Source organism: Rattus norvegicus, chromosome 12 (genome assembly GCF_036323735.1).
Source record: "Rattus norvegicus strain BN/NHsdMcwi chromosome 12, GRCr8, whole genome shotgun sequence".
Classification (NCBI taxonomy): Eukaryota; Metazoa; Chordata; class Mammalia; order Rodentia; family Muridae; genus Rattus; species Rattus norvegicus.
Window position 1 is genome coordinate 46,171,235 of NC_086030.1, and position 60,948 is coordinate 46,232,182.

General features: G+C 47.3%; 1 protein-coding gene and 1 long non-coding RNA gene across 2 annotated transcripts; one reads left to right on the forward strand and one right to left on the reverse strand.

The window, feature by feature from the left end:
* Nucleotides 1-15,126: 15,126 nt before the first annotated feature.
* Nucleotides 15,127-19,301, reverse strand: LOC102547467 (uncharacterized). The gene is made up of 5 exons (XR_005492046.2): nt 19,025-19,301; nt 18,000-18,186; nt 17,532-17,626; nt 15,970-16,083; nt 15,127-15,403 (listed from the first exon to the last, which is right to left on the reverse strand). It is a non-coding gene; the product is annotated as an uncharacterized LOC102547467 (long non-coding RNA).
* Tmem233 (transmembrane protein 233) lies at nt 18,013-59,200 on the forward strand. The gene is given in 3 exon segments (NM_001398920.1): nt 18,013-18,336; nt 47,570-47,706; nt 58,767-59,200. Coding segments are annotated over 3 exon segments (408 nt in total). The 5' UTR covers nt 18,013-18,072; the 3' UTR covers nt 58,774-59,200.
* The last annotated feature ends 1,748 nt before the right edge of the window (nt 59,201-60,948 follow it).

Genomic DNA, 60,948 nt, shown 5'->3' on the forward strand with positions numbered 1-60,948 from the left:
CATTCTCCATCCCAGGTCACACTGTGACCATTCTCCATCCCGGGTCACACTGTGACCATTCTCCATCCCAGGTTACACTGTGACCATTCTCCATCCCGGGTCACACTGTGACCATTCTCCATCCCGGGTCACACTGTGACCATTCTCCATCCCAGCTCACACTGTGACCATTCTCCATCCCAGTTTACACTGTGACCATTCTCCATCCCAGGTCACACTGTTACCATTCTCCATCCCAGCTCACACTGTTACCATTCTCCATCCCGGGTCACACTGTGACCATTCTCCATCCCAGCTCACACTGTGACCATTCTCCATCCCGGGTCACACTGTGACCATTCTCCATCCCGGGTCACACTGTGACCATTCTCCATCCCAGGTTACACTGTGACCATTCTCCATCCCAGCTCACACTGTGACCATTCTCCATCCCAGTTTACACTGTGACCATTCTCCATCCCAGGTCACACTGTTACCATTCTCCATCCCAGCTCACACTGTGACCATTCTCCATCCCAGCTCACACTGTGACCATTCTCCATCCCAGGTTACACTGTGACCATTCTCCATCCCAGCTCACACTGTGACCATTCTCCATCCCAGGTTACACTGTGACCATTCTCCATCCCGGGTCACACTGTGACCATTCTCCATCCCAGTTTGCACTGTGACCATTCTCCATCCCGGGTTACACTGTGACCATTCTCCATCCCAGCTCACACTGTGACCATTCTCCATCCCAGTTTACACTGTGACCATTCTCCATCCCGGGTTACACTGTGACCATTCTCCATCCCGGGTCACACTGTGACCATTCTCCATCCCGGGTCACACTGTGACCATTCTCCATCCCGGGTCACACTGTGACCATTCTCCATCCCGGGTCACACTGTTACCATTCTCCATCCCAGGTTACACTGTGACCATTCTCCATCCCAGCTCACACTGTGACCATTCTCCATCCCAGCTCACACTGTGACCATTCTCCATCCCAGCTCACACTGTGACCATTCTCCATCCCAGGTTACACTGTGACCATTCTCCATCCCAGCTCACACTGTGACCATTCTCCATCCCAGTTTACACTGTGACCATTCTCCATCCCAGGTCACACTGTGACCATTCTCCATCCCAGCTCACATTGTGACCATTCTCCATCCCAGCTCACACTGTGACCATTCTCCATCCCAGGTTACACTGTGACCATTCTCCATCCCAGCTCACACTGTGACCATTCTCCATCCCAGGTTACACTGTGACCATTCTCCATCCCAGCTCACACTGTGACCATTCTCCATCCCAGCTCACACTGTGACCATTCTCCATCCCAGCTCACACTGTGACCATTCTCCATCCCAGGTCACACTGTGACCATTCTCCATCCCGGGTCACACTGTGACCATTCTCCATCCCGGGTCACACTGTGACCATTCTCCATCCCAGTTTACACTGTGACCATTCTCCATCCCGGGTCACACTGTGACCATTCTCCATCCCAGGTTACACTGTGACCATTCTCCATCCCGGGTCACACTGTGACCATTCTCCATCCCAGCTTACACTGTGACCATTCTCCATCCCGGGTCACACTGTGACCATTCTCCATCCCAGGTTACACTGTGACCATTCTCCATCCCAGCTCACACTGTGACCATTCTCCATCCCGGGTCACACTGTGACCATTCTCCATCCCGGGTCACACTGTGACCATTCTCCATCCTGGGTCACACTGTTACCATTCTCCATCCCAGCTCACACTGTGACCATTCTCCATCCCGGGTCACACTGTTACCATTCTCCATCCCACCTCACACTGTGACCATTCTCCATCCCAGCTCACACTGTGACCATTCTCCATCCCGGGTCACACTGTGACCATTCTCCATCCCAGGTCACACTGTGACCATTCTCCATCCCGGGTCACACTGTGACCATTCTCCATCCCAGTTTACACTGTGACCATTCTCCATCCCAGGTCACACTGTGACCATTCTCCATCCCGGGTCACACTGTGACCATTCTCCATCCCAGGTTACACTGTGACCATTCTCCATCCCGGGTCACACTGTGACCATTCTCCATCCCAGGTTACACTGTGACCATTCTCCATCCCAGCTCACACTGTGACCATTCTCCATCCCAGCTCACACTGTGACCATTCTCCATCCCAGTTTACACTGTGACCATTCTCCATCCCAGGTCACACTGTTACCATTCTCCATCCCAGCTCACACTGTTACCATTCTCCATCCCGGGTCACACTGTGACCATTCTCCATCCCAGCTCACACTGTGACCATTCTCCATCCCGGGTCACACTGTGACCATTCTCCATCCCGGGTCACACTGTGACCATTCTCCATCCCGGGTCACACTGTGACCATTCTCCATCCCAGGTTACACTGTGACCATTCTCCATCCCGGGTCACACTGTGACCATTCTCCATCCCAGCTCACACTGTGACCATTCTCCATCCCGGGTTACACTGTGACCATTCTCCATCCCAGCTCACACTGTGACCATTCTCCATCCCGGGTCACACTGTTACCATTCTCCATCCCGGGTCACACTGTGACCATTCTCCATCCCAGCTCACACTGTGACCATTCTCCATCCCGGGTCACACTGTTACCATTCTCCATCCCAGCTCACACTGTGACCATTCTCCATCCCGGGTCACACTGTTACCATTCTCCATCCCAGCTCACACTGTGACCATTCTCCATCCCGGGTCACACTGTTACCATTCTCCATCCCAGCTCACACTGTGACCATTCTCCATCCCGGGTCACACTGTTACCATTCTCCATCCCAGCTCACACTGTGACCATTCTCCATCCCAGCTCACACTGTGACCATTCTCCATCCCAGCTCACACTGTGACCATTCTCCATCCCAGGTCACACTGTGACCATTCTCCATCCCGGGTCACACTGTGACCATTCTCCATCCCAGTTTACACTGTGACCATTCTCCATCCCAGGTCACACTGTGACCATTCTCCATCCCGGGTCACACTGTGACCATTCTCCATCCCAGGTTACACTGTGACCATTCTCCATCCCGGGTCACACTGTGACCATTCTCCATCCCAGGTTACACTGTGACCATTCTCCATCCCAGCTCACACTGTGACCATTCTCCATCCCAGCTCACACTGTGACCATTCTCCATCCCAGTTTACACTGTGACCATTCTCCATCCCAGGTCACACTGTTACCATTCTCCATCCCAGCTCACACTGTTACCATTCTCCATCCCGGGTCACACTGTGACCATTCTCCATCCCAGCTCACACTGTGACCATTCTCCATCCCGGGTCACACTGTGACCATTCTCCATCCCAGTTTACACTGTGACCATTCTCCATCCCAGGTCACACTGTGACCATTCTCCATCCCGGGTCACACTGTGACCATTCTCCATCCCAGGTTACACTGTGACCATTCTCCATCCCGGGTCACACTGTGACCATTCTCCATCCCAGGTTACACTGTGACCATTCTCCATCCCAGCTCACACTGTGACCATTCTCCATCCCAGCTCACACTGTGACCATTCTCCATCCCAGTTTACACTGTGACCATTCTCCATCCCAGGTCTCACTGTTACCATTCTCCATCCCAGCTCACACTGTTACCATTCTCCATCCCGGGTCACACTGTGACCATTCTCCATCCCAGCTCACACTGTGACCATTCTCCATCCCGGGTCACACTGTGACCATTCTCCATCCCGGGTCACACTGTGACCATTCTCCATCCCGGGTCACACTGTGACCATTCTCCATCCCAGGTTACACTGTGACCATTCTCCATCCCGGGTCACACTGTGACCATTCTCCATCCCAGGTTACACTGTGACCATTCTCCATCCCAGCTCACACTGTGACCATTCTCCATCCCAGTTTACACTGTGACCATTCTCCATCCCAGGTCACACTGTGACCATTCTCCATCCCAGGTCACACTGTTACCATTCTCCATCCCAGCTCACACTGTGACCATTCTCCATCCCAGGTCACACTGTGACCATTCTCCATCCCGGGTCACACTGTGACCATTCTCCATCCCGGGTCACACTGTGACCATTCTCCATCCCAGGTCACACTGTTACCATTCTCCATTCCGGGAATGGTACCAGCCACAGTGGGCTGGCCCCTCTAAGTCAATTAGAGTCTTATTCACTGTTCTATGGCCGTGAAGAGACACTGTGGTCATGGAAACTCTTATTTTTTAGAAAAGCATTTAATTGAGGCTGGCTCACAGTTTCAGAGGTTTAATCTATTATCATCATGGCAAGGAGCAGGGGGTGCATGTGTTGCTAGAACTGTAACTGAGAGCTACATCCTGATCCACAGGCACAGAGATGGGGGGGGGAGGGACGGGGGAAGGAGAGAGTCTCCCTGGGCTTGGCATAGGTTGTTAAAATCTTAAATCTACCCCCAAGGATGTATCTCCTCCAACTAGGCCATGCCACCTAATCCTTCTAATCCTTTCAAATGCTGCCACTGCCATTTAAATATATGAGCCTATGGGGGCCATTCTTATTCAAACTAAGTCAAGAGAAATGTCCCACAGATGTGCTCGCAGACCAAACTCACTGAGGTGATTCCTTAACTGAGGCTCCCTCTTCCTGAGTGTGCCAAGTTGATGACTGAAGCTATGACAAGTTGTCAGTCCACTAAACCTCCCCAAATATCTGCTGTATGCCAGGCGTGGTTTAGGCTCTTAGTGTACAGCAATGACCAAGCAGATAAAAGCTCAGACTTTGGGAAGCGTTTTAAAGTGTGTTCGGGGCTGGGGATTTAGCTCAGTGGTAGAGCGCTTACCTAGGAAGCGCAAGGCCCTGGGTTCGGTCCCCAGCTCCGAAAAAAAGAACCAAAAAAAAAAAATAATAATAAAATAAAAAATAAAAATAAAGTGATGTGTTCATTTTGAAATAATTTCGTTCACTTTTTTTTTTTTTTTTTTTAGAAAGGGACTCGCTTACCTCCAAAATATATCTTATTTTATTATGATATGCATCCCTAGCTCCTGACATGGCTCAAGGTATTTGCAGTGTTTTTAAACAACTCAAAGAAGAGGTGACTTCTTACTTCCTTGGGTTGGCTCCCTGCTCAGTAGCAGACTCCAGACAATGGCCAAGTTAAGGCAAACTTTCCCAAGGGGTTGGAGTTTGATCTATAGTCTCAGGCTAATCACTGGGAACCAGTGACAAGAGACGAAGTCATCTGGTGAGGTCCCTAGCACTGTCTGCTTAACCACCGGTTAAACAATCTGTCTGCTGTCCTGGGATCTGCTTGTCTCTCTCTCTTAGAGCTCGCGAAATAAATTTTCCTTTCAATAAGTTTCCCAATGTCAGGTTTAATCACACTCCAGATCTGACAGCTGATTAATGCAACTAATTAGCACAAAAGAACATTAATTAACTCATCTCCAAATATAGTTTTAAAACACTTCAATGATATTCTGATGTTCTTGGAATAAAACCCAGACCACACCAGGACTGGAAAAACATGACTTAAAGCAGCCACACTCATCTGTCCTGCCTTATCTTTCGATGGTCTTCCTGGCTGTCACTGACTACCTACCAGAGCTTGATGGTAAGACCCTGTTGCTGAAGGAAGCACACATTCTAGTTGTAAGTTAGAGAGAGATCAAGTTGGTGCTAGCCAAGAACATCCTTCGTGAGAGCCAGCTTTCAGATTACCAGAAAGTACCAGGGTGGGGGGAAATATCAACAGTCAGCTATGCAATAGTGTTATGAATGTTACAGAGATAGCAAACCACTCCCTAATTGGATTTCAGGCTCACTCCATAAGAAGGCATATGTCGGATACTATAAATCTGGCCAGCAGCCTGTGGTTGAGGAGTTCACAGGTCCCAAGGATAACCCACAATTATTATTCCCCTAAATTAACCGTATCAAATTGTCCTCTAAATTGTGACCCCTCTACCCACAGATTAATGTAGATCTCGGATCTCATCAAAGAGGTTGCTTTGCACAATAGGTAGTGGTTAACACAGAAACTCACAATTCAAAGTGCAAGGAATCAAGTATCTGTGGAGTGCTGGACCACAGGTGGGAGATCCATATGACCCTTCCAAGGCTCACAGACCATCAGAGCAGAGGGGGAAGAAACATTGTAAGAGCCAGAGATCAGGAAAGACTAGACTGCAGCAGTGCCTTCTGGATGTGACTGAACCTCTGCAGTCATGTGGTTGCCTGCACAAGATCAAGCTAGTCACCAAACTTCATGGAGGAAAAGGGGACTCATGAGCCCCTGTCCTTAGACGTTATTAACAACGGGCAGCAGTAGTTAGTAAAAGCATATTTTAAAAACCCCAGTACAGGGTTTCTTCCCACCTTTGACCATTTATGTTCCCAGAGGAAAGATACACACAGCCTTATATTTTTAAATATGCCTTAGGCAGTGCAATACCCGGCAGCTGCCTACCCTCCATGCTGTTAGAATCTACTTTCCTACCAATAACTCCAAGTTACTACTTATTAACTTTTTTTTCTTTTTTTTCTTTTTTTTCAGAACTGGGGACCGAACCCAGGGCCTTGTGCTTGCTAGGCAAGCGCTCTACCGCTGAGCTAAATCCCCAACTCCTTACTTATTAACTTCTATATTCCATCTGGGCTGCTCTTAACTCCACTTGGCCAGCCCGCATGGCTGAGTTTTAATGGCCCAGCTATCACCTTGTGCCTCTCTCCTCCTCTCTCCTGCACATTCTTCCTCTTCCATGGTGGTTCCCCCCTCTCCTTTCTCTTCCTTAGGTCTCTAGCCCAGAAACCTAAACCTTGCCTATGGCTCTTCTCCCCAACTATTGCCTATTGGCATATTTGTTTATCAATCAGAACTAACCAGGAGCAGGGTTCCTCAGTGTCTTGTGTTTGGACTCTCATCTTTGGGGTAAACATTTTGAGGGGGACCCACATTATCATTAGAATGTAAGCAGCATTGGGCCAACCCACTATAGGCAGCTTCTGGGAGAGAAAGTCAGATCTCTTCAAGAGTGTGGTCCCCAGTAGGTCAACTACATGCTGGCAGATAGCACCATCCCCATGACTACAAGGGCAACACAGATTGAAGTCAGTGGGTTCTTTAAAGAAGACACAAAGGGAGATGGAGGAGGAGCTTGCAAGAGTTGTCAGGATAAGTAGACTGAATATGGTCAAAATACATTGAATGAAATTCTCAAAGATTAATAAAATGGGGGCTCAAGAGACGGCTCAGGGGTTAAGAGCACTGACTGCTCTTCCAGAGGTCCTGAGTTCAATTTCCAGCAACCACACGGTGGCTCACCACCATCTGTAATGAGATCTGGCGCCCTCTTCTGGTGTGCCTGAAGACAGCAACAGTGTACTCATATATAATAAATAAATTAATCTTTTAAAAAAGATTAACAAAATATGTACAAGGAGGCAGAAAGATTATAAGAGCCAGAGGTGGTAGATGGCTTTAAGGAGATCGTGTTCCCTGGATAAAACAGAGCAGATACACATATGAACTCAAAGATTCTGACACCATGCACAAAACCTACAAAGCTGAAGGCAGACAAAATCTTAGCCTAGAGTAGGGCACTAGGTATGAAGTCCCACCCCTTGCCTATGAGATGTTGGCATTTGATTGATGGAGGACTTTTCATTTCCTTCAATGAAGTGACAGCTCATACATTGACCACACTCCAGGGCAGGCCTCATGCCTATGAATAGTAACACAATCTGGAATCCATCATCTGTTATTAAATAGGAAGGAAAAGAAGGAGGAGGAGGAGGAGGAGGAGGAGGAGGAGGAGGAGGAGGAGGAAAAAAAAGAAAAGGAGGAGGAGGAAGAGGAAGAAGAGGAGGAAGAAGAGGAGGAGGAGGAAGAAAGGAAGAAAAGGAGGAGGAGGAAGAAGAGGAGGAGGAAAAGGAGGAGGAGGAGAAAGAATATAGAGTTGGGTGGAAAAGGATGTGGAAGAAGTTAGGAAAATTTGGAAGTCTCAAAAAATGGATAAGAACATTATAAAAACATCTTTTATGAGACAAACCTTTATTTACAAAATAGGCCATAGTTTGCAGGCCTTTATTGTAGGGCATTAATGGTGATTATTCTGGAGCAGAGAGAAGAGTGGAAACAGGCAGAGAATAGCTAAGTCGATTGGTGTGTTTCTCTAACTGCTGTATATAAAGCACTTGCTCTAGTTTGTACAGTAAGTGTCTCCCAAAGACCCATGCAGGATGTGTGGGCAATCTGGCTATGACAGCTGTCCCTCCACTGATTGCCAGGGTTGATGTGGCTCATCTGGCTGGCCAGGCAGGTGTCCCCTCCCTCTCCCACCACTCTATGTGCATCCCCTCCCAAAGCTGACTGCTTGGTTGAAGAGGACGACTTACCCCAGTATCCAAGCCAGCTTAGTCAGTCAACAGGGTCTCGAGGGATGGAGTGGGGATTAAAGAAAGAAAAGACAATTAGATAGTATTATAGTATGACCCCAGCAAGTGCTAAGGTGGGTTTCCTTTTTCTTCAGTCTGCTTTTACACCACTCCAGGTACATGCAGAGAGTAGGGTCAGTTCTAGGTCAAAGACAAAGTAGTCAAGGAACAAACAAGGCATAAACAAACATCCCATGGTATTCAGGGACTCATCGAGATGATCGAGCTTTTGAACCTACTTTCTTGTCCTAGCCCAATATCAAATTCTTGCCAATATCCTTGAAATGACACCAAGCTCTCTCCACACCCGGAATAGAGAAGGACTGTTCTTGGGTCAAGGGTAAATGAGTGCTGTGCTCCCCTGCTAGAATATCCAAGCAAGCTCTCAAGGTCCAAAGGCCCATGCATTGTGGTTTGGTCCTCAGTGTGGCATTATGGAGAGATGGCAAAACCCGTAAGAGGTGAAGCCTCATGGGAGATGTTCAGGAAGATGAAGATATGCAGTCAAAGAGGATTGTGTTGTCCAGTCTCCTCCCCGTCCCCCTCCTTCCCCTCCCCCTCCTTCTCTTCCTCCCTCCCCCTCCCCTCCCCCTCCTCCCCCTCCCCCTCCTCCTCCCTTTCACATCCATTCCCATGAGATGAGTGGGTTTGCTCCACCACACATTCCCATGACTCAATAGATCCATTCCCTCGGCAAGGTGCCCTTGGCTATATAATAAAACTAGTTTATAGACCGATTATCTTGGGTATTTGTTACTGATACAGAAATCTCTCAGCTTTCTCTCTGTTGCTGTGATAAGCCACTCCAACCAAGAGCAACTTAGGAAAAGGTTTGTTTCATCTTACGCATCCACGTCACACTCCACAACTGAGAAAAGTCCTCACAGGAACCCAACAGCAGGCTGCTTGCTATTCTGTACAACATTACCAGGGAAATCACAACCAGAACAACAAGAGCCATGGAAGGTCCTGCTTGCTGGCTTGCTCTCAGACATACGCTCAGCTAGCCAAGGGAATGGTGCCGCCCACAGTGGGCTGTATCCTCCCACATAAATTAATAATTAAAACAATCCCCCATAGATATGCATATAGGCAAATCTGATCTTGGTAATTACACAATTAAGACTTCTTTCTTAGGCAACTCTAGGCTGTGTCAAGATGACAGTAGGATACCAGGATATAGTACTCCTTTCTATCCATACTGCACTATCTTATCTTATACCCTATATCATACATTATAAGTATCTTGTCTGTCTAAAAGCACAGGAATCATGAGTCTCTTCCTCTTTACTATGACTGTCGCCCAAAACAATACCTGGTCAAGGTAATCAAATAAATACCTTTAGATGAGTAAGTAATTAATATAATAACATAGAGTGACAAAGATCCAGAAGAGCTGGTCACCTTGGGTTATATGCATCAAGTAATGTGCCCCAAATGCAGAAACCAAATGTCCCCTCCCTGAGTCACCCTTAAGTACAATTCTCGTTGATTCCATTTCTCTCCTCCAAATGCCTCCTCTGCATCAAGCTCACCCATCCCTTACCCTCAAGCGTCCACTATCCATTACTGCAGGTTGTAATTCCCCACACGACTCACAGCCTAAAAGGCTGTAAGTGGTTTGAAGTGCAAATGTTCCTTTTTTTTTTAAAAAAATAACTGTTTCCTGGGACCTCTCCCCTATCTTCCCAGTGTGGTCAGCCTGAGAACCCTGCTCTGATGTTTCACCCAGAGAAGCCAAGGCAGGGTCCTGGGTAGGGTAGTTAGGAAAGAAGGGTAAGGAAAGGGAGGAGGTGAGTCTCTGAAATTCCCCCTACCCTCACTTCTAACACAGATGGGAGCACTCTCCGACTCCTAACACAGATGGGAGCACTCTCCGACTCCTAACACAGATGGGAGCACTCTCCGACTCCTAACACAGATGGGAGCACTCTCCGACTCCTAACACAGATGGGCGCACTCTCCGACTCCTAACACAGATGGGAGCACTCTCCGACTCCTAACACAGATGGGAGCACTCTCTGACTCCTAACACAGATGGGAGCACTCTCCGACTCCTAACACAGATGGGAGCACTCTCTGACTCCTAACACAGATGGGAGCACTCTCTGACTCCTAACACAGATGGGAGCACTCTCCGACTCCTAACACAGATGGGAGCACTCTCTAACTTCTAACACAGACGGGAGCACTCTCCGACTCCTAACACAGATGGGAGCACTCTCCCACTCCTAACACAGATGGGAGCACTCTCCGACTCCTAACACAGATGGGAGCACTCTCCGACTCCTAACACAGACGGGAGCACTCTCCGACTCCTAACACAGATGGGAGCACTCTCCCACTCCTAACACAGATGGGAGCACTCTCTGACTTCTAACACAGATGGGAGCACTCTCCGACTCCTAACACAGATGGGCGCACTCTCCGACTCCTAACACAGATGGGAGCACTCTCCGACTCCTAACACAGATGGGAGCACTCTCCGACTCCTAACACAGATGGGAGCACTCTCTAACTTCTAACACAGACGGGAGCACTCTCCGACTCCTAACACAGATGGGAGCACTCTCCGACTCCTAACACAGATGGGAGCACTTTCTAACTTCTAACACAGACGGGAGCACTCTCCGACTTCTAACACAGATGGGCGCACTCTCCGACTCCTAACACAGATGGGAGCACTCTCCGACTCCTAACACAGATGGGAGCACTCTCCGACTCCTAACACAGATGGGAGCACTCTCCGACCCCTAACACAGATGGGAGCACTCTCCGACTCCTAACACAGATGGGAGCACTCTCCAACTTCTAACACAGATGGGAGCGTTCTCCAACCTTGTTCCCCATGAAAGAAACAGTCAAATCACAATAAAATAGCAAGGTCATTAAAAATGACTAAGCAGAGAATTGTGAGAGATTGGCACTGGGTTATAAAGATTCAAGACAAAGACTAGTGTGTATGCTTCTATTGCAAGGGAGCAAGAAAACGTGCCTAGAAGGGTGATGGGGAGTGTAGGGGGCAGCTATGGCCGGTGTCTTATAGCATGAGTGATTTCTGCCTGTCCAGTTCTCCCACTAGAACAAGCATCTTAGCCCTAGCCCCAACCCTGCAACTTCCCCTTACCTCTGGGACCTTACCTAAGTCTTCCTCCCTGGGACTCTGATGCTCCATATTTAAGAGGGACACTCACCATCTACCTCACAGAAGCTGCAGTGGGAACCCAAATGAATGCACCCACAGACCACACCGTGCACACAGTTGGTACTCAGTAAACGTCAGGTCATTCACAAGTATTGAGCCAGCACCGAGAGTTTGAGCAACCCCTCAGTGCTGTTCCATTGGACTTCTTGTGATAATGGGCTCATCCTGAGTGTCAGAGTGTGGTCCATGGCGTAGGGGTTTTATACCATCCGATCAGCGAGAAGAGCAACGAGATGGACAGGCACTTTGTTGTTTAACACAGCGGAGGGCCAACGAAGGAAGAAGTATGGTCTGAGCGTTCGCAGGTTTGGTTTTTATACTCCACTGTCGTCCTGAACCGATTCCACTAAAATGCTCGGTTGAAGAAATCACATCGGGAAGCCTCTTCGCCTTCAGAGTCCTTTTCTCTCAATGCTGCTTTGTTTCCCCCTCATGAAAAGTTGTTGGAAACTGGAAAGGTATTCTAATAATATTAGCCAAAAAGGCACTGTTCTCTTGCAGAAAGCCCCTGAGACCATGGCAGTTACTTTACCACGACTAAAGCCTGGTGCTTGAGCTAATGTGAAATTTGGCAACAAAAACGTTTGACCTCTTAGACTATTTCCTAAAGATCTGGACTCTCGCATTTCGTAGCTCAGCAGATTCCTGGGGCTCGGACTATTGCTCGCGTGCTCTCTCTCTCTCTCTCTCTCTCTCTCTCTCTCTCTCTTTCCCTCCTTCCCTCCCTCCCTCCCTCCCTCCTTTTCTTCTTCCTCCCTCTCTCTCCCTCTGTCCCTCCATCCACCTCTCCCTCCATCCTTCCTCTTCCCCTTTCCTCCTCGCCCCCACTCAACAGCGCGCACAGAGTCTCCACGTTCTTGGTCTCTGGCGTCCTAGTCACGTCTTCTGCCTGAAACTCCGACTCCCGCTACACACCCACAATTTCAGTACCAACCAGTTGCATATCGGGGTCCTCCTAGTGTGGAACCATGACGTCCGGCCTCTGAATTCTTCTCTTTTCATCTCATCCCAAGCACCTCCCTCCTTTCCTCTGCTGAACCAACGGTCGTTTTGTTTATCCTAGAGGTTTTCTGCGCACATCTTACTATGGCTTCCCAGCCGACCAGTCTGTGCTTTCCTCGCCCTTATAAAAGCATCCAGGTTCCAGCCAGCAATCCCTGCCCAAGCTCATGCAAGCCATCCTGACAAAACAAGGGTGGGAAGGAAATAGACACGGGAGAGGAGGAGGACCGTAGGGAGGAAGGTGATTCAGAGAGGACAGCGTGTGAGAGGTGATTAGGGGTAAATAGATGGAAATGCATTGTATATATGTGAGAAACTGTCAATAAATAAATGTAAGTTAAGGGCTCTTGCAGATCTTTCAAGTTCAGTTGCCAGCACCCGTCTCAGATGGCTCACAACAGCCGGCGACTTCAGCTCCAGGAGATCCAACCCATGGGCCCCTGCACGCATGCGCAGTGCACGCATGCGCACAGATACACAAAGGCACATAATAAAGAATAAAAAAAATTTTTTTAATGTTTTAAAAGATTGACATCTGTCCTGTAGGATCACGAGCCACAAAGCAATTACTACAAACGCAGATGCGCGGGTACTAATGACGCTCACTGCATGGACTGGCTGGTTTTGTGTGTCAACTTGACACAAGCTGGAGTTATCACAGAGAAAGGAGTCTCCATTGAGGAAATGCCTCCATGAGATGCAGCTATAGGCATTTTCTCAATCAGTGATCCATGGGGGGAGGACCCAGCCCATTGTGGGTGGGGCCATCCCTGGGCTAGAAGTCTTGGGTTCTATAAGAAAGCAGGTTAAGCGAGCGAGGAGAAGCAATCCAGTAAGCAGCATCCTTCTACTGCTTCTGTGTTAGCTCCTGCCTCCAGGTTCCTGCGCTGTGTGAGTTCCTGCCCTCACTTCCTTTAGTGATGAACAGCCATGTGGAAGTGTAAGCTGAAGAAACCCTTTCCTCCCCAGCTTGCTTCTTGACCATGAAGTTCAGTGCAGGAATAGGAACCCTGACTGAGACCCTGCAGTTTTTCAAAATGGCAACAATGACAACAATATTAAATACTAAAACAACCCAGCCCTGGTGACCTGGTGGCAACAATAATAACCCAGGTGGCCGGTGGGAAATCACGGGACAAGGACAACACCCCCAAAGGGTGTGAGTAGTCAGGTTATACTGAGTGAGGAAAGGGAGAAGGGGAGTGCAAATCCCATTCTAGTGAAGAAGAAAAAATGCAAGCTAGCAGGGGACAGACTGTGGTGTCCCCAGGGGTCTGTGGCAGTCACTGTCTATGGCAGTCACTGCTGGGCCATACTCTTCTTTCTTCTGCAGCTCTTTCTGTCCCTGGTTGTCTAGAATGAATCCATTTCACATCTAAATGGGGTGGCCTCTGACTCTGTTCCCTGACCTTGAATCTTCTGCCTCCTACCTAGACTCCCTGGTTGGGTCTTAGTGGAAGAGGGTGGGCCTAGTCCTGCTGGGACTAAATGTCCCAGGGCAGGGTGGTACATAAGCAGGGGTGGGGGGTAACTCTCCTTTCTCTGAGAAGGGGAGGGGGCAATGGGAGGAGGGATCTGTAAGGGTGGGAGTGGGCTATGATGGGGATATAAACTGAATAAAAATAAATTATTGAGAAGAAAAAAAATCTCAAGACAAAGATCGGGAAGATGTTTTGTTCCACTGGGATCCAGGCTTTTCTCTCCTCCATCTGCTGGGAAGCTGCTTTCTCCCCATGAATGGCTCCTTAAGAGGGGAGGTGGTAGGACATCTCTAAGCTATCAGCCAGTAGGGTTCATCCAAGAGCACCAAGCTGAGCTCTCAGAAGAAAATTAGCAGCGAGGAAATTAGACCTGGAAAGCCCAGCTGAGTGGTCTAATGTGTATCCCTCAAGAATCCGCGCTGTATACATTATATTTTCTGGTGTGAGTCACTTGCTTCTCAATTTCGTTTTAAATGTTTCAAGTCATTACAGTTTCACTGCTACACTTTCCACCAGCCAACGAGCTCTTAATCCACCCTCCCTAAGAAGACGAGAGCAGTACCACCAAGCTTCAAACATGCCCATCAAATGCTGGAGAAAATACCTTAACCCTTCTTACAACCCCTACACCCTACATGAGACTTCTTACCTAAGTTATCCTAGATTTTCACATTTGTGAAATGGACATCTAACCGTCTACCTAATGGAAGGCTCAGGGACAGGAGCTGGGGAGAGGTTCCAGCAGTTAGGAGCACTTGCTGCTCTGGTAGAGGACACCAGTTCTGTTCCCAGCACTCACATGGGACAGCTCACATCCACCTGTAGCTCCAGTTCCACCCCCAACCCCTGCAAGGGATCCAACACCTCCTCTGTGTCGTACACACACAGGTATCCATACATGCACATAGGCAGACAAACACACACACACACACACACACACACACATACACACACACATAAATCTTTTTTCAAGCTGTAGGGATTCAATGAGTTGGTGGTATAAAGAATTCGTTGTGTGCATACAGGAATCACTCATTCGATGTTTGATAAAGCTGGTAAACTAGACAGTTGCCTGGGAGAGGCAACAACCTCTTTGTTTCTTTGTATTTCCCTAGCTGGTGCTAGTGGGTTAGATCTGATGGCGGAGTTGGTGAGCTTGAAAAGTAAAATTCCACTTGTCATCTAAACCTTGAGTTTGGTCGCACCAGGAAATTAACCACCCTCAGATCACAGAATGGGTACCATGGAGTCTTCCCACTGTTCTTCAAAGCCAGGACCAGGACACCAACTGTAGCAAAGAAAGACAGAGGACAGGCTGAAGAGTCCTGTTTGAGGCAGAATCGATAGGGTTTGATGAATAGCCCTCGGAGAGGCTGAAAGAGAAGAATGGAGTCTCCAAGCACCTGACTTGGATGATTAAATACACTCGGATTCACTCAATGAATTATCTACTGTGTGCTTGCTATGGTCTGGGTGCTGTCCTGGGTGCAAGAGAATCAAGGTCCACCAAAGAGGAAGAAAGAACAAGGTCTGCTCTGTGGAACTTCCTTTCTAGCTGGAGAGACCAACATAACAGTCAAGGAAAGGAGGAAAGAAAGTATCCAATTGCGACAACTTAGATGAAGGAAGTAAACAAAGTTAATGAAGTGGAGAGTAACAAGAGAGAGTGTGTGTAGGATAAGATAGTCCCCTCTGAAGAGGGAGTCCATGAGGGTCTGAAGGAGACGGAGCCATGGAGCCCAGGGTGGGGTGGGGCACCAGGCCGGGAGAGACTATAGGGTAGGAAAGGAGCTGTGTTTGATGAGGAGGAAAAGTCAATGCAGCTGAAATATGGGAAAAGAGGAATGGACTAACCTGGGAGAGGCTGGGGAAATAAACAGAAACAGTTGAGGTTGAGCCTTGAGAAGCAGGTTCTGAGGCAGATCTCGAGGGAGGGAAATCTCCAGACTGAAGATCCAAGGCTAAGACCTAAAAATCCAGAGGTGGTGTTAGGATTGGAGAGAGTGCCTCATTTATAGCAGAGAGTTTTCAGAAATACTAATTTCTCAGGCACCCAAAATATAGATTTCTAGATACGGAACTGCCTCAGACTGGAGATCCGTTTTTCGATGCTCTTTGGTTCACTCCATCAGGGCTGTTTCTTCTCTCTCTCTCTCTCTCTCTCTCTCTCTCTCTCTCTCTCTCTCTCTTTCTCTCTCTCACTCACACACACACACACACACACACACACGCAAGCATAAAACTAAATGCTGGACATGCACATAAAACAGCACACCATAAGTGAGCATTGTGACCCTCACACATAAAATAGCTATGTTAATAAAACGTCACCAAACAGTGACTGGACCTACTGCTGGTAAGACCTGACTAAACTGACAGATAAAGCAAGGCTGTCTGAGAAGAATATTCTAGGCAAAGGGAACAGCCATGATAAAAGCCACATGGAAGGCTGGGTGTGCTAGTACACATATAATCCCAGCACATGGGATGTTGAGGCAGAAGGATTGCTGCACATAGGGGGCCATTCTAGGGTGGGTGGGTGTGTGTGTGTGTGTGTGTGTGTGTGTGTGTGTGTGTGTCTTTATATACATATATATCTATAGATAGATAGATAGATTGATTGATTGATTGATTGATTGATTAATAGAACATAGGAAGACTGAATTCAATCTTTTGGTTTACCCAAATTCAGTTAACCAAGCAAAATAGAGAAGAGAAGATGAAGAAGAAAGGACCATTTTATCTAAGTGTTCATCCAGCAAGCTTGCACTGGGTGCTGTCCCTCATACTAATACAAGGAGTCAAAAAATATGATTTCTCTGTCTCTCTCTCTCTCTCTCTCTCTCTCTCTCTCTCTCTCTCTCTCTCTCAATAAACAGGTAATCACACCCAAATAGGTATGACCCCATGCCACCATGCTGTAAGCAAGAGCATCCTAGACAAAGACGTTCACATTCTGAGAAAGCTACCACAATGAATGATTAATACCTTTGAGGATGGTGATGTAATTGCTTTGGAAACAAGGTGTGTTGGGGTTATTATTATTTTTATGGTCCTACCAAGCTCTGAATATCTGGATTTCAGAGGAAATATCTGTAGCAGTGAATCCTGGGTCTGAGAGGCGGTCTAATCACTTCTATTCTAAGAAAGCAGAATCCTGAAAATTGGTAACATTTATTGAGCACATATTGAGCCTGGTTCAATGTTCAATCAAATGACTTCCTTGCTATTTCCAGGGGAGGCAGGGAGCATGACCCCGCCTTTTTCAAATGCAGAAATTGGGTTAGGTGATGGGGACTTTCTTTCCTACAACCAAGCTCCATCTGGGCAGAGTGATTTTCTTAGGGATAGTTTTCATCCTAACATTCGCTGCTTTCTTTGCCCTAGGGCCAAAGTGAATCCTTCTCTCTTTTTACCCCATCTGTCTGTCCAGGATGTTTGTACCAGCCAAAACCACCTGGGAGTCTTCCTCTGGGCCACGAAGTAGAGAGATTTCAGTCTCCTGTGTCTCCTGGGAGGTGAAAGAAGTGGAATATAAAATGTTTTATCAGCTGGATGGGAGAATCTCATTCCTTCTAATGATTTACATTCGGTGATATTTTAAAAGGTGAGATGGTCCTTTGCAGACTTAAAACTTAAAAGGTCTTGCTCCCTCCTTCCCTGAACTCTTACTTGCAAACTTCTCAGTGTGAGTGGGTTCATGCATCCACAGAAGGGTCTCTACCTGCGAGGGAACTCAGCGTGTCAGCCGCTCCTCGGCCTCCCAGGGTGACCGGCTCCCTCCCCCTCCCCCACTTGCTTTCTCCCTCCCTCCCTCTTATGGGGAGGCTCCTGGCTCTTGGCCTAAGTCCCTGAGCCCAGCCGCGTGCAGGCAGAGGACTGACCTACGCAGTAAGAGTGAAGTCTCATCTCCCTTGAGCCCGGAGCTGCAAGCTTTTCAGAGCCTCTCTGCTCGCCATGAACCGACAGCCAGAGCCCCAAGCTGCGCGAACGGTGCGCTCCTCGTCCCTCCCGGTGTCACCGACTTCGCCCATGTCTCAGTATGCTTCCCGCTCAGACTCTAAGGGAGCTCTGGACAGTAGCAGCCCAGAAGTCAATACAGAAGATGACAAGACCGAGGAGGACATGCCTGCGCCCAGTAACTATCTGTGGCTCTCCATTGTTTCATGTTTCTGCCCAGCGTACCCGATCAACATCGTGGCCTTAGTCTTCTCTATCATGGTGAGTTGGGTTGTGACCAAAGGCAACTGCAAAGGGCGGTGCTGCCTTTCCATGCTTTTCCCAGGACCGTCAGCGCTAACCAAGCCTTCCCCAGACCCAACTTTGCGCTTCTCTGCTCCAACGCTCCCACCTCCAAGTTCATTGGACGCTCGGCTTCTCCTACTCCCACTGCTTTCCTAGAACTTCAACACTCTCGCCCTGACAAGCCACAGTGCACCCCCATGCTCTGAGCCTGCAGGTTCTGTGTCCTGCTGCATCCCACGAGTGGCCACACTGGGTGCCCCTGCCCTCCAGTGCCCAAAGCTGCCTCTATGTTTGCAAGTTCTTTCTGTACAGTGAACTGGGCACTTCCTCTCCGAGCCCCTCAGGAGATTCCCACAGCTCCTCCCTGAGCTTGCCCAACCCTCCACCCCCGACCCAGCATGTTTTCCCTAGGGTCAAAGTTCCTTCCTGTTTCTTGCTACACCCAGCAACCCCTACCTTGGCTCTCTTTGGCGCCAGCCCTCCAGCTCTCTGCGGGCTACCACCCAGGACACCACCATAGGACTTTCTTGATTGTACCCTGTGCTCTTCTCAAAAGGGAAAGGCCTGCTTGCTCTCTCCCTCAGTTTGTCCTAATCTGTCCCCATTTTGCTGCACTCAGACCTTGTCTGACTTTCCCAGGAACCTCTCTACCATTCGTTCCTACCCCAGAGTCTCCGGCCAGTGCATTTGACGATTCCTCTATAGAGCCATGTATGCCCTGGGGCTCAGCTCTGCCACCTTCTTCAATGCTCCCAGCAACCAGCTCCTCCCTTATTGACTGGAGCAGCTGGTCCTGCCATGGTGGCAGAGTGAAACTCACCCAGACACTGCCCTGGGACAACCCCGGCCGTTGCAGAAGTTGTGTGTTCCCTCCCCCAAGGCTCTCCTGCAGCTAACTAATACAACTTCCACCGAAGAGAGGTCTCCTTCAAGTGGGCTAAGGTTCCAAAGCCTGCAGGTATGCCCCCCCCCCACTGGCAAAGCCTCTCCTGGGTACAGCAAAGATTCCGTTGGCACCCACTCACTGCCTTTCCCCAAACCTGGCTGTCTGCACCAGCATGCAAGTGTGCAGCGCACGGTTCAAATCCCAGTCTTACCACGTGCAAGCCCTATGGCGTCCAGAAATCAGTGCAGATCTCTGTACCTTGGTTTTCTTTGTATAATGGGAATTGTTGTGGCCATATTTCTGGGAGATTGTAAGTATTAATTTGATAAATGTGGTGTGCCTAGAATGATGCCAAGTATTGCAGCAGCAGCAGGAGGAGGAGCAGTAGCAGCAGCAGCAGCCGCAAATAATTTTTTGTTCAAGTGTCACTTCGCGAGACCTGTTTAAAAGTTTAAAACCAAAGCCCTTCCCAAACTGTAGGTACTGGTCCCTATAGTGCAAAGCACTTCAAAGACTTTTACGTTTTTATTTGGGGGAGCACCAACAGCCCAGGAGTGGGAGTCAGAGGACGACTCTGTAGAGTGACTTCCCTGTCATCTTCCACCTTTCTACTCGGGTCACCAGGCTTGCACAGCAGGTGCTTCCACTGGCTGGGCCACCTCATTTTTGCTTTTTAATATGTCCGTTATCTCGGTCCCCTCCTTAACACAGCCTGCAGGCTCTCTGAGGGCAGGGTTATTTGTCTGTTTACTAGTAGGCCCTGCGGAAGCAGCCACAAGAGAATCTGACGCGTAGATAATCTCAGGAAATACTCCAAAATGAGCGCATGCATGAAGGCAGGGTTGATGGCTTCACCTGTCCAGTTTGCTCCTGTTTCAAAGTCCCGGAAGCGGAAGTTCTATCGCACCAGTTTCTGTAAGATCAACCAGCAGACTCCGGCACCTCCTTCCTCCCCGAGTATCGGATCCCGGGTCTGTTTTTATTTTCAGAGAGTCTAGAGGAGTTGTGGGCTGCCAGACTCTCCCAGCGGCAGAGTCTCAAGCTGGCACTGATGCCCGCATTCCATTCCCGCTTATTCATGAAGCAGCTAATTTGCCCTTCCCCAACGCTGCTTAGGAAAAAGCAGTACGGAAGGCTTTCCCCCTCCCTGGTCCCAAATCAGCCACCACTCCAGCTTGTAGTGGCTGGGGTATCCTGGGGGACAGGGCTTCTCTACCTAATCCCTTCATCCCCCAAGCTTTTCTCAATGGCTTTACAGCATGACCCCGGCTGACTGTCAGACACAAAACGCTTTGGGAAACTTCTGAGTTTTTTTGTTTTTGTTTGTTTTAAAAAGTTTTGGTTGCTCTTCTGAAGAGAGAGCAGGGGAGGGGTGTTGGGGTGCCCTGCTGTTGTTTGCTTCAGTTTGGGGTTTTAACTTCATTTTAGTCTTATCATTTGTTTGTGTGGGTGTGGGGGGGTTCCTGTGTGTGGGTGCGCATGTGGGTGTATGGGTGCGTGTTGGGAGGGGGTACATGTGTATAGGGGGGTACAAGTGGAAGAGCTCCTGCCCCCACTTGTATATAGAGGTCAGAAGACAACACTGCCGAGCTGCTTCCTCCATCTGCCTTTACGTGGGTTCTGGGGATTGAACTCCGGTCTTCCGGCTTATGCAGTAACAGCTTCACCCACTGAGCCAGCTCCATTTTGTTGTTTTGTTTGTTTGTTTTGGGGCTCGGAGTTTGTTGGTAGCTGTGCTGGTCGTAGTGTTTTGAGGCAGAGTTTCACGTTCTAGCCCAGGCTAGTTTTGAACTTACAACCCTCCAGCCTTGACCTCGTGAGTTGCTGGGTTTACGGGTCAGAGGCATTGTACCTGGTGTGTGTACATTAACAAAATAAGTCAGGCCAATCATGTTAAGCCTGCGGTATTACCCCACGTGTGCAGCAAGCATTACACAGATGGGTAGATGTGGCATCTGGAGATATCGTATTTCATGTATGGAAACAAGCAGAATACCAACACAATTGAAGGCAAAATTGTAAACAGCATCTCCCAAACACTTGCTGTTGCTCCTCTGAAAAGTACAGGAAGCCGTGGAAGCCGCTTCTCTTTCCAGTGGGAGCTTGACACATTTCGATACAATGATTCCAAAGGGTGGAGAGGAAGAAATGCAGGGGACTGGTGAGAGTCCTGAGTATGTGAGTTGTTGAAAAGGGACAGGAATTTCATTTATTCCAAGGCCAAAGGCGCATATCTAGCGACATCATGCCTTCTGGCTGGTATGACATCATAAGAGTACAGAGAGTAAAGTAGACCCCAGATGGACTGGCTTGAATAGATCCGCTCTCATGAATTCTCATCTTTGATCTTATGACTGGATTCATCCACTCATGAGGGTAACGCCCCGGTCACCTTCTAAAAGCACAGCCTCCTGATAACTGGTAATGGGGACTGAATTTGAACATGGGAGTTGATGAGACACTGTATTCAAACCGTAACAGCAATTGTCCAATCCTGTTCCAGATGCACAAGGTTTAGGGCTGTGTTCCAGTCTCACTCGTCTATAAATGTGTGACAATTCAGCTATAGGTCTGGGGATCTCGGCTAGGAGCTACACGGTCCCCATAAAAATATTCGGGACTGTTGGGGAGCATCTCTAAGGGCCATGGTGATTTGGAGATGTAGAGCATTGATAAAAAGAACCCAAATGCAAACGCCCAGCAATGCTGTAAGGCTTTCTCCCCCTGAACTGACTTATCCCAGGCTCCAATAGCGTCCTACTCATTTGCTTTCTGTTTCTGTGATAAAAACGTTCTGACCCAAGACAACGTGGGAAGAAAAGGCTTATTTCAGCTTGTAATTCACGATCCTCCCCCTCCTCTAAAAACAGAGCCGTTCAAGTCTGTCACAGCTTCATCTCTGTTGCTGTGATAAAACACAGCAAATGATCCAAAAGGATTATTTGGCTTTGATTTCCAGGTCATCATCTATCACTGAGTGGGGTCAGGGCAGAAACTCAAGGTAGGAACCCAAAGGCAAGGCCCATGGAGGAGTGCTGTCTGATGGCTCTCCCTGGCTCATGCTATGGGAACTTTCCTACAGGGCCTAAGACCTGCCTAGGGATGATGACACCTACAAAGTGCTGGGCCCTCCTACATCGAATAACAACCAAGACACTTCCCCACAGACACACCCACAGGCCAAATGGATCTGGGTACTTCCCCAGTTGAGACTCCCTCATGTGATTCTAGGCCATGCCAAGTTGACCACAAGTAATAACAGGGATACATTGTAATAAATAATATGCCCTATAGCAGAAGTTGACATACACATATCTATATGCTGCAAATAACAACCAGTTCCCAAAATGGTTAATGAAAAAGAAAGTGAGCAATGTCAAAACAATCAGTGCCTGTGTTATAAAGCTATGCCCGAGGAGCGTCCTACAGCGTAGAACTGTGTGTTGGAGTAGGTAGTTGAGGATAAAACTACACTGAAAACACCCAGAAGAGCGTCCAAGCTGTGGGGATGTGTGTTCTTCCTACACCCATGTGGAACCAGGGAGTCCTGGGTTAATGACACAACACCCCGCAGGTAAGACACAGACAATAACGGTGCTGCGGAAGGGCTTAGCATCCCACCATCATGTGGCAGGAGCATGGAAATTCTCAGTCCGATGAAAAAGGGATTTGTAACCTGTATTCATCTTGGAGGGTTTTTGCTGTGTGATTCTTCATGGGGTGACAAGAACAGATGTCTGTTTTCCGCAGACAGGGCACCAGTGACAGACAAAAGAGATAATTCCATCCAGGGGTAGCTTGGTGAGTCATTGAGTTTATTTGGGGTTACATACAGGAGTAAAGGAAGGAGTTATTTATGGGAGTAAGGGAGGAGTTACTCACAGGAGAAGAGGGAGGACTTACAGGAGCAAGGGGAGGACTTACAGTAAGGGAAGGAGTTACAAGAGTAAGGGAGGAGCTACTCACAGGAGTAAGGGAAGAGTTACTCACAGGAGTAAGGGGAGGACTTACAGGAGTAAAGTGAGGACTTACAGGAGTAGGGGAGGACTTACTCATAGGAGTAAGGAGAGGAGTTACTCATAGGAGTAAGGGAGGAGTTACTCACAGGAGTAAGGAGAGGACTTACAGGAGTAAAGGGAGGATTTACAGGAGTAAGAAGAGGACTTATTTACAGGAGTAGGGGAGGACTCTCTCACAGGAGTAAAGAGGGGAGTTACTCACAGGAGTAAGGGGAGGAGTTACTTACAGGAATAAGGGGAGGAGTTACAGAAGCAAAGGTAGGATTTACAGGAGTAAGGGGAGGATTTACAGGAGTAAGGGGAGGGTTTACAGGAGTAAGGAAGGACTCTCTCACAGGAGTAAAGGGAGGAGTTACTCACAGGAGTAAGGGGAGGAGTTACTTAGAGGAATAAAGGAGGACTTACAGGAGTAGGGATGACTCAAAGGTAGCTGCATCACTGAAAATCCCTGATTCTCCCTCCTCCCTCAAGGAGAAAATGTTTCAATTGGGAAAAAGAATCAGTACCCACCAGATATACCCCAAGAATTCCCCTCTAAAAGGAGGTACTGCTAACCTGCACTAACCCAGGCTAACACACACTAACCCGTGCTAACCCGTGCTAACCTGCACTAACCCACACTGCGTTTCCACATGAACTTGAATACAGCGCCTTCCTCAATGCAGGTGCAGCCATGCACCAGGGCACACAGCTTGGCAAACAGAGCACAGGCTGGTTCTCAGGTTTCACTCTACAGCCTCCATTTTATTTCCGCCCAACCCAGTGGAAAGGAGCCCCAAACTTCCTCAGCCCTGGAGAAAGAATGCTTGCCAAGTCAACAAATATTTCTATGGTAGACCTTCCCCAGGCACCAGAAGCTTCCTTTGTTTCAGCTCGAGAAGGCCAGCAAGGTCTCTCTGTGTCTGTAGATCAGGAAGCCATGAGGTCCTCATTGGTGCTATAAGGAGAATTTGGCGTCTGACTCAGAAGGCTGGAGGTGTGTCTACACTAAGCCTCCAGCCTTCCTGACATCCTGAGGCATTAAGTTCTACAGCTGATCTAAATGGCCACTGCAGTCACGGACACAGAACAGTCTGTGGCTTCTGACGGGAGGGTTTGCAAGCGTCTTTCACCAGAACCCCTCTCTCAAACCTCCAGAGCCTCTCTGCAGACTCCTGTGAGGTTCGAGCAGTGCTGCTGGCTGTTTATGGCTCCATCTAAGTATCTCAGCCTTTCTCGAGCTTGGGGTTTTTTAACCCTGTGAGATTTGAGGCTGTAATGGCACTTAGTCAAAGTGTACTTGTGGAGATTAAAAGATAAACATTTAAACATTTCCATTTACTACCCAGAATGCAAGCAGAAGGCAGTACCATGCTGTTCGTGATGCTGGTGACAGTATTGACTATTGTGATGGTGCTGGTCAGGATCGTGGTCAGGATGGTGGTGATGGTGGTGATGATGGTGGTGATGGTGGTGATGATGGTGGTGATGGTGGTGATGATGGTGGTGGTGGTGGTGATGATGATGGTGGTGATGGTGGTGATGGTGGTGATGATAGTGGTGATGGTGGTGATGGTGATGGTGGTGATGATGATGATGGTGATGATGGTGGTGATGATGGTGATGATGATGGTGGTGATGGTGGTGGTGGTGGTGATGATGATGATGGTGGTGGTGGTGGTGATGGTGATGGTGATGATGGTGGTGATGATGGTGATGATGATGATGGTGATGATGGTGGTGATGATGGTGATGATGGTGGTGGTAGTGGTGGTGTCTATAGACCAGAGACGTAAGGTATTACCTTTCCCAATAGAAATTTCTCTGTTTTGCTTTGTGACCAGCAAATCTGATATTAATGACAGCAGTGACATGCCTCCTGAATAAATATTTCCTGCAGCCTAAAGGTAAATGTTAAAGCAAACATACACTCATGAGAGAGGAAGACTTCATCTCCATGCAAAATGATGAACATTCTTGTTTTTCTTCCTCTGATGTGAACCCGCTTCAAATGCTGGTAGAGGAAAGCCGTCAGTGCCCAAGACAAAGTGAGAATGCAGGGAACCGAGAGATACAGGGATGGTTTAGCACCAACTGACTGTATGCATTGTGCGACCTTGAGACCTAAATCCTACAGAGTGGCCAAGGAGAAAAAAGTCAAATTTCCCTGTAAAACCCTAAGAAAGAGTCAGAAACTAGAAGTGTTGACAAATATATTGCCTTTGAAGGCAATTTTTTAAATGGTAGGGCTGAAGACAGGAGGAGTCTTTGAAAGTACGTTCCAGAAGTGGATAGGGAGCTAGAGAGAGGGCTCGGTGGTTGCTTTTGCGAGGGCGGTAGCTCAATTTTCAGAACCCATGTGGCCGTTCACGACTCCCTACAAATCCAGTTCCAGATTATCTGACACCTCGTTTGGATTCCAAAGGTGCCAGGCACTCCCCTGGGGCATAGATGAACATGCAGGCAAAAGTTTCATACATGTAAAAATATAAGCAAATCTTTTAGAAAGGGGGAGGGAGCCAGAAGACATAAAGGAACCATTACCACTCCTATGATGCCAGGCAACTACGTCCTCAGTAACTGTCAGAAAAAGGATTTGCTTCCCAGTAGCATTAAGCAGAACATGTCCAGACACAGGTCAGTGCAGAGAGTAGAGTCAGGGAGCCACCTGAAAATGAGACTAATGGGAACTCGCTGTGTTCAACAGGAGGCTCTTACTCCCACTTCACTGATCAAGGGATCAATTAAACTGATCTAGAAACTTCCTTACAGACCTGCCAAGGGTTCTATCTCATCGGTCAATCCTGGATACTATCAGGATTGACAATCCATAGTTATCATCATAGGAGTCCCCCAGAGAAATGATGGCCCCCACATCCAGTCATGCCACCGGCTGCCCAGCCATTGGTAAGCTTCACTGATCAAGGGATCTGGCAACCAGGGAGGAGACAGGGGAACGTCTCTCCAAGTTCAAAAACTAAAGTGTGGAATTGTGTTACGAACTGATCTTAGTTACTACAACCAATACCTTACGAGCATAATCTATGGAAAGAGGGGCTTATTGTGGCTCCCAGTTGGAAGACACATCGCTCATGGAGGAGAAGCTAGGATGGGAAGGATCACACTGTGGCTACAGCCAGGAAGCAAAGAGCAGCCAAAGCCCAACCCTCAGCTTGCTCTTGTTTAAATGCAGTGCAGGACCCCAGCCCATGAGGAAACGCTGCCTACTGTTAGGGTTAGTCTTCCGGTCTCTGCAGCTGGTCTTTGCTACTTTGTGGATCTTCTTCCCACCCTTTACCCCACCCCAGTTTCATCCCCTAACACTAGACACTAGGTAGGAGAGAAAGGAGAGAGAGAGAGAGAGAGAGAGAGAGAGAGAGAGAGAGAGAGAGACAGAGAGAGAGAAACAGAGACAGAGAGATACAGAGAGACAGAGAGAGAGACAGAGAGACAGAGACAGAGAGACAGACAGAGACAGAGAGAGAGAAACAGAGACAGAGAGAGACAGAGAGACAGAGAGAGAGCTGAGTCTACTTTCTTTCTTCTTGTTTCTTCTTTAAGCATAAATACTATCAAACCACAACCAGCCCTCCCCCCAGGATAACCAAAAACCCACCCTGCCTATTGGGCGGTCTAGTATTTATATACTCTCTAAAAAGTTCCCAGAATTCCAAATATCACACCATCATGGAATCTTGATAGAATCTGGCAAAACCCTGCCTCTGCTAGAGCACGAGGCAAATCATAGTCTGCAGGTGCTGTGAAGCAGCCCCACATCTCCATTGTGGTAAAATGAACACAATCTTACAATATTTCTGTGTTTTTTAAAGAAGCCAAAAATTCCAGAATTCTCACGATACCTCTCAATTAAACTGATCTAGAAACTTCCTTACAGATATTCCCAAAGGTTCTGTCTCCTTGATCAATCTTGGATGCTATGAGGGGTTGACGATCAATAGTTACCATCATAGGAGTCCCCAAGAAAAATGATGGCCACCACATCCAGTCATGCCACCGACTGCCCAGCCATTGATAAGCTTCATCCTCACGACGCTCCACTATAGAGAGGACCTAAAGCAGTTGGATCCATACTGGCAGACAATAGGGCAGGAGCCACTGGGAGTTTGAGAGGAGAAATGGAGGGCTGTTTAACAATATGGAGATTCCATCCTGAAAATGGCTAAAATTCTGAAAATCTAGATAGACAGGGTGACAGACACCCTCAACAAAGTGGATGTGGCCAGTGCCCCTGAACTGTGTACTTAAAAAGGAGGTTAAATGGTTTTATAACTGTATGTATTTTGTCATGATGGGAGAGAGAGAGAGAGAGAGAGAGAGAGAGAGAGAGAGAGAGAGAGAGAAAGGAAATAACCCCCTCCATAAAAAGTACAGAAAAATCAAGATGAGACATTAAAATATGAGAATAGTCCCCAGAAATCTAGCAGTCCAGGAAAAGTTCCAGAAAAAAATAAAAAGAAAATACAAGAGAATAAATGATCAAGTAAATACTGTAGGAAAGATTCCCAGAACTGAACACGTGAACTTCCAAGTTAAAAGCATCCCTCAGTATGATAGAATGATAGAAACAAAACATTCACAGATGTGCCATCTGCTGTAATCTCAAATGCTCTACTCTCCTGCAAACCACCAAAGAGAAGAAATAAGCCACTTAAGGATTCACAAGGACTTCAGAATTCCTGCCAATCATGCTGAAAGCATAATAATAAAACTAATAACAATAGCACAATAACGAACTGAATGACCTGAGAACCTGGAGGAGAACTATCCTCAACTTCATTCCAAGGCTATCAAAATAATTATTGGAGAAAGAGGATAAAGACATTTTCAGACATTTAAGATATCAAAAATACTGCCTGCCGTACACCTTGTCTCAGGAAGTCATGATAAGAGGTCCCCGGCCACCTCAAAGAGAATGAATGAAGAGGAGAGAAAATAACATTGCTGTGCTCTGAGTCTGACTTGTCCCCTATACCGGCACAGTGTGAGCCTTTGTTCCCCAGCTGATGGTGAACTTTAGGAAAGACATGGTACTTTCTGAGGTCAAGGCAATAGGTCATTGGGCATGGGCCTTCATAGGTTATAGGGACCCCTGGCTCCTGTTTTCCTGGTCTGCCATGGTATGAACAACCTCCACTACATACCCCGCCGCCATGAACAGAGCTTCACTTTCCTACCACGCTGGGCTGAACCTCTGAGAGACTGAGCCAAAATAAATCTCTCCTCCCTTGAGGCATTTCTAACAAGCACTGTGGTCAAAGCAATGAGGAAATAACTAGTATACATGGAATCCAGAAAAAAATCCAATGTACAAAGGAAGCAAAGAGAGATACTACTGGAATCAAGAAAACTGGCTGTATAAACCAATAGAAGACACCATTGATAATGGATGCTTGGACCAAAGCCATTCACAGGAAGCCACAGACCTGCCCTGAGCTTGACCACACCCTCTCAGGATGACAAGATTTGGGGTCAGAAAGAAAATAAATATCCAAAGACAATGAGACAATGAGAACTGTATGTTCTTCCCATTTGGCCCAGAATCTACCAAACCAGGCTCTGCTCATCCATGAAAACTGCATTTCAGATGAATAGCAGTTCAGTTGCCTGGCCACATAGTGACTTCCAGAACAGCCAAGGATAAGTAGAGAGATCCTGTCTCAAACACACACACACACACACACACACACACACACACACACACACACTATGGACACCTGCCAGGCATGGCAGCACATGCCTTTAATCCTTTCCTGCCAGCACTAGGGAGGCAGAGGCAAGCAGATCTCTGTGAGTTCAAGGCCAGCCTGGTCTGCACAGTGAGTTCTAGTACACCCGGGGCTATATAATGAGACCCTGTCTCCAAAAAAAAGATTAGAAAGGAAGGAAGGAAGGAAGGAAGGAAGGAAGGAAGGAAAGAAAAGAAAAGAAAAGAAAAGAAAAGAAAAGAAAAGAAAAGAGAAACCTAAAAAAATAAAGATAAAAAAGACCATGATCATCGTGACTATATCTGTGTCTGAAGTCTGAGGCTCTGAGAAACACATAGGTGGTTCTGGAGGATAAAGACCTTGTCTGAAGTCTGCCATCATTTGAGAGCTTTCCTCTAAACACACACTGACTTTATATAGCGCTGTTCATTGTCCAAGCGGCTCCTGCCTCGTCATTGTTTCTAAAGTTTGATCACTGTGTGGGAGAGGATCAGTAGACATTTGTACACAGGAACCTAGAATTGAGTTACTCTGGCAGTCCTTTTGGTCTGAGATCATCAGAGGTATGGAATACATACATTTCAAGATGGAGATCCATGTGTCTCTTCCGAAGAACACATGTTTTTAAGTCTTGTTTGGATTTACTGATGAAATGCTAACAGAGGTGGGTTTGCCATAATTTACATAGACATTGATATACACACACTATGATGTAATATGTGTGTTTATATGTAATATATATGTGTACGTGTGATTGGGTGGTTGTTGAAGTTAGGTTATAGGGTCATGAAAATGCATTCTGTTATATGGCCAATGTCTTTATACCTTTGGGAGTACATGTAATAGAAGGAAAGGAAGGAGGATGGATGGACAAAGGTATTTAAAAAAGGAAGACTGAGACTTCCTTCCAAGGGTATTAAACACTGTCCAGATGTTGAGCAAAATAAGACACTAAACAAGTCACAGGTAAGGTGGGGTCGGCCATTCATTTGTTAACAAGCAAGCCATTTCTGTCTTACCCCTCTGACCGTGGCACTGGAGGATGCTTCCAAATACTCATGAAGAGAGGGCCAGGGCAGAGTCACATCATTCAACACCGCTTCTCAGACTCCAGGACCTGTTAGGCCATGCGTGGTGTTGCCCTTTCAATGCCCAGTTGGAAAATCACCTCCTCTCTGCCTTTTCCCCCTCTCTCTGTGCCCTACAAGGGGAGCTCACCTTTCCAATACCTTCTCTCTTTATATCACATATCCTATATGAACCGAGAGGAAAGTCTCTAAAGTTCCTTTTTACGAAACTGTTCTTTGAAAAGTCTGAGGTCACTGTTCTTCTAAGCGCTGTTCTTTGGGTGGTCTGCCATCTTGCTATTGGCATGGTCCTCGTTAATGATGCTCTTTTACAACTTACAGTGTTTTGTTTTGGGAATCATTTTCCTAGCCATGTCATTTCACTTTGTATGCATGAAATGCTTAAACAGACTCGGAAAAGTGACACTAGGGGGCAAAACCCAAGCAACTGTCCTTGAGCTTGCTACTCAGTCATTTGATACATTGTAACAGGGTAGATGTCCCCCACCTCCACCTCCACTCCCACCCCCGCTTGTGTGATCTTGACTGGTCACTTGATACATTGTAACTGGATAGATGGTCTCTGCTTTTCACTCCATCACTTGAAACATTGTAACGACTCAGTCACTTAAAACATTGTAATGGGTCTCTGCTCTCTACTCAGTCACTTGAAACATTGTAGCAGGGTAGATGTTCCCCACCTCCACCCCCCCAGCCCCCCCTTGCATGTGCTCTTTACTCAGTCACTTGAAACATTGTAACAGGGTAGATGGTCTCTGCTTCCCACTCAACCACTTGAAACATTGTAACGGGGTACATAGTCAAGTATGCACAGCCCTTTGCCAGGAACCTGGCCCTGAAAGCGGTCTCTTTTAATAGACTTGCTTTGTCAATATGGGGGCATTATCTATTACTTTCCATCAAACCTGGCCCAATTCCTCCCTGACATTTGGCTTTAATGATAGGCAAAAGGACAATTCTCATCTGTCCTTGAAGGTATTTATGGACCAAAAAAGACCAAGAGCCTAAGAACAAGACAGATGAGCATGAATGGGCTCGTGTACTAAGAGGAAGCACACCTTGCCCACTGGAAGCCCAGTCTCGAGAGTTCCCAGGAATACTTCCCAAGAAAGAAACCCAGGAGCAAGCAAAATCTAAAAGAGAAACTCCCAAATGATCTGAAAATCCAGGCGTCGTTACTGAGAATATCCACTAAGTGCCCGCACGCATCAAGCTGTTTTGATGGAAGTTAGCTGTCTGGGAGTTTGGAGTCTAAAATGCTGATCTACACAGAGTTCTTGCATCAGGTCCAAAGGACTCAGGCCATGAGCAGATGTTAATGTAACTTTACAGGTACGCTAAGAGGGGAAGGGGGAGGGGAGGGGGAGAGGGAGAAAGACAGCAGGAAACAGGAAGACAGATGCCAAGAGAAAACGCCACTCCTCCCCAACCATATGTGTAGAAAATAAAGGGGAGGGGATGCCAGTGTCTTTGGAAAAGAGGAGAGTCAGTGTAAACAAAAGAGAGCACACTACCATATTAAGACTTCAGTGTTGCAACTCACAAGATCAAAGGGCTGGAGAGATGGCTCAGAGGGTACCACCCTTAGGGTCAAGCCAGACAGTCAAGAACCAATATCCAAGTGACATTAGCACACAGGGTGTGGCAGGTGTGAACCCCATCCACTACACACACTTAATTAAGCATAGGTTTTATTTTTAAAGGTCAAAATATTCGTATATTAAAAATAGCCAATAGGGGGGTTGGGGATTTAGCTCAGTGGTAGAGTGCTTGCCTAGCAAGCGCAAGGCCCTGGGTTTGATCCCCAGCTCCAAAGAAAAAGAAAAAAAATAGCCAATAGGAAATATTAACTAACCCTTGATTGGGGTGATGGTACCCTGGATACAGCACTTGCTGAGTAAGCATATAGACACAGAGTTTATATTCTCAGAAGCCATGCAGAAGTTAGGCAAGCATGGTGGCCACCTCCACTCCCAGTCCTTAAGAGATTCTCTCGAGCAAGTTGGCTAACTACACTAGCCCAGCAGGGAGCTCTGGATTCCATGGAGAGATCCTGCCTCCATAAAGACATAAAATACAGTCCAGGGAAGACGTCTGATGTCACCTTCAAGTCTCCACATATATGTATACAAGTGAGCATGCGTACCTGCATGCACACACGCACCCATACTTGTGAACACACTGACAGACATGTCCAAACACCACACGTACACACACACACACACACATGCTTTTATACTCAAAGCAGATTTAGGACATGTGACAGATCTATATGGAGAAAATGCTGCTAAGGGATGAAAATTGAACATTTTTATAATTTTGTAACTTGATAATGAAAAGCTACGGCTTGGCTAGACATTCAGCCAGCATTATCAGTGGGTCATAGCTCAGGCCAATAAGCTTGGAAGCACAGTGCTTAGCATAGTAACTGCTTAATGAATATTTTTTGTCTCCTTCTTAGAAGTATGGAATGGTTTTAATAATAGTTTCATTAATTCTTTGATAGTTTAATATAATGTATATAATCCTATTCAATCCCTACCCCCATCTCCTCCTAGACCTACCCTACCCATCCTAGTGATTATCATGGCCATTGTCTCCTCCTCCTCCCCCTCATTCCTCTTCCTTCTCCTCTTTTTCCTCCTTCTCCCCTTTTTCTTCCTCTTCCTCCTCTTCCTCTCCCTCCTCTTCCTCCTCCTCCTCTTCTTCTACCTCCCCTTTCTCTTCCTCCTCCTCTTCCTCTCCCTCTTCCTCCTCCTTCTCCTCTCCCCTTTCTCTTCCTCCTCTTCCTACCTCTCTTCCTCCTCCTCTTCTTACTCTTCCTCCTACTTCTCTTCCTCCTCTCCCCTTTTTTTTCTTTCTTTTTTTTTTTTTTTTTGGTTCTTTTTTTTTTTCGGAGCTGGGGACCGAACCCAGGGCCTTGTGCTTCCTAGGTAAGCGCTCTACCACTGAGCTAAATCCCCAGCCCGTCCTCTCCCCTTTCTCTTCCTCCTCTTCCTCCTCCTCTTCCTTTCCTTTCCTTCCTCTTCCTCTTCCTCCTTCTCTTCCTCCTCCTCTCCCCTTTCTCTTCCTCCTCTTCTTCCTCCTTTTCCTCTTCCTTCTCATCCTCCTCTTCTTTCTCCTCCTCCTCTTTTTCTTCTAAACCCCATTAAGTCCAATTTGTGTTGCCCAACTGTCTTGAGAACAGGACCTGTTCGGGAGTGTGGTCACCCCACCACAGGTCACATTAAAGAAAACCAACTCCTCCTCTCCCTGTAACTTCCAAGTGCCAATGGCTCCTCAGCTAGAGGTGGGATTTCATGCCCTCCACTGTCCATGCTAGGATTGTGTCTGGCTTGAGTTTGCCCAGGCTTTGCGCCTGCTGTCGTAATCGCTGTGGGTTCTTATGTGCAGCTGCCCTTTTTGCGTAGAAAACCATTTCCTCGAAGCTATCCATCATCTCCGGCTCTTAGATCCTTCTGCCCGCTCTTGGGGAAGAACCTGAAGTGCTGAGGACGGGTGTTCTATGTACATCAATTTAAGGCTAAGCACTCCACAGCCTGTTACTCTGAGCACTCGCCAGTCTGGGCCTCTGTGTCAGTTGCCATTCCCTGTGAACAGAAGCTTCTCTGCAGAGGGTCTCTGGGTGTAGCAACACATCCTCAAGAGTCCATTTAGTAGAACAATCATGTTCAGTTTTCCCCTAGGGTCTGTGGCCTCTCTAGTCACAGGCTCTTGACCCCATTAATGGGGCCAGACATGCGTTCCATTTTAGATCCGACAGGCCTTAGACTGAATTGCAAAGTGGATGTGGATCTCGATGCCAGTAGAGAAATTCAGCTCAAGTGTAAAACACCTAATGTGTGGCACGGGGCATAACACAACAGGAGTTTACATGGTAAGCTTAGTGTGACGGATCGAGTAGGAAAGCAGTCAGAATATAAGACTGTATGAGGGGTTGGGGATTTAGCTCAGTGGTAGAGCGCTTACCTAGGAAGCGCAAGGCCCTGGGTTCGGTCCCCAGCTCTGAAAAAAAGAACCAAAAAAAAAAAAAAAAAGACTGTATGAACAGTGAGACCCCACGTAGTTTATCAGTGTCCACATGCCTTCTCTCTGCCCTCGTATGCCCTAACATGGAGAGAGTAAAAGATTCCCCAAGGCCTACTGGCTCAGTGCCGAGGAAACAAGATCCTTCCAGAGAGTGACCAGCAGTGTAAGGAAAAGGAACAAGAAGACTCAGTGGAGGCAGGTGGTAGAGAGGGAATTTTACTTTAGAAAGGGCGGTTGGACAAATGCTAGATGGTAAGATGAGACCCAGGGGGGTAGACATAAGCTACACATTTGGAAGGTAAACATTTCATGTCATCTACAGCATCACAGAAAGAGTTTGTCCTCTTCAGGAAGGAACCCTAGCATAGAAAGGGCCATGGGGAGCTGGGTCTTCAGCCACCTGGAGGAGTGTCCTCAAAAGAGTTTTGAACAGACCTTCCTTTTGTCTGTCCTCAGGTATAACCTGCTCAGATACCCAGCACCAGTTCACAATCTGCTCTTTCCCCACCCCTCTTTGCAAACTGGACCGGTTACCCTGAGCTAGTTTGCTCCCCGTGGAAGCAGGTTCTATTTTTGTCTGCGTGCTGGTTATCCCGTGTGTTAATGAGCTGTGATTTAGATGGGGCTTTGGTTAAACCAACAATAGCTGCATTCAGACAGCTCTTGTCTTCCACTGCCAACCCAGCTCCCTGTAAAGCCCCTGTCTTCTTGGGTGGTGTTCTCGTTTGCTTTAACTTTGATGCAGCCTAGAGTCACCTGAGAAAGGAATCCCCACTGAGGGATTATCTGGATCAGATTGGCCTGTGAGCATGTCTATGAGGGATTGTCTGGATCGTTAATCAATGTGGAAAGGCACAGTGTGGGTGGCACCATTCCCTAGGAAGGCAGTCCTGGGCTATATAGAGCAAGCCAGCAAGCAGTATTCCTCAATGGTTTTTGCTTCGGCTTCCTGACTTGACTTCACTTGATAATAGACCACAAACAGTAAGCTTTAAACGGAGACAAATCGGGGTTGGGGATTTAGCTCAGTGGTAGAGCGCTTGCCTAGCAAGCGCAAGGCCCTGGGTTCAGTCCCCAGCTCCGAAAAAAAAAAAAATAAAGGAAAAAAATAAATAAACGGAGACAAATCCTTTCTCCGCCTAAGTTGCTTTTCGTCATGGTGTTTGATACAGCAACAGAATCAAACTAGAAAGGGAGTGTTTCTCAGGGGCTCCCACAAAAGTCTTAATCTGCTGATCTGCTGATGCTGGTCTGGCTGTAGCTTCCAATGGGCACCTGAGGTAGGCATTGTGCCCACAGACTGTTTCTGAGCCCTGCCACCATCTCCTAACAGGCACTACCAACTTCTCTATCAACTTCTCTGGAACTCACTAGTCAATCCCTGGGGACTTTCAAGAAGTCAACCTCCTGACACCGAACATCTTTCCTTCTGCTGTCTGATAACACGCAGTGATGTGGGTTTAGCTGAAAGACCATCACCACTGATTCCAGTGAACTTTCGTGTTCTACAAAGAAACCTTTCCCCAAACAAGTGTGTGTGACTCAGACCTAACCCAGCACTGGGGAGGCTGAGGCAGGAGGATCCTGAGTTTGAGACCAACCTGGACTATAGAGTGAGTCTTTGTGTAGGAGAGACAAAGACAGAGACAGAGAGACAGAGAAAGAGAGAGGAAAATAAAATAAAATATGAATATGGAAAAAATATTAGATATTTAAGAAATTCCATTTTCTTAGCCAGACATGGTGGTGCATGCCTGTAATCATATACAGCACTTAGATGTCTAAGGTAAGAGGCTTGCTACACTTTCAAGGCCAGCCTTGGCTACATAGAAAGACCCTGTTTCAAATTAAAACACAGACACAGACACAGACACACACACACACACACACACACACACACACACACACACACACCAAAACAAAAAAACCACTTCTGGATATGCTACACTCATGAACATAGCAGCCATAGGTGCTTATATAAGATGTGCACACAATCAAGCCAGTCAGAATTCTGGCTTGCACAGGAGTGGGAGTGGGTAGTCACAAGGTCCTACCCATGGCTGAGAGCTGTTGGCACTGAGGGCATAAGAACCCATTTTCTTCAATGGTGTGGGCTCTCCTAGGTTGCCTAAGCTTCTGCGAATGGCTCAACACCCTGTGTATATAGGCACAGTAACTGGATCCAGTGGGTCATAAGGGAGAACATTGAGGACACGAGGTTGGAGGAGGCATCGTAGAATTGTATGCATAGATACGTGATGAGATTCTCAAAGGATAGAAACATAAAATAAGGTGAAGGGAAGGAGAAGATCCCAGGTCTGTTATCACTCACTCCCTAACCCCACCAGGCTAAACCAACATGTGCTCTGTCCGGTTACGTTGTATCTGTTCTGGACAATCTCTGTAAGATTGAACCTTACAGTCTAGATCATTCTCATCCTGCTTGTCCCTTTGCGTGCTGTTTCTCAAGTTCCACTTACATTGTCCAGCATGCAGACTCCCTTCTTTTAAAAGCTAAACAACATCCTAGACCAGAGATTTTTCCCTCTGCCATTCGTTGATGGACAGTTGGATTTAATCCAATTGGGGCCAATTATGGTTTGGATCTAAGATGTCCTCTGGCAACGTGTGTTTGAGCACCTGCTTCCTACCTGGTGGCACCACTCAGAGATGTCGAGAGACCTTTGGGATGGGAGGTTTGGCCTTCAGAGATGGGATACCAGCTCTTTTGGTTATAGTCCAGGTCTACTTCAGGTGAGCTCTGTTTCCTGATCAACTAAAATGTGACAGACTGAGCTGCAGCCAAAAGCAGAACCCCAGCCACTATGGACCTCAGCACGATGAGCCTTACCCTCCACACCATGAGCCAAAATAAATTCTGCCTCAAGTGTGTGTCACAGGGACACATGAGGAGCCCACACAGTGCCCTAGCAGGTAATGCTGTTACAGACTTCAAGCGTAAGTCCTGTGTGAGCATATATTTCAGTCTCCCTGGGGGCATATCTACAAGCATCACTGTTGAGCTGGGTGGTGATCTGACCTGAGGATCTCACAGACTGCTGGCATGGCAGCTCCGTCACTTCATGCTCCCACCCGTCCTTAGTGAGGCTCCAGCTTCTCTCAACTGTCTTTCCCACTGCCAGTCAGTGGGCTCTCCCCAGGCTTTTGCTAATGACCACGATCTTGGGCACTTCCTTATTCCCTTATTTTTATTAGCCATTTGCCTTCTTTGAAGAAACGTCCATTGAGATCTTCGGTCCACTTTTCGCCTGGGTTATTTCTGTTATTTAGTAACTAGAGCTCTTTATATATGCTGGTTTTAAGCACACATTGTTACCAAATGTATCGGTACCATTTCCCTCACCCCCAACCTCCATCTTGTAAGTGATCTGGTATTTCTTCTCTCTCTGCTTTGTGCTCCTTGGAGGTCTGGTTAAACACTGAGAAGTTTTAGGGAAAGTGTTCCTCTTACTGTTTTGTTTATATACTTCCCCCCTCCTTCCTTTGCTCCCTCCTTCCCTCAGTTACTTTCCCCCAACAGGAACACTCTGCTGATGATAGACTCTAAGGTGTTGAGGCTTTGAACACAACCCTAGACTCTGGGTCCTAGCTTAGCCCCTTATCTTAGCTTGCCTGGGCCTGGATATCCTCACCCACACGGGTGTGTTGATGCCAACCTTTCTGTGTGTTTCCAGTATCAAATGAGACAGACCCTGGCTCCTTACTTCTCATCACAGCTTCACAACCGACCCATGCTGCAGGTGCTTCCCCCATCGGATGAGGGAGGAAACTCACCGTGATTACAGGATCTTCCTCTCCTCTGAGCTTAGCCGATACCTCTGAGCTTAGAGGTCCACATAAATTATGTCTAACGTCATCGTCAAGTGGGACTTTGTCTAATTCCCATACACAAACACCAACTCCGGTGTTGGGTGGGGAGAGTCTGCATTCCAGAGAAAGTTAACGATAGCTCGGGCTTAAGAAGGAAAGATGAAGCAACCAGTGAATCCCTCCCTGGTGCCGGGCTCTCTTCACAGCCCTGCCTTACTTCCTTCTGAGCAATTCTTTTGCTGGAAATGTCTGCCTTTAGTGTGGCAACCTGAAATTTGTTCTTGGTGTTGTACCCAGGCTTGTCCTGAAGTCTTGGAATTAAGAAATCTTCCTGCCTCTGTCCCCAGAAAGGCTGGGACTGCAGGCACATGGCACTGTACCCTGCTACCATTTTCGATGTATCTTGGTTCAACTCTTCAGAGGCAGGGACATCGTCCACCTTATTCATCCTGATCACCTATTACACTGATTAGTAAATGGCTGTGGCTTGATAAGTTTTGAATGAATGACTAAAGAACATAACTTATAATGTCTCTGTGGTCTAGGGAATGACCAGTAGACAAGCAGTCTGCCTTCCTAGTGGCTGGAAGTAGTTTGCTATTGGTAGGACGCCACTGGCAGAGGAGACATCGAGAACTTTCAGGGAACGGCTTCATGGAATATACTAAAAATCCGTGAAGTGGATGCCCACTTGAAGAATTCACACAGAAGTTAGACAGCTTACTCAGAATTCCAAGGGTAAAGCTCTGGGGTGTGGCTCAGATGTAGAGCATTTGCCTTTCATGGTCCAGGCACCCAGTCTGACCCCAGAGCCAGCAAGAACAACAACAAAAATAATGATATCCCAGGTGTGGTGGCATACTTCTATAATCCCATCACTGGGGCGCTGGAGGCAAAAGGAGGAGGAGCTCATGGTAATCCCGGGCTACAAAGCAAGGCCGAGGCCAATCTGAGATGCAGATTGTATCAAAAACAAAAATAAAAACCAAGAGAGGGGACTAGAGAGACAGTCAAGAATGCTTGGCAGCTCTTACAGAGGACCCAAATTCAGTTTCCAGCACCCACATCAGGTGGTGTACAACAGCCGTAACTCCAGCTCCCCGGAATCTGACCCCCTCAGGCCTCTGAAGGCACCTGTACTTGTGTGGTGCACATAAACTCATGCAGGTACACATATGATTGATAAATACATACATACACACAGATAGATACATAGATACATATATAGGTACAGAGATACATACATATATATACATAGATACAGATAGATACATAGATACAAAGACACATAGAAGATACATAGATACATAGATAGATAGATACATAAATACATACATAGATATATAGATACATAAATAGATACATAGATACATATATAAACACATAGATACATAGACACATAGAAGATACATAGATAGATAGAGGATAGAAATATACATAGATACATACATAATACATGCATACGTAGATACATAAATAGATGATAAAAAGAGATAGATAGATAGATGATAGAAACATACATACATAGGTGATACATAGATATATACATACATAGATACATAGATGATAGATAGATAGATAGATAGATAGATAGATAGATAGATAGATAGATAGACAGACAGACAAATGATAGATAGACAGATCCTTTAAAATTACCCAAACTCCAAGGACTTGGGATACTGTTCAGCAGCAGAGCACTTACACACACTACACAAGAACAACTCCTGACCCCACCCCACCCCCAAAAGAAGACAATATTTGGGCAGCAGATAGAGCTCAGGAAGGCTGGTTTGGCCCCCTTTCTGTTCAGTCTCCATAGCACAGTACCTTTCATTGTTAGAACCACAGTCTGGGCCTCCAAGCCAGTGGCATGTTAGAGCCATAGTCTCTCTCTATGCAGTCTCTAGCCTTTGGTCTCAGAGAGGAGCCTCCAATTTCCAAATCATTTTCAGCAGTAAAACAGTCACTACACGTGTATGAGGTCCTAAGTTCAGTTCCCACCCAATAAATACATAAATAGATAATGAACCAACAGAGCCATAGCACAGACAAATAACCCTCATCGTTGAGAAACCCAGCATGCAAATGAAGCCCTGTCCGTAGGACCCTCAAGCACGGTCACACAAAGCAGAGAGATCGCCTGATCATCCAGTGCCCACCCCTTCCTCCTTTCCCTCCCTCCATCTTCCTCCTACATCCTTGATTCTCAAGACCAGAGCCCATTCTTTGGGTCTCATTCAGCCTGGCTATTTTCCTCAGACAGTCCCATCTTAACGTAGGCCCTCTGGCCCTTGGCAGTAGGATCTGTCTGACTGGATTCTTCTGTAGAAGAATAAAAGCATCAGATAATGAACAAACTGAGGTAACTCAACTCTTCAGGACCACAGCGACAGAGTCTCGTCTGTGGACTCCAACAGGGATTCCTCCCGCCCACCTACAACCATCAGCTGCCCAGACAGGAAGAACTCAGGGTAAACAGGGTCATCAGGTCATTTCCCAACAGGGCACATCAGTGGACTGGAAAGTGGAAACTGGCCATCTGAATCTTTTTTTTTTCTTTTGACTAGAAATAAACGTGAGAGGGAAGGCTATGTCATACCTTCCACCAGACCCTTGACAAGTACAGCAAGGTGTGTTGGCACCCCATAGTGCTCACAGCCAACTGGCAAGAACAAGGTGCTCAGAAGTCAAAGGCAACAGGGTAAATGACAGGCAGGAAAGGCAGGAACCCAGGGTTGAGTTAGCCTAGAGCCAGGAGTCCTCCTTAAGGTGGGCTAGCCTGAGGCAACGAACCTGTGAACAAAGACTAGAAGAATCAGACTCCAGGATAGCAGAGGGTCCCAAGCAGAGGAATTAGCTCTAAAGCAGAATGCAGGAGAGGAGGCTGTAGTTGGACAGGAGAAAGGCTCCACAAGAGGCGAGGGAGGAGACAGGAATGGCGGGCAAAGCCTTTAATCTCAGCACTCGGGAGGCAGAGGCATACATAAGACCAGTTCTGGCGGATCCAATGCCCTCTTATGACCTCCCTGGCCACCAGGCACACATGTAGTACACATACATACATGCAGACAAAACACTTATACGCATAGAAAGAAATGGGTTTTTAAGAAGCAAGGGGGTCACACCTAGCAGGGAGGAGCCTTGGAGAGCTGAGGAGTCTCCATGATTGGTCAAAGTATTGAAAGAATATGGTTGCTGAACATTCAGCCGTAAGTGGGGCATCTGCACCACCCTTCCCAGGATCAGGATGCAGAGAGAGAGAAAGGGCAGCAACAATATAAGAACCAGGGGAAATGGGTGAGGAGAAGCTTGCAGGGCTGACCTCCGGACATAGCAGATCTCTGTGCTCTTGAACTCATGGCCACTGAGATTCACAATCCTGGGACTGCCTGCACAGAGCTGAGCCATCAATACAGTGTCTCAGAAGTGGGAGAGATTCTGGGGCCCCACGCCTCCCTGAGGATTAACTCGAAGTTAATGGTGGATAGTGGGGAAGATAAATTGTCTTCAGTGGTATAGCCACTGGCAAGGTGCTTATGTCCCCGTAAGCAAACCCTCATCCATGTTCCTGTGAACAATCTGAGGAAACTCAGTAGGTCACATACACACATGCACACACACACACACACACACACACACACGCTTGAATGTGCATGCACACATGCACACATACATGCACACATATATGCACATATGTGCACATGAGTACACATGTGTGCACACACATACATACAAATGCACATGACAGGAAAGCAGAAGCAAAGAGAGGCTATTTAGAAAGAGGCAGGTAAATGTAAGGGAGACAAGTATAATGGGAAATAAATATGATGGGAAGGCATTATGACTATGTATAAAAACATCAGAGTTAAGCCCATAATTATATATAATTAATACATATTTAAAATATGTATTCCAAGCTAGGACTGGCGGCATAGGCTGTTAATCTCAGCTACTTTGAGAGCTGACCCAGGAAGATGGCAAGTTCAAGGACAGGTCGGGCTATAAAGGAAGTTCAAAGGCAGACCAGACAACCTAGTGAGACCATGTCCCCCTACTAACCCTCCCACATCCCCCTCCCCTCTTCTTCCCCTCCCCTCCTCTCCCCCTTCACTCCTCTCCCCTCCTCTCCCCTTTCTCACCTCCCTCCTCTCCCCCTCACTTCTCTCCTCCCCCTCCTCCCTCCCCCTCCTCCCTCCCCTTCCTCCCTCCTCCCACTACTCCCACCCCTCCCCCTCCTCCTTCTCCCCCCTACTCCCACCCGTTCTTCTTTCATCTTTGTCAACCAACGAGGGCTGAAGCCGTCCACCATCCCTGAGATGCCGTCCTGAGCACCTTGCCTGAACCGGCTCCCTAAAACCAGAATCCCCAGGCTTTAGACCACAAACAGCCTCTTTGTGCCTTTCCGTCATTTTGTGTTGCGGTGAGGAGTTTGTTTGAGGACGAATATGGAAATTTCACAGCAGTGAAGGACCAAGAGAACAGACAAATTGTCAGCGTGGTAAGATTAGTGTGGGGCCTGCTCTCTTTTCTTGACCAGCAGGCAACACTCTCCTAAGTGAGAGTCAAGTCTGCGTCCATTCCCCTTCCATTCTGTGGTAGCCGCGATGACGGTCTGACCAACGATCTGTCTTTTGCTTAAGTTTGAAGCCCCCGCCACAGGTCATGTTACCTACATCTCTGAGCCTTGGCCTTCTGATGTGCACAGTGGGTTAAAATAGGGTGGTTGTTTTTTAACCCCCACGAAGTGCCTTGCACGGTGCCTGGCACAGTACTAAGCATAAACAGTTAGCCATGTGGATATTACTATGAGCATGCCTCGCCTCTCTCACATTTCCGCCATATTGAGTTTCCAGGGCGTCCTATGACAGATCTTCCCCACCTCTGTCCTGGTTGTCCTCACAGCCAGGACCCCTCCTCCCTCTTACTTTCTACATGTCGGACTCCGTCTACGTCCCTGCCTGACGGAGCTTCTTCTCCCTCCATCTTTCCTGATTTAATAATATTCTATAATCCTCTCGGTTATTAGCACACTTATTTATTCTGTCCCCACCAGAACGGAAGCCACATGAGGGCCAGAGCAGCGAAGGCGATGTTTAGTGAAAAGTTACTGGATGAGTGAATGAGTGAATGAATGAATGAATAAGTGAGTGAATGAGTGAATGAATGAATGAATGAGTGAATGAATGAATGAGTGAATGAATGAATGAATGAGTGAGTGAATGAATGAGTGAATGAATGAGTGAATAAATGAATGGGTGAATGAATGAATGAGTAATGAATGAATGCCCAACGAAGACAGTGGTTGTTAATTTGCCACTCCTCAAAATGACTTTGGAAGCTTCCAAAAACACATACTGAACATCTAAGTAGGATGACTGGCACCTTGACAGGTGCCCAGCACCGTGGCGGCAGGAGACAAGGTAGTGCCAGGGAGATGTTAGTGACCTCCCCCCCAAAAAAGACAGACAGGAGCTGATGTAAATTAGAATAGGGCCTTTTGATTCAAGCTAGCCTGGGCCCCTCCAACACAGGAGATTTCTCTCTAAACTACGGATTCCCCCACTTCACAAATGACTCACTCTTTCCTCTACCTGAGCCGAGAAGCCTAAACAGTATTCGCAAGCCACTCTAAATTAAACAGTCACTCGAGTCTCGTCCATCCACAGACCGTGTTCAAAGGCAGGCCTGCAGTGTCCCCCAGTGTTGTACCTCCCTCTGGGAGACCAGTGCAGCTTTACCAGAGTACAGAATGAAAGTGTTTCCGTCACACACTTTGTCAGACGGCATGAACTCCCCCCCTGCCTTTCCCCTTTTCTCTAGGATCCTACAAGCAAAAACGTAGTTGTCACCATATGCAGGTCTTGGTCAGGTGCTGTGAGAAACCCCATGCCATGCCCAGGCATCATAAATATCAGTGTAAAGATAGTGGTTGGGGAGGCAAAGAGGAGGATCTATACCATCTAACCTGGGCTACTTACTTAACTCCAGGACAGTGAGAGACCCTATATCAGCCCCTTATACACATACGTGCACACATTAAATAAATAAATAAATAAATAAATACCAGAGAGCCATGCATGGTGGTAGATACTTTTCATCCCAGCCCTCAGGAGACAGAGATAGGAGGATCAGGAGTTCAAGGCCAGCCTGGGTAACACAGGAAGCCCTTGTAATAAATAAGTCTTCATCAAGAATGCAGGGATAGCACAACATTAATGGGGCGTGGGGGGAGTCTGTCGCTGCAGCTCAGTCTCTTGAATCATGATGGAAACAGAACACGGAGCTATGACAGAGATAGAAGTATCAGCTTAGAAGGCTGTCTACCCTAGAGGGGGCAGGAGCCAGGAAGTCATAGTTTTGAAACAAAGGAAAAAATTAAAATAACCAAACACCACCTATGTCTACATACACACAGAGAGGGGGGGAGACAGACAGACAGACAGACAGACAGACAGACAGACAGAGGAACAGAGAGAGATTGGAGGGGTAAGATAAGAATACCATGAGCCCCTTCCCTCCCAGTTCTACCTCTTGAAGTTTCCACCACCAAGCCTGAAGCCCACTGGGGAACATTCCCAGAACTATAGCAGGAGCCAAACATTTAAAAAGGGGGTTGGGGCAATGAGAAAGAAAAAGCAGAAAAGAAGGGAAAGAAGAAAAAAGGAGGGAGGGGAGAGGGAAAAGGTCCGATTGGATTTACTTAGAAAGAAATGCCACCAAGTCTAAGCTCAAAAGGTCCAACCAACTAGCCAAATGAGAAACACAAGACTAGTGTCTAGAGGAAATACCAATGGCCCATCTGCCACATCTACCAGGATTTACAGCAGTCTGTTCATAGCAAGAACAAAACATCCCCTCTGCAGTATGTGCTGTGCTCCCTCTGCAGCCAGTGCTCCCTCTGTGGCCTGTGCTGTACTCCCACTGTAGCCTATGCTCCCTCTGCAGTCAGCACTCCCTTGCAGCCAGTGCTCCCTCTGTGGCCTGTGCTGTGCTCCCACTGTAGCCTATGCTCCCTCTGCAGTCAGCGCTCCTTCTGCAGCCTGTGCTGTGCCACCGACCTTGCCAGAGGGAGGATGAAGCTGTCTTAACAAAGATTCTAGGAAATGTGCAAGGCATTCACGTGTGAAGGACCAGGATTAGACATGCAGACCGATTACTCCAGCTTTATCTCGGGGTGCAAATTTCCTTCTCCCAACATCTATCTAAGCGTGGTTAGTCATCAAGGAAGCAGGAGGAGTGACGGGATTATTTCCACAGGATTTGTGGGTGAAGCATCTAGAAGACATACCAAGCTGCTTAACACTGAGAAAGAAGATTGAGTGATGTTTCCTGTTCTGTTTGTTTCTGCAGTGTTCAAGTGATCGACATGTATCCAAATTGCTTTCGTAATTTTTTTAAAGAATAAGATAATTTAAACTGGGCCAGTGAGGTGGCTCAGCGGGTAAAAGCGATTATCCCAAGCTTTTTCAATGACCTGAGTTCAATCCCCCACCACCGCCATAGCAGAAGCCCCTTAGTCTGGAATCTTGAAACTCTTTAGTCTTCTGCCCTGATCCCGCCCCAATAGTACGTTTACCTGGCAGACTTACCAGGGAGAGCCCTTCTCCAAGAGGCAGGAGGGGAAACAAAGCGAGAGCTCTCTATATACAGAGCAGAGAATCCTCCTTGGCACTGAAGGAGGTTGTTTCAACTGTTTAAGCCAACGGCAGCCTCCTTTGGAAACTCTCTCATGAGCCTTGGAGAGAGGGTGGTACCCAAGGAGGGTCACTGGCAGGATGTCAGGCTGGCTGAAGGTGTAGAAGGATGTATCCATCCATAGCTTGTACTCAAATCCCTTAGCTGGGTGGTCATTGTGGCTTTGCTGACCTTCCCTCAAACAAGCCAAGAAGCCTAGAATACCCCCGTCTCTCCGCTGAGCCCCTATCTCTCTCCTGATTTCCCCATCTCTCCCCTGAGCCCACAGTCGAAACCCTGACAACACGTGTGCCTTTCAGTGTGGCCCGGGCTGGTTGTCCTCCCGACTTATTTGGTCACTGCTAGTGAAGAACAGAAGATTTCTCTGTCTAGACAGTCAAGAGTTAATCCTGTTTGAGGGTCTCAGTATTTCTCCTCTTCTTACTCAAGTCATCAGGACAAACGGCTGATCTCTAAGTTGTTTTCCAAAGACACACAAAAGAATGATAATTTGTCTGTCCGGGGTGGGTAGTCTGAATCTTCCTAACTCTAAGTTAGATTACAATGTCCGTATTTGGACACCTAGTGATCCTAGCAGTGTCTTTGACTGGGAAGAGTCTAAAACACCTGTCTGAACTTGGGTCCTTGTGATCACGGAGATGGACAGAGGTGGAGGCACCCTGTCACCCTCAAAGATACCAGAGGAGGTGGGGGTAGCAGCTGATTCACAGGAAAAGTGGTGTCCAATTCACGTGTTAATTCCTTGAACCCTCCATGTGAAGCTCCCAATCCTCACACAGGGACAATGGGCCTTGAAATGGTTGGTTCCTTCTGGGCCTATCCCAACTACTCAAATAGAATCTGACCTCTGAGATGAGGTAGATCTCAAATAGCCCTGAGTGGACCTGGAGCTGGCTGGTGTCAAGGACTTAGCCTGAAGAACTGATCCTAGGCCTCTCTGCCTCTGTTGCCCCAGTCTTGCGTGGTTCTGGAGGATCAAACCTCAGGGCCTTTGATGAGTTGAACTAGCCTTCTACCCACTGAGCTACATCCTTGACGGAGTGGAAAAGGAGGCTTGGCTCACCAATTACTCTTAGCATGCCTGAGAAGCCAAGCCATGAGTGACACAGAAAAGGACCCCCACGCCCACCCCCGAATACTGGGAGATTAAGGAAAGAGGAACAAGGCTCCATGGGTAGCCTTTCTCCTTGTTGCAACATTTTAACAGTCTGAGAAGCTACATCTGGAGTTACCGGTTAAAAGAGATCTTGGCTTGGGCATAGAGATAAATGAGTAATCGAGCCAAAGTTCTTAGTGTGTGAATGACTGGATGTTTTCCGTAAATAACCAAACAGCAGATAGCTTGGGCTTGACCAACTGCTGTAACCTTTGTCCCAAGTCCCTAACGATGTCACGGTAGCACGAAAGCAGCCACAAGCAAACAAATGAAGTTCGTCTCTGATCCAAATGCGTTTTATAAAACCAGGTGGCCACCAGGGGTGTGGGGCATACTTTGCAATGACTGCCCTAATGGTTGATACTGCCATGTCCTTTCATTGTGTATATAGGTATCTGCAGGGCTAGATGTGCAGCCTTGCTGTGCTCCCTCTGCAGCATGTGCTGTGCTCCGCTGTAGCCTGTGCTGTGCGCTTGCTTGGCACGTGAGGTTGTGGGAACTGAGGTATTAGGCAGAATGAGAGAAGCAAGCCACACCACTCACGTGGTCTCTCTGTGGGTGACAGAGACAAAAAGCGGTCCTTGGGGGTGGGGGTGGGGGTGGGGATGGGAGTGGAAGTAGGAAATACAGAAGCCTTGGACTGAAGGCATCCTGAGGAGAGATGATTGCCATGTCTTCTCCACAGAGATGAATAGACACCAATGGCTCCTTAAGAGCTGTTCCATCAAGATGGCCGAGAAGGTGCATGCCTTCCCTTATGAGTTGCCTGTGGTCACCGGCTCTTTCTTTGTGTCCCCCAGGCTCAGAACAGCTACAATGACGGAGACTATGAAGGAGCCAGGAGGCTGGGGCGGAATGCCAAGTGGGTGGCTGTGGCTTCCATCATCATCGGCCTGGTCATCATTGGCGTTTCCTGTGCGGTGCACTTCTCCAGGAAGTAAGTAGGGGCTCCAAGCTGTAAAGACTCCCCACCACCCCCAGTGCCTGCAGGGATCTGTTAGGTTAGGTTAAGATAGGCTTTGAGAATTTAAAAAAAAAAAAAAAGGAGGGTCTTTGTGTTTTCTTGTTACACAGACCATGCAGGGCATACTCAAGGTCTCTCTCCCATACAGGCATTCCGAGACTCAGACTATCAGCGACTCAGCTGTCTTATAGCCGTTCTATCTAGAGAAGAAGAGATGGGTTCAGCTTGACACGACTGTACCCATCTTGAGTCATGACTGACATGTTTACCCGCAGAATGACCCTAGTCAGTTTTTCCCGCTTAGTTTCCCCTTAAATGACACGTACCCAAAATCGTTAAAGTAGAATATGGGAGATGACGATCAGACTCAAGGGCTCAAGGGTCACATCTGACCTTTCAATACCGCCTGAAGAGGAACTAGGGAATTTCCAACAAGGATGGAGTCGCCTCCCCCTTCGTTCTGACCCAAGCAGTAGGCATCCGACTGTTCTTGTGTTGCCTGGAACCAAGATCACCTCAGCAAGTCCTACCAGTAAAGTGTAGTGGGCAGCCTTCGACCTGGCACATCAGGGTCCGTCCTCACACACTGGGACCGGATTGCTCTGGTGCAGTAGTAAATATTCTGGCCTCTCTCACCACCTCTGTCACAAATACTGAGCTCTGTCATGGGGGACACAGCTGCAGCCGTAGAGGGCGTGGGAACAATCTCCGAGGCTACGTCCCAGTAAAACCTTATTCACAGAGCAGGTGTTTCTCTCTGGAGGCTATGGCTTCCCAACCTTCATTGCTAGAACAGGAAGTGACACCCGGCTAAGGCAGGGAGTGGGGAAGATCAGAGAACCTACAAGATTCCCCACCGCCTGAGCAAATCCCACGCAGACTCATAATTAAATTACGTCCTGCCTGACTTCACACTGCTCACCGAATTCTTAGTTCAAGGGTTGAAGAGCCATGAGCTCTCCTCTCCTCTCTCTAGAGTTGAACGTATTTTTTTCTGACTTCTCTAATGAGCTACAATGAGCTTCCACTGTAGAATCACTTTCTGACAGAGTTTGGACAAAGGAAAAGGATACACAGTACACAGCCATAGCCATAGCCATAGCCCAGAAATGAGAAGTTTAAACCCACAGTGTGGAGAACCCTATAGATTTTCTTGCTGGGCAATTAATGCTTCCTTCATACTGGACCAAGCCCTCTGCCCCTGAGGCTGAGAGCACCAACCTTGTTTTTGGTGGAGGAGGGAGGAGGTCAGATCCTTAATCTGGATAGATCAGCCACCCCAGCCTTGGCAACTGAGAGGACAGTGATGTCACAGGGGATCAGCTTCCTGTGGCATAAGCCAAATCCACGAGCGATGAGGACCAGGTGGACATGGGAGCCCATGTCATAAGAGAAAGTGTCCCAAGGAGGAAACAGGTGACAGTGTCCAAGGAAGGGAAAAGGAACCCTGAAAGAGCAAAGGGAATTCAGAACTCGTTTAGATGACACTGGCGTCATCAAGCTCAGTGAAATGCAATGACGTCGGTCTGGGATGGAGAAAGATAAGAATCCTGGAGAGGAGATGTGAACATGCCTGACTTCATTCCTAAAGAAGACACTGTGTGCATGTGTGTGCCTGTGTGTGCATGGGTGTGTATGCCTGCATGAGTGCATATGAATGTGTGTGCATGGGTGTGCCTGTGTGTGCATGGGTGTGTATGTGTGCATGAGTGCATATGAATGTGTGTGCATGTGTGTGCCTGTGTGTGCATGGGTGTGTATGCCTGCATGAGTGCATATGAATGTGTGTGCATGTGTGTGCCTGTGTGTGCATGGGTGTGTATGTGTGCATGAGTGCATATGAACGTGTGTGCATGTGTGTGCCTGTATGTGCATGGGTGTGTATGCCTGCATGAGTGCATATGAATGTGTGTGCATGTGTGTGCATGTGTGTATGCATACATGAGTGTGTGTGCATGTACGTGTGTGGGCACTTTGTGTTCCTGTGTTCATGTGTGTATGTGTGCATGTATATGTATGTTGTATATGTATGTTGTGTATGTATGTGTGTGGATGCATATATAGGTATGTGTGTGGGTATGTGGGTATGTGTAGGTTTATGTGTGTGCAGGTACATGTGTGTCTGTGTGCACCTGTATATGTGTGGGGGTACATATGTGTACACACGTGTGCATTGTGTGTGCATGCATGTGTTTATGTGTGTACGTGTGTGTGTGTGTGTTTAAAGGACTGTGAAGCATTAGTAATAGTACAGGCTTGGTACTAGACTACATGGGCCTAGGCTCTCACCTCAAACCAATCGTTTAACTTTCTCAGCCCTTAGTTCCCCCAGCTGTGGTTCACATTAAGGAGGTGACAGAGAACATGTACAGTTTGGTGGCTTCTTAATGCATTGGAAATGCAGGCCCCTTGCTGAAGTTATTATCACTCTTGCTGTGGGTGTGGCAAGGGGGACCTGGGTTGTGAAGAGGCCACTGAAGAGGGTTCAGGGGTGTGTTTTCATGAGCCAAGCTCAAAGAGCAGTGTTCCAGGGGAAGGAACAAGCCAGTCCAGGCTTCATTTCTAAGGAAAACACAAAGTGCCCAAATCAGACTGAGAGCTAGGTGGATTATAGTCACAGCAGTGTGAGACTCACAATGTTGCTGGCACACACGGATCCTGTCACACGCCAGGTGACACTCAGAGCTCTCACATGGCAAGCTTGCCTAACCACTCCACACAACTCAAGAGGAAATACCATGTGACAGAGGAGGAGGAGGCTGAGGCTCAGAGAGGCAAGGTAATGTGCCTAAAACTTTTATAGATGGCTGGCAGAAAAGATAGGATTTAACTGCAGCTCTTCATTCTGGGTTTGTGTTTACACGCACATGCTTTCATGTGTGTGTGTGTGTGTGTGTGTATGTGTGTGTGTGTGTGTGTGCATGTCTTATGTATGTATATGTGTGTGCGGCTGGATTCACCTCTACAGGTCCCTTACAAGTCAGGGGTTGATAGTACTGAACCCAGACGGACGTCTCAGCCCTCAGCCCTGGGGTGACCGACTTGCACTGCCACATCTGGCTCTTATGCTAGTGCTAGAGACCTGAAATCATCCTTACCCAGCAAGCACTGAGCTGTGTCCCTGCATCAGCACGAGGATCTTTAACTACAACCTCCTCCTACCTGTCTGTCAAGGTCTCCTTTTCTGATATGCCCAGTGACAGGGATAAAGTGTTCTTGCTTTACTAAGGTCAACTCCAGCGCTCATTAATGGGGGTGACAGTACCGTGAGGTTTGTGAGTCAGGGCTGAAGCTCACAGGTGTCCAGGGTCAGCCAGGGAACATTCACAAATGTATTAAAGAGAGCAGCCATCCCTCCAGATGTTGGTCCCAGTTTTAAAAGGTATTCGCAACCTGATTTGCATGTTGACAACCATACTGTTTAAAGCCGAAACAAGGGTCAAAACCCAAGCATAAAATAGTAGGCACACCTGCAGATTGGAACCTGTCTGCTTGGCATTCTGAGGTAAAAATTTAGCTTTCAAACATAAGATCTTCAGGGTCGCTGAGACCACTCTGCAGTGAAGAGCGCTTCCCGCTCTTAGCCAGGAACTGAGTTTGGTCCTAGGACCCAGGAGGAATAGCTCACAACTGCCTGTAACTCCAGCTCCAGGAGCATCTGGCACCTCCTGGCATCTACTGACACTTGATATCTAATACACATTTGCACACGCAAACACACATTTGCACACACATACACACATGCGCGCGTATGCGCGTGCGAGCGTGCACACACACACACTTTATTAAAAAGGAGTTTGTCCGGGTTGGGGATTTGGCTCAGTGACAGAGCGCTTGCCTAGGAAGCGCAAGGCCCTGGGTTCGGTCCCCAGCTCCGAAAAAAAGAACCAAAAAAAAAAAAAAAAGGAGTTTGTCCCTAAGATATCACCCAAGTTGTTTTTTGGGGTTTGGGGGGGGGTGACCAAGAGACCCAGAAGTTATGGCATAAGAACATCCACTACGGGGCTGGGGATTTAGCTCAGTGGTAGAGCGCTTACCTAGGAAGTGCAAGGCCCTGGGTTCAGTCCCCAGCTCCGAAAAAAAGAACCAAAAAAAAAAAAAAAAAAGAACATCCACTACTCATAATACAAATGACAAAGTATTGGTGTGTGCAGACTTATGGTTGAGGCGTTCCTAGTACAAAAATAAACTATGAATTGGAGGCCACCTCTCCATTCTGTCTTCCTCGAGGTTGTGTCTCACAGTGGTTAGAGCGTGGCTTTAGATGTCAATTTTTACCAGGATTCAAGTCCCTGTTCAGACCTGGCCTGGTGAGGTCCACCTTTAATCCCGGCAGTCAGACTGCTGAAGAAAGCGTAGCTCTCTGAGATCAAGGACAACCTGTACTCCGTATCGAGTTCCTGAACTGCATAGTGAGATCTTGTCTCAAAATAAAACCTAGAGCTAACACACAGGCCATCTGGAACTTGCCGTTACGTTCTCCGACTCCTTTATCCCTATCTGCAGAATAAGCTAGAATTACCTTCCTATCTATACATTCAGATCCCTTTTAGGTACACTTCTCTCCAAGATCTCAAAGGAAACAAAAGAGGGTTTCCAGAGTTAGAATCCCACGGAGAAAATTAAATGATTTATAGCACTTTGCAGGAGTGAAGGCCAGTCTAGGCTATGTCCTAAGATCCTGCCACAGATAAATTAATATTTTTACATTTTGTTCTTTGTATATGAGACAGAAAAGAGGGAGGGAGGGAGGGAAGGAGGGAGGGAGGGAGGGAGGGAGCCCATAGCCCATAGAAATCAATTGCTTCTTCCAGTAAGCAGAATAGCAGAGCCAATTTCTTTATAATCCTTTGAAGTAAAATATCCCGGCCCCTCTGTGGAGGAATTAAGTTGCATTGTGGGAGCTCTTAAAGCACAGGTCCCCAAATTTTGGACTGCCTAAGAATCACCTGGGAAGGTTTAAAGATATCGTCATTCAACAAACGTTTAGAGGGTTCCAACTGGATACATCAGATGTGAGCCTGAGTCTACAATGTTTCAGCTCTGAACTCTTTCCCCATCCCAGTGTTTAATGAAGGCCTGAACCTGGCATCCTTCTCCCTCCGGAAGTCCAGGGCTCAGCAAGGGCAGCCCTTAGCAGAGCGGTCAGTTTTCCTTTACCTCAGCAAGCTCGCTGTCCTAGTTTGCTCTAAGGCAATGCCAAGGCAGGACTAGGGTTACGGGCTAGCATGTGCCCCCACAGCAGGCTCCGTTGTGACAACCCGGAAGTTGGAAAGGACTTCATGGAAGGGCGGGGAGATCTGACTACGGGGAACATCAAGGCTGGGTGAGACAAAAAGTCATGAATGTGTGAACTTTCTGAGTCTAATTCAGAATGCCTCTCTAAAGAAAAGGAACTGGGTTTTTTTTTTTTTGTTTTTTTTGTTTTTTTTTTTTTTTTTTTGGTTCTTTTTTTCGGAGCTGGGGACCGAACCCAGGGCCTTGCGCTTCCTAGGCAAGCGCTCTACCACTGAGCTAAATCCCCAGCCCCAGGAGCTGTTTTTAAGAACTGTATTTGTCTTTAAAAAACCAAACAAGCAAAGCAAAAATAAAATAAAATAAAATAAAATAAACAAAACCAAGTGATCCAGGCGTGGTGACACACATCTTTCATCCCAGCACTCAGGAGGCGGAGGTGGGAGGATCTCTGAGTTCAAGACCAACCTGGTCTCTATGTAGACAGAGGCTCCAGGACAATCAGGACTAATAGAGACCCTGTCTCAAAACAAAACAGACAAACACAAACAAACAAAACAAGGGTGAGCCGGAGAGATGGCTCAGTGGTTAAGCACACTGGCTGTTCATTTGGAGGACCTGGGTTCAATTCCCAGCACCCACATCAGGTGGCTCACTACTGTTTGTAACTCCAGTCACTGGGGATCTGAGGCCCTCCTCTGGTCTCCAAGGGCACCAAACATGCATGCAAGACAGACAGACAGATAAGTAGATATAAAGGCTAAGAGTATTTGCTGCTCTTCCAGAGGACTGAGTCCAGTTCCCAGCACCCACATCGAACAGGCCTGCGGTCACCTATAACTCCAGCTCCAGGAGACCCGATGCTCTCTTCTGGCCTCAGAGAGCACTAAATTCACATGCAAATACACATGCATCCATAAATAAAAATAATAAAGTAAATATTTAAAAAAATAAAACAAACAAAAGAAATGGTCTTTGTAGCTAGCAGGGTGGTGTGCCTAAAACCCCAGCACAGACAGGTAGAGAGAAAGAAAGCAATGAGACTGTGAGCCTAAGGCTATCCTCGGCTACATAGCAAGTTCAAGACCAGCCTGGGCTATGTGAGTTTCTACCTCAAAAAGTATTAATCTCAAAAAGAGAATTTTTAATTAATATAGCTCAGTGATAAAGTACCAGGTTGGTGTGAGCAAGAACCAAGGTTTGGTCCCTGGCACTGAAAAATATTATAGTAGTAGCAGCAGCAGTAATAGTAGTAGTAGTAGTAGTAGTAGTAGTAGTAGTAATAGTAGTAGTAGCAGCAGCAGCAGTAATAGTAGTAATAGTAGTAATAGTAGTAGTAGTGATAGTAGTAGAAGTAGTAGTAATAGTAGCAGTACTAGTAGTAGTAGTAGTAGCAGTAATAGTAGTAGTAATAGTAGCAGCAGCAGTAGTAGTAGTAGTAATCGTAGCAGTAATAGTAGTAGTAGCAGTAGTAGTAATAGTAATAGTAGTAGTAGTAATAGTAGTAGTAGCAGCAGCAGCAGTAATAGTATTATAATAGTAGCAGCAGTAATAGTAGTAGTAGTAGCAGCAGCAGTAATAGTAGTAATAGTAGTAGTAGTGATAGTAGTAGAAGTAGTAGTAATAGTAGCAGTAGTAGTAGTAGTAGCAGTAATAGTAGTAGTAATAGTAGCAGTAACAGCAGTACTAGTAATAGTAGCAGTAATAGTAGTAGTAGTAGTAGTAGTAGTAGTAGTAAAGTAGCTAGTCTTTATTCTCAAGAAGTAATAATAAGACGAATAGAATTCAAATGGCCGATGTCTCCATTGTCTTTCTTTAAAGAGTCCCAAATCATAATAATCTTTAACCAAACTCACAAAAAGTTCTCATGCAATTCTGCACGCTACCTAAGTAAGTCACGTGATGTTGGAGGAGCGGTTCCATGCCATCAACATCAGAGAACATGAAGACAATGCAAATATTCGGTATTTTGCACGGAACAATGTCTCGTCAGATGGTTCCAGCCCAAGACAGCATCAGAAACTTGAAGTCTCTCAAAGTCAGGCTTCTCGGCCCTCAAGTTGCCAGGAGAGTTGCCGAGATGAATCGCACAGATGAAAGGTGGTATTTCTCATCCTGAACATAGGCAAATCCCCAGCCTAAGCCACTGTCTTCAGGGTTTAGCTTTCTCCTAATTACCTTGAGAATTCAAGCAAGGTTAGGCTATACTCTGTGGTCATGTCCACGCTAACTCAGCGCTCAGACTCCCTGCAATAGACTCAGCTCAGGGACTTGTCAGTGTAGATCTCTGGGTCTCAGACAAGCCCTGGAGTGATCTAAAGTATGCAGCATCTCACGGGGGATTAAGTCTAGGTCTCCTAACATCACAGAACTACTGTCCTACAGTTCTTACTCAATGAAAAAACACTCTCGCCCATGGGCGGGCGTGTGCCATGAAACCAGACTGTTTACATGCCTAGCAGAGGAGACAAATACGTGTTCTCCTTTTTGTATACCTTCGAAGCAGCATACTTCTGTAGTCAGACGGAGGTTGGTAGAGCAGCAAACACTAGCTGGGTGCCTTGCAATTCAGATAACCTCTCCCCATCGGGATGTAAGCCTCAGATTAAATGTGACTTGCTAACAGCTAGGAATCAGGGTTCCGGGACCCCTCTTCAGACTCCTCCCATTTCCGTAGCTGCCCCACCCCCGAACTCATGGAAATACTGATGTGCACTTACTTATGCTGTAAGCATCCCATGTGAGCTTCCCTGCCTCTCTGCAACATCCTCCAAGGCACCGGTTGTTGGAGATCTAGAAGCTTCTCAGGCCCTGTCTCTCTGAACGGTTGCAGGGGTTTCAGACCGTTGGCATGAGGAACTAATGTTAACTCAGTCTCTTTCCCTTCCCCGGAGGTTGGGAAGAGGAGATACTGGGACTGAAGACTTACTGCTGGGTCCCCACATGGTTGGTTTCCACGGCAACCACCCAGCATCACTAGGGCTATCCAGGACCATGCCAGGAGCTATCCCTTAGAACGAAAGATAATCTTATTACTTGAGAAAGTCTGAGAAAATCTGAAACGTTTTATGAGTATCTGGCGTCAAAGATATTCTGTCAGGGCTTCCGTCTGCGAGGACTGAAGGGTTGTCTCAGCTCCCTGGGGCAGCAACCAGAGACACCTGCTGCTTCCCTTTATTGCTGCTTCCAAAATAACTCCACATCTCCTGCATCTTCATCTTCTCCTCCTCACCCTCCTCCTCCTCTCCCTCCTCCCCCTCCTCCTCCTTCTCATCCCCCTCCTCATCCTCGTCTTCATCCCCCTCCTCACCATCCTCCTCATCCTCCTTCTCCTCCTCACCTTCCCCCTCCTCTACCTCCTCCCCTCCTCCTCGTCCCCCTCCTCATCTTCCTTCTCCTCCACCTCCTTCTCCTCCTCTACCTCTTCCCCCCTCATCCTCCTCCTCATCCCCCTCCTCCTCATCCCCCTCCTCACCCTCCTCCTCCTCCTTCTCCTCCCCTTCCCCCTTCCCCTCCTCTCCCTCTTCCCCTCCTCATCCTCCTCCTCATCTTCCTCCTCATCCCCCTCGTCCTCCTCCTCCTTGTCCTCGCCCTCTTCCTCCTCTTCTTCCACACCTTGTCATGCCTGGGCTCACAGCCACTTACCTGATGTTCTGAGGAACCAGTGTAACTTTTTTGGCAACAAGACCAGTTGAGCATGACAGAGTCTGAGTGCCTAGCAACTGTGCTGACCCACAGTTGTGGCAGTCTCGGGTGACCCAGTGGGGCCGAGAGCCTCATCTCATATCTTCTCTGGTGTTGAGTGTACTCAAACTTCCCCCTTGGAAGCCGCCAGAGGAGGGTGCCATTTTACACCCTCAGGCAGATCTGATCGGCCCCAAACACCCCCCTGAACAACTCAAAAGACAGGAAGGGACTGCAGGCCGAAGTCCTCGGCTGTATGTGTAGAGCGCTTGGAGGCTGCCTGAACAGTAAACACATTGGGCTCACACAAAAAGAGTAAGAGTTAGGTTCTCACCCATGTTCACTTCTGCTGACTGAGTGTGGTGACAGCCGGTGACAGTTGGTTTCTCCAGCTTCATCCTGACAGTAGTTCCCATTCTTCGTGGAACGGCATGGATTTCCCATCAAGTAAAATAAATATACAATATGATCTCCAGACATTACCTCTGCGTGGTCTTTAAAATATTTTTAAAGGCAAAATTGTGTTCTTTGCTGTGATTGGCTGAGGCAGGGCTTCCAGGGTATTGTTTTTACATAAATACATCTTCACTGAGGTTTTATTATTCCCACATAAAAACGGGCAAATGGCCTATTCCTCAAAGATTGCTCAGGCCTTCTTTTATTGGCTCTGGTAAGTTAAGAGAGGGAAAATTCAGGGTTAGATATCCAGCAATAGATTTTTTTTTTTACTGTGAGAAAATATAAACTAATGGGGTATGATATAGCACATACAGTAGGGCCTCGGAGAAGCTGAAGCAGGAGGATGGCCTCAAGCTTAGGGATCCATAGCCTGGCCTACTGAGAGTCTGTCTCAAAAGAAAAAAGAAGGATTTCACGAATGAGCAGGAAAGTGAGGTTTAGAACATTAAAGTCTGCGCCATTTTGTCAGTCACATTGAAGCCACTGAAAATGAGATGAGGTGAGATGGGGTTGGCCAAGTGTGAGACGCTGGTTGCTTTACTATTGGGTAGAAAAGCAGCTTGAGGCCATCTTTACCGATGTCTCTCTGGATGTCCACTTGGGCCTCTATGCCTGTGGGTTCCCCATCCTTAAATTCAACCATCCTCAGGCCAAAACTACTTACAAAAATATTGAATCTTCATCACACGGGAGCTGACATTTTTTCCTGCTATTCCCTAAACGGTACAACATAGCAATGCTCTCCACATTTACACTGTGTTCAGAATTATAATCTAGAGATGAAAGGATTTCCTGCAGGTTCTACATAAAGTCGTAAGCCTATTGATATAGGAAATCTGGACTGTGTGAAGAAACGCTGGCGTTCACGGGAGTGGAAGGACCTGGAACCAATCCCCTTCTGATACAGAGAAGAACCATGGTCCCGAGTGCCCACCAACATGCCAGTTTCACACTTCAAACCCCACCTAAGGGTTGAGGAGATGGTTCAGTCAAGAAAGAGCTTGCTGTGTGAGCCCGATGTCCTGAGTTCAGACCCCCAGCACACACGTAAAGATCCACGGGAAAGGCAGAGAGACAAGAGAGTCCCTGGGGCTTGCTGGCCTGCCTGTCACAGTATGAAATCTCCAGGATTTGTAGGAGACACTGACTCAAAAGCTAAGGTAGGGAGGTGATTCTGGACATCCAGTGTTGACCCATGACCTTCACAAGCATAGACACACACACACACACACACACACACACACACACACACATACACATACTACTACCTGTGTATGGATACCTGCATATTTAAATGCAGAAGAAAATGCTGGGAGGACCTATAGAACCCAACACCAAGAACCGAAAACCATTAGGGAAGAGAAAGAGACACAGAGCTGCTCAGTGAATGTAACTGCAATTTGTGTCATTCAGGGTTTTCGCAGGGACCACATTGTCAAACTAAATGCATTTTTCAGGTTTAAAAAAAAAATGCTATTCTAAAGGAAGCCAGCGCTTAGAGTCAAAACCACGAAAGCCCGGTAGTGCACGTATGTCAGCATCCTCCAGTCGGGGTAAGTTCCAGCAAGTAAAACCAGCCAGCCCTCAAGGTCCGCCCCAGAAGTCCTGTGCACTGACTTTCTTTCTCGCATCCTCTCTCCCTCTCTGTGCCACAGCCACTGAGGAAACTGCTCTCAGCTGGCAAGCATGGTGGACGGTCCTCATCTGCACACACCCCAAAGAAGTTTCCGAGGAATGGATCCTTGATTTTAGACTGTGAGATCTTTTCCTCCAGGACTCTCCAGAGGCGGGTCCCTGGCCAATGAACACCCACTAGTCCGGAAGGCAGGAGCTCACGGTGCAGACCCACCCACCGAAGCCATTGGTGGATGGGAAAAAAAGAAAATGGCGTCTCCATGTCTCAGCTCAGCAAACTCTTTGCATCCATTCCTCCACTTCAGGGATGAACTCCAGAAACCTCGCTGCTTTTCACTGGGAGGTCTGGATTTGGGGACAGCGAGGGGAGCAGGTGGTTTTTAGGGAGAGCTGTGAATGCTGGTGTTTACAAAATTGAGTACAAATGCTGTAGCATGCTTAAAGTTCTCTAGTACATTTGAAGTCATAGGTTTATTCTTTTCCATGTTGTAGGGTCTCTTCCATCTCCCTCAGTGTCCCCAGAGTTCACCCCGACCTTCTAGGTTCTCATCTCATTTCTAATTTCCCCCAACAGCCCCCACCGCTTTCTCTTGCTTGCATCTGCATTGATCGCTTGGAGCCAGAGAATGAACCCAGACCTTAGGCACCCTCTTCACCCTCTCCACTCCAAGTGTGGAGTAAACGTGGCTATTTTATGGAATGTCACCTCCTTTTCTATCTCTTTCTTGTAGCAATTCTCAGGCAAGATCTTTGATTTTCCAGGACGCCTGGTCATACCTTGTGCTTCCCCCACCGCCGCCAACCCTTGTATAAAGTCAACTGCTTAGGTGCGACAACCCTGGCTTCATACTGCCGTTGCCCCACCCCCCAGAGCATGCTAACAGTTTTTGCAGTGTGCAAAGCATGTGCCACGGGTGGTACACAATGTCGGTTCTAATTTATAAAGGGGCTGGAGAGATGGCTCAGCGGTTAAGAGCACCGACTGCTCTTCCAGAGGTCCTGAGTTCAAATCCCAGCAACCACATGGTGGCTCACAACCATCTGTAATGGGATCCGATGCCCTCTTCTGGTGTCTGAAGACAGTGTTGTCATATACATAAAATAAATCTTTAAAAAAAAAAAAAAAAGGTAAATCGTGCTGAATTTTGAAGAAGGCTTCCTGCTTTTTCCTTTCTCAGTCCTGGTTGCTGAGAGGAGAATGTCTCTCTTGGGGACCAGTGGGTCCTTCGCAACTTCCTGAAACCCAAGTCATTACCCATCATAGCAAAGAGACAGTGGCCTTGGTCTCTACAGACCTTAGTGACATGGTTTTGTTTTTATGGTAGTTGTTTATAGGCTTCCGTAGTTCTGCACCGACAGACAGACAGACAGGCACTCTGTATCATTTAAGCAAGTGAATTCAGAAAGAGATCTAGAATGATTGACCTAACAGGTGAGATATATATAATATATAACATATATTATATATGTATATTTAATATATATTATATATGTATATATAAAATCTCCAAAACTAATGTCAGAAACACAGTGACACGAACTTGAATTCAGAAAAGAAACCCCCATTTTATTAAATGAACAAGTGATCAGTAGTGAAAACACCTGTTTCAATGCCTTTTGGGAGAGGTGGGATTTTGGGGGGTGGGGGGGAGGTGGATCTCAGGCAACCCAGGCTGGTCTTGAATTGCTATGTAGCCAAAGATGCCTTTCTGCCTCTGCCTCTCAAGTGCTGGGATCCCAGGCTTCTGTCGCCTCTCCCAGACACTCTGCATTTACTTCCTCGAGACTAGCTACGCAAGTTGATTTTGGACGAGTTTCTTCTGAAACATGGAGAGAAGAAAGGATACCTCCTTACCTCATACCGTTATGAAAATTAATTGCTATGATGAATGTTCCCCTGGGGGGAGACTCTGTGTGCTAACCCAATACAAAACATGGTGATTGAAGGTGATTGGGAAAACACTGGGCTCTGGTGGGGATAGGGGGCGGAGGGAGGTGGGGGGAATTGGTGGACACAGGACTCCAACCAGGTGTCATGAGACAGCCCTTGTCCCAGTAGGAGACTCACTTGGGGACAGAAATTCTGAGCATATAGGGATGCCAGCGCCATTCCAGCATATTGGATCCTAATTCTCACATCCTGTTTGTATATGTCTGGGCCCCTGGTCTTTTCTCCAAACCAAACCGAAAGTGTTGTCGAGA